At 38.3% G+C, this 57286-nt stretch overlaps 6 protein-coding genes across 11 annotated transcripts in view; 2 read left to right on the top strand and 4 right to left on the bottom strand.

Moving 5' to 3' along the window:
• Window positions 1-8557: 8557 nt before the first annotated feature.
• On the bottom strand, window positions 8558-16532 carry lpxn (leupaxin). The gene is made up of 9 exons (XM_017407117.3): window positions 16395-16532; window positions 15474-15559; window positions 15031-15095; window positions 13347-13443; window positions 12753-13019; window positions 12478-12651; window positions 11952-12033; window positions 11725-11873; window positions 8558-9822 (listed from the first exon to the last, which is right to left on the bottom strand). The coding sequence occupies exons 1-9, from the start codon at window positions 16405-16407 to the stop codon at window positions 9556-9558; spliced, it is 1200 nt and encodes a 399-aa protein (XP_017262606.1). The 5' UTR covers window positions 16408-16532; the 3' UTR covers window positions 8558-9555.
• Window positions 16533-18007: 1475 nt separating this feature from the next.
• Window positions 18008-24239, top strand: scyl3 (SCY1-like, kinase-like 3). Of its 3 annotated transcripts, none has more exons than XM_017407233.3 (14): window positions 18008-18293; window positions 18390-18567; window positions 19446-19631; window positions 19814-19927; window positions 20067-20123; window positions 20215-20317; window positions 20413-20524; window positions 20607-20684; window positions 20797-20936; window positions 21023-21213; window positions 21380-21551; window positions 21809-21973; window positions 22052-22806; window positions 23594-24239. In XM_017407233.3, the coding sequence occupies exons 2-14, from the start codon at window positions 18400-18402 to the stop codon at window positions 23642-23644; spliced, it is 2292 nt and encodes a 763-aa protein (XP_017262722.1). In that variant the 5' UTR covers window positions 18008-18293; window positions 18390-18399; the 3' UTR covers window positions 23645-24239. The 3 variants fall into 3 exon arrangements, with proteins under 3 accessions (XP_017262722.1, XP_017262723.1, XP_037830051.1); XM_017407234.3 differs by having other exon boundaries at window positions 18008-18266; window positions 18348-18567; XM_037974123.1 differs by having other exon boundaries at window positions 18008-18266; window positions 18352-18567.
• Window positions 24240-24308: 69 nt separating this feature from the next.
• lg24h1orf112 (linkage group 24 C1orf112 homolog) lies at window positions 24309-35500 on the bottom strand. Of its 4 annotated transcripts, none has more exons than XM_017407230.3 (25): window positions 35378-35500; window positions 34867-34992; window positions 34590-34629; window positions 34390-34478; window positions 33811-33915; window positions 33551-33691; window positions 31152-31314; window positions 30415-30499; window positions 30187-30325; window positions 29804-29893; window positions 29640-29704; window positions 29391-29539; window positions 28945-29074; window positions 28462-28648; window positions 27820-27902; window positions 27232-27283; window positions 27036-27125; window positions 26633-26818; window positions 25975-26094; window positions 25801-25896; window positions 25607-25720; window positions 25248-25352; window positions 25071-25151; window positions 24841-24990; window positions 24309-24617 (listed from the first exon to the last, which is right to left on the bottom strand). In XM_017407230.3, exons 2-25 carry the CDS (start codon window positions 34960-34962, stop codon window positions 24417-24419), a joined length of 2757 nt encoding a protein of 918 aa, XP_017262719.1. In that variant the 5' UTR covers window positions 34963-34992; window positions 35378-35500; the 3' UTR covers window positions 24309-24416. The 4 variants fall into 4 exon arrangements, with proteins under 4 accessions (XP_017262719.1, XP_017262720.1, XP_017262717.1 ...); XM_017407231.3 differs by having other exon boundaries at window positions 34867-34995; window positions 35378-35428; XM_017407228.3 differs by having other exon boundaries at window positions 35263-35423.
• Window positions 35501-38123: 2623 nt separating this feature from the next.
• si:dkey-51e6.1 (uncharacterized protein LOC558617 homolog) lies at window positions 38124-40234 on the bottom strand. Its single transcript, XM_017406938.3, has 3 exons — window positions 40039-40234; window positions 39350-39474; window positions 38124-39265 (listed from the first exon to the last, which is right to left on the bottom strand). Exons 1-3 carry the CDS (start codon window positions 40178-40180, stop codon window positions 39173-39175), a joined length of 360 nt encoding a protein of 119 aa, XP_017262427.1. The 5' UTR covers window positions 40181-40234; the 3' UTR covers window positions 38124-39172.
• A 2290-nt stretch (window positions 40235-42524) lies between these two features.
• LOC108230695 (E-selectin-like) lies at window positions 42525-46536 on the top strand. Its single transcript, XM_017407120.3, has 13 exons — window positions 42525-42635; window positions 42738-42816; window positions 42920-43342; window positions 43469-43573; window positions 43670-43861; window positions 43975-44169; window positions 44309-44497; window positions 44586-44765; window positions 44963-45151; window positions 45252-45437; window positions 45574-45753; window positions 45836-45968; window positions 46061-46536. The coding sequence occupies exons 2-13, from the start codon at window positions 42777-42779 to the stop codon at window positions 46119-46121; spliced, it is 2073 nt and encodes a 690-aa protein (XP_017262609.1). The 5' UTR covers window positions 42525-42635; window positions 42738-42776; the 3' UTR covers window positions 46122-46536.
• A 6707-nt stretch (window positions 46537-53243) lies between these two features.
• The window catches only part of lmx1a (LIM homeobox transcription factor 1, alpha), a 15410-nt gene continuing 11367 nt past the window's right edge, over window positions 53244-57286 (bottom strand). Inside the window, exons 4-8 of the mRNA XM_017407150.3 lie at window positions 56290-56459; window positions 55721-55798; window positions 55168-55249; window positions 54715-54891; window positions 53244-54040 (exon numbers count right to left, since the gene is read on the bottom strand). Coding sequence (XP_017262639.1) covers window positions 53898-54040; window positions 54715-54891; window positions 55168-55249; window positions 55721-55798; window positions 56290-56459 — 650 coding nt within the window. The 3' untranslated portion in view covers window positions 53244-53897. The remainder of the gene's footprint in view (window positions 54041-54714; window positions 54892-55167; window positions 55250-55720; window positions 55799-56289; window positions 56460-57286) is intronic.

A 57286-nucleotide genomic window follows, 5' to 3' on the forward strand; every position in this document is an offset into this window, starting at 1 on the left:
CCTCATAGAAGATAAATTACAGCTCGAATCTGACTGAGCTCCGTCGCTCACCACCCAACAGCAAAGTCAATAACATGCAGTGAGCTCTGCGATCCGTTTCAGTAGACACACAGATACACGGTTTTATGCAACCTTTTGGGATGGAATACTGTATGGTTAATTTGTGCAGGGAGATTTTGGTCATGATTTAGTGAATCTGCTTTGCTGCTACAGAGTACATTTAGAAGCAATTAGCAACACATTCTCTCCTCAAAGAGCTGCACCACTCATCCAAGACGTTTTCCACAGCAGTTAGAACTTTCACCCACATACAAATGCAGGTTACAGTTTAAAAAAAAGCAAGAGTTCAATTTTTTAAGTGGTTTTGAAAGGGACCTTTGACCTACAGCAGTTTATGACATAATCATTAAATGAATTCATCGAGGACCCTTTGTCCATGACACCTAAAAGTACAATACTTTGGTTTCACTTAAATGTGGTTTGCTTTTATGCAGGGCTCTATTTATCTAAAGCAGGATCTTTTGTTAAACGCAGCTTAATATTAATGCAGCCTAACTTTATTATTTTTCCATTTTTGTACTTGCTAAGGCATTTTATTTAATTTGGTAAGTGTGGTCATAGTGCTGCACAAAAATATTGCAGATGTTTTATTAAACAGCAAAAAATTCATGGGATCAGCAATGTTTATCCTGCATTTTGTTGTGCAAAGTATTATAGCGCTTTATGAAGTCAATGAGATAGTTTATTCTACGTTAATGTGGATAATGCCACATAATGATAACAGTGAAAAATTACGAAAGCAATTTTGATTTCTATGCAGTTTCATAGTAAATGCAGTTTGCAGGACACACAACACAGAGGGAACAGAGATCTAACAAGAGCAGCATGGTTTGACTGCAGAGGGTTAAAACAAACAGTGCATCACTCTGTGGGGAATTCAGAAATCTGCAGCCAAATCCAGACAGTTGGTTTGATTTATGAGCCAGAGCTGAGCTGAGCGCAGTCCACTGGGCTGAGGCTCGCCACCATGATTGAAAGTCACATCTTAGCCAATGTACTGGCCTCTCACTCAGCGCGCTGTGTACACCCAGCGATGACTGTGTTTTGTTTTGATATCAGAGGCTCACAAATGAAGTTGACAGGTTAACCTTTAGAAAGAAATCTGAGCACAAAGGATACAGGAGTACTGTTTTGTTGTTTTTTGTAAAGGGGTATTTGGATTTTGCCAGTCATATTTCTCTTTTCTTTCTTATTTTGAATTGCCTTTTTAATCCAATGTTCCCTATTTTAAATACTAATTCACATACAGCATAACCAAAGGATTTTAAAACTATGCAGAAAGACTGACTCACTGTATTTGGGCAATCCAAATATTGGTACTAAATACCTATTATGACCCTAATTACTTTTGTCAGAAATCAGACACAGCATTACTGGTTACACTAACATTGTATGGGTGTCACCCTTGCAAGTGAAGTTTGCTTATGTGAAATCATGTTTAACTTTTTCAGATTTTCTGCCTTGATGTTTTTCTGCAAACTGATGAATATCCGATATCAAGCATTAAGCGATCATTGCAGCTCTCCCCCGTCTCACCATTGGATGTCTTCGGTCAGATCATAACCACATTCAGCAGCCCTGAGTGATACACTCTCAAAAAGCAAATGAAATACGACGTGGTTTGTTGCAGATAGAAATGGAAAACAACAATGACATCATGACGTTAGTTTTAGCAAATCACTGAGACTGCCAGCGGACCGGTCCAACATGTTACAACATCAGAATTAGCTGGGTTTTGTGTGTGTACGTATGTGTTTTTTATTTGTCATGTTTTGAACAGTGGTTAAAATGCAGCAGTGTTGATCAGTATGTGAGCCATTTTTTTGACAACTCTGTTTAATCAAGTTCCAGAGATTTGAAACTCAACTGGACAATGTTTGTACTCATTTCAGGAATAAATACGGTACAATTTCCAGACAAAGTACTAGATCAAAGGAGGTTTTTTGCAGAGTAAATAATACTGTGAACAACTGTTTATACAGAGGAAATAAATCAGCAACAGAAGTATATATTATAATCACTATTAATAAATACTCAATAATCCAAATTCTTTTCATTTGACATTTGTTATATTATTCTTTCCTCAGTCCAGCCCCATGAAAATGCTAATAGTCCAGTATAATGATGGTAATTTCCTACTTCTCTCCCAGAGATCATTATTTTCATCCTGTTGCCATTTACCAATTGTTAAGATATATGCACAAAACATCTTTCCTTTTGCCTGCGCTTTGGTCTTTCACATCCTCTATGTGTTGCAACATCAAACGTTACACATGAAAGCCTCCGCACGGCGCCGGGCAAAGTTTCTCTCTTGAAATGTGTTTCTCATTTCATGCTATTATCATATCACTGGACATGTCCACATGCAACCTTTGTTTTGAAGACCACGGACTCGGAGAGTAAATGAGCCACAGAGTCTGTAATTTGAGCTATAATCCCATCTTAAGCCCCAGCGGAGACTCAACTGTTTAGTGGAACATTTCCAAAGCCAGACATCATTCGGGGAAGGGAAGTGAAGAAGATATTGACAAAAATGACTAAATAATCCCAGAGTTCCTGTTTGTCTTGGCCTTGTTGGCTGCTATATATGAGGGTTTAAGAAATGCAAAGAATGAATTTCTTGAAGAAAAAGGCAAAAAAGAAAAAAAAAATTACAGGTTTTCCAAGATCATGTGTTTTTGGTTGCATTTTAGAAAAGGAAAAGACCCAATCATGACTTTACGTCAAGGGAAGAAATGATAAAACACAAAATTATTTTCCTAAATCCAGCATACAGCAAGCCAAATATAATTTTAAGCTGTTTTCCTATTCATTCCTTTTTCTTAGCAAAGAGTAACATGTAGATCTAAGATTACTGTAAATGTACTTACCTTCAATCAAAATTCACGACATAAAAAACAAGAAAATTATGCTTTTGAAACATGTACACATTTTTAAATTATTTCTTGAATACAAACTTCAGTTCATGACGATGCTCAAATCAAGTCAAAAGAACTTTAATCACACAAATTTCCTTTCTCTGCCAAAGTGCAAAATACAGCATCAGTGTTTTGCACAGCAACTGCAAAACTTTAAAAACCTCAAGAATTTTTATTTTAAATATATAACTTCAAGAAAACTAAATAAATATGGTAAAAAAAAATTAAGATGCTTTTTGGACAACAAAATAAAATTCATACAGACTACCGCGGCTGAATTACATTTTATAAAAATGTTTGAAAATAAACAAAAAATTACAGTTAAAAAGCGAAATGACAAGAAAAATAAAATAATTATTATTTTCTGGGTCACTGTGGAACATGAGGTTCTTCAGTCCATCTGATTTGAGCCACAAAAAACAAGAATAAAGCTTTTAACATTAAACATTACATTTTGAGTGTATTCCATTTTTGGGTGGCAGTATATCCTTAGAAAGGACATTGTGTAAAAGGTCGTGCTGCCTGTAAATAAATAAATTAGAGTGACTGAACTTGCAGGATTGCATGAATAAATAAGTCGTCTTTATGATGAAAGCAGGTCATCGGTTTTGAATTACTGCACACTAAATCATTTTTATTCAAAGGAGGAACTTCAGCTCCATCGTCTTGTAGCTCTGGATTAAGTCTTGCTCTCAGGCAAGGGCTTATGATTGCGTCTCAATGGCTTAAGTGGGAACAAGGTGTTACTCCGGCTGAAATGGTTGGAGTATATGCTGCTAATGTGTCTTTCTGTGGGGCCAACTCGGATCCTCTCGGCCAAATTTAAATTTAAAGACTCTGAGCCGAAGCACCACATAATGGACACCTGCTAATGAGATTACTGTAAAACCACAATGAAATACCCAGGGGGCCACGTACATGTGTTGGTGTGAGTGTATTTAAGTGGTTTGGTATATAACTCCTTATTGTGGAATTACAGTCTTCAAATTTGTGTTGCTGTTTGTCCCTCCTCAAACTTTCTTCGTGGTTTTTGCAGCGGCCCAGTTGGAGGTTTGACTAGAGGCTGACCTGGTGGATTCCTACTGCAGCTCTTGTGATTTATCAACAAGACAGCGCTGATCTACTGCTCATAAAGTTGTACGTTTTAAAAGTTTAAACAAAACCCCAGTTTTTTTTTTGTTTTTTTTTTTTAACTCAAGACACCACTCAGGTCTTAAATAAAATCAGCATACTATGGTTAGTCATCACAGTTTAAGACAAACATTATAATGATCCCTGCTGTGGTCACTGCGGAGGCAGAAACATGCTTCCAACTGGCTTCATTACAGTATCAGCCATGCATTCTGTGTCTGACTTCTTCTGGTCTAAAGCTCCTCTTTATCACCTTGAGTGAGCCAGAGCTGCTGTACCAATCCCTGACTGCTCTATCAGACAAATAATAGAGGAAAATGTTCCAGATCTGGGCAACCTCAGCTCCAGTGTCAACATCCAATCTGCAGTCCAGTTTTAACACTTGTTACAACCCATCAATTTTACAAACCAGTATTTTGCCATCTTACAAAACATTTTTTTCAGAGTTGCTCCATGAATTGTAAAAACAGATTGTCCGACATACAGTCTACTGCTCTTCCACATACTGTGAACCTACACATGGACACAATGAACTAGCATAATGAAACCATTCATCTTCTTGACACTAAAGACTTGCATACAGAAGGAACTCACTATCTTATAAATCTTTTATATCACTCGAGCCTGTTCTTTCTGCAGCATCATTAGGATCCAAATAAAATGCACCATGCTATATTTCTCCCCCTCTTTCTCCCAGTATTTTTCCTTGTTGAGCAGCAGAGACTCTTTGGCAGGAGATGTAAGGGAGATGACACAAAGATGTGTAGCAGAGTAACTAGAGAAGAAATGTTCCCCCCAGAAGCTGACTCCATTTAACTCGTAAAACCCAAGACCTCGAGTTCACTTGGTTGAGGATCAGCGAGTACACAGAGAAGGCACTGATGCTCACACAGATATGCTTTGTGTCAACCAGTACCAAGAAGACGATGGTTTTTCCGCCTGTCCAAAAACGGAGACAGACACCAGACTCGTAAAAGGCATTTATGAGTTTACGTGTGTGATTTGCATCTGTGTGGCTGTTCCTGGTGACCAAATCCAAAGATAGTACGCACATGTTTGAACTGATTTCTATGCACTTTTATAATTCTTTCTTTGAGGCCAAGTTCAGACCGGTTGGGTTTATGCATGCCTGTTTATGCAATTATGTCCACCAAATCCAAAATGGCATGAGTAGAGAGTAGAGATTCCCTAAATAGTATTTTACAAGATTGTCAGCTTTTCATGTGTGGCATTTATATGCACGCTGGTGAGTGAGAGAAGGTGAGATAGCAAAGAGAACTTCGTGTTCAGCCAAAAACAACAAGAAGTTTCATTAAGACAGAGAAAGCAGTCATGAATCAGGTGTGATACCTGCATCCAGCACCAGTGGAACGCCAAAACAAACACCCCCAAAGCAGAGTTATATTATTGTTTAAGTGTTTTCTGAGTAAAGAGGTGTCTGAGTTTTCACTTTTCTTTAGTTGAAGCACATTCATTCATTTAACCTCTAACACAGGTTGTGGATATACATTTTCGCCTGATTGTTGGGCCACTAAGTCATATAAAGTCACCAAGTCTTTAAATGAAATGATTTCCCTTTTCCTTTAAAAAGCTTAGCTTTTAATTTGCAGTACAACTCTCATCTCTACCAACTGATGGCTGTTACATTTTAACCTAAAGGCTGCAAGTGTTTCTTGATTAAACCAATGCAATGAAGTACATATAGCATGTACAGAAGCAGCAAAATCAAAATATTTCTATGCAAAATGTAGTTACCACAGTTTTTTCTTCCAGATTCTGTTTATGTTTCAAGCCATGTCATCTATAACTTGAATTTAATAAACTCACCAAAGCTAAAGCAATATCACATTTTTTAAAACCTGTTTCACATTTAATTGTCAGTGTTTTGCTTCTTTGTTGCTACAAATTAGCCAAATTTCAAATAGCAGTGATGATTAGGTAAGGTACTAGTTGTACCTGGTTAGCAAAGTGCATCTATTCATAATGACGAATTGGACAGCTTTTAGTCCCTTTTACATGGTGAAACACTAAAATGTCATAGAGAGTGCAATAATCTTGAAAACTATCATGAAATTATCCAGATACACCAGGTCTAGATTTTTGTTGGAATCCTTAATTTTTTTTTTAACTATTTTCCAAATTCTGTGACATTTACAATTCTTCAGTGTCAGATGCTTTTTGTGTTGGCAATATTATTTTTTTCCTAATTTATCTACATTTGGATATATGCAGAAAAGAGCCATAACTGTAGTATATGTGGTGTTGTTTTCAACAACCAATGCATTGAACCGTCACGTCTTACAGTTTACCCTTTAGCCATGGTTAGCATTTAAGTTTGTCCAGTTTCCTCATTTATGTCAGATATGAATAAAAGCGTGCAAACTTTTATTGCTGATTTTTAAAGTTTGTCATAAAAAGTAGTACTTGGAGACCTTGCACTATTCGATCTCTACATTGTATTGACACTTTCAGGAAACAACTTAAGACCCACTTTTTTAAGATTGCTTTTTAGTGTAATATTGTGTTTTATTGTTTGTATGTTGTTTTAATTTATCTTATTTTACATTTGTGCAGCACTTTGTGACCCTGGTCTGTGAAAAGTGCTATAGAAATAAAGCTTACTTACTTACTTACTTACTTACTAAGTATTTTCTGAGGTGGTACTCATTATAAAACGTTTAAGAATCACTGGATTAGACGCCCAGTAAGGATGTCACAGTAACTTGATCTATCTGCGTTTTACTGCACCTACTGGAGCTGATTTCACAGAGTTTTCACCAGTTACTGTCTCCATCGATGTGGGTTATGTGTGTACAAGCAAATGAGTGGATTGGTGTACCAAACATGTCTTTGACAGGCTCAGCGCTGATGTGAACCTTTAGTTTAGGGTAGAGCTAGGTGAGGTGACCCACAGCGGGGCTGTAACGATCTGGACAGGGCGCCCCATCAAGGGTGGCCAAGCGGACACCGTCATTTATAGGAGAGGAGGTAAGTGTTTGGTTACAGTGTCAAACAAGAGAAACTCTTACGACCACACTATTAACCCCCCACCCTTCACCTCCGGTCTCCCTAAGCAACAGTATCCGTACGGTTCCAGTATACTCCTCCGTGCTCCTCCTATCGAGCTCTAGCCTTCATCTTATTGCCTAAAGTGCTTCTAGACCATTTGTGCTCTGCCTCACTGCTGTAAATGTCACCTAAGTTACACTCTCTCCATTTTCCACTGACTGCCATTTACTCACCATCCTTTTAAAAAAAGACCCCTGCTTTTTTTCATATTTTCTCATTTTTATTGCATGCCAGAGACTCCCTTTCCTCCTTATTTACTCACTCATACAATAAATCATATTTTTCTGGGATAGCCAGATTTTTCTACTGCATTAATCTTTTCTGGGTTTTTTTTTTCTTGAAACATTTTATGTGCAGTTTGCTTGAAATACATTCAAGTTTATGTGTCTTGTTTTGCTCATCTGACTTTGAACTCACTGTTGGTTTATACCATAGTTCAGACAACTGAACAAATCTTTAAACCAAAGAGATCATTTTTATTTATGTAGGGCTGCTAAAAATAATGATTAGTTGTGCCAGGGCCTCATCCAGATGGAAAACTGTGTCATGTGAGAATGAAGATAACATATTACAGGGTGAAATTTTAATGTTGTGTTAGGGGCTGAAATCAGTTCCAAGTTCATTTTGTGCCATGCATCACTAATGCTGGAAAGCTCACTTTCTCCAGCATTTTGTACAACAAGCAAATCATTTAAATTTATAGTAAGAATGTAAGTTCATTAGAAATCTGGGCGTTAGTCTGCAGTTCATAAAACACTTACGTTTTTGGATTTGGAGATTTGAATGAACATGATCCACTCATAATTCTTCCATGATGCAAGGTCCGCATTCTGCCACAGCCTGTCAGGCCTGGCCTGACAGTGATGACAGCATGATTAATGCCCAATGCCATTCACTCACACACTGACTTCACACAGTGAGCCCATGTAGCGTGCTTAAGAAAAACCTAAGGAAACTACCCACCTAGCCAACTGAGAGAGCTTGTAGCTGGCATTGGCAAGAACACCAAAAACTGTACAGACAAAAGTTTGCTTATTTATGATTGATACTTTATCATAATTTGCAGAAGAAGTACTTTTTCTGTGCCTTTTTATTGTTGTGATTTTTAATAGTTGTACAGTATGACAATCAACTACATTTTATAAAATATTTTACAAAACTTCCCAACTGCTGTTATTGTTATGTTGAGTCAGCTGAAGAAAGTAGCTGAAACATGAGCTGCAGGAGGGGCTCAGCATGCACCCATACACAGTATGGAGGTGCAAACAATCCTCAGCTGGTGTACTGCTTTTTCCAAATCAACTCTCTTGCTGACTTGATGGAATAAAATGATTTTATAATACACAGTAGGATAAAATTTAGGCGCTTCCTGCAATCAATGATGTTTGAGCATTTTATTAGGTGCAAAACACAAAGTTTATTATAATTTAAATCTGCAAAAATGGCAAAGAAATCAAATGAATGAAACATTTCCATTATAAGAACGTTGGTCTTATCATTACATATAGGTCCTGCACTGGGAAACTAAAACTATATATATATATATATATATATAAATCAGTCCATCACAAAATGAGTCTAAATCTGCCAAAATATTAAAACACTTTGTGGTTTGTTCATCTCTCAACAGCCAAAAATGGAGTTTCTGAAGAGATGCTGGATGTGACGGAGCGCCTTCTGAAACTACCTTTGTTAACTTCACCACATTCATTAATCATCTATAAGCAGCCATAAAGGAGCCTGTGTGGAGGGTGAAGAGGATGTCTGGCTCCAGTTCCTGCCAGTGGCCAAGAGGAAGAGGAATCACAAGTTGGCATGGCCATTCCATGCCAGTCAATGCCAAGACAAGCGATCAGGCCACAAAGACAAACGCCCTGACAAAAAGCCTCAAACTGGGGGAAAGTATTTCCAGACTGCCAAGTCTTAAGGCACACTGAGAGCAGCATAACAGGAACCATGGATTAAATTCTGAGTTTATCTGTCTCCAGTTGTATATTTGATGCAGTCACTTTGTATGAAATCCCATAAAATTTGAACCAAGTGTCACAGACACAACCAATTATCCGGTGCTTTCTGCATTAAAAATATTTATTTGTGTGCTAAAATCCTGATAGTATTAACTTATCTGTGACACTGACTACACAATCCATTAATGACAAAGATAAGTCTGATCTATTTGCTTATTTTAGGCCTTTAAGATGTTTCAGTCAGATGTAAAACTCAAAAAATATTTAAGAATAAAAATGCATCCTTTTCATGTGATGTATTGGAATAATGCAGTTCCCCCATTTTAATTTATTATTTATGCCAAACAGTATTCCCTACAATGACAGTTGTGTCGGCTGCAACATATGTGTGTTACTTGCTGTAAATTATATCACAAAAAGAGTTTGTTGAAGCAAACCGAACAGTAAGGCTTCCCTTTCTGCTCCTTGAAGATGCCCTGGCTGAGCTGCCGCAGACAGAAGGCGCACACAAAGTGCTCGGGATGAAACTTGCGCTCAAGAGCAGAGATGCAGCGGCCCGTGATGGGCTTGCCGCAGCCACCGCACAGCGTGCCCTGCCTGGAGTGAAAGTGCAGGGCACAGAGGGGTCGACCGTTCAACTCCATGAAGCAGCCGTCGGTGAAGGGCTTCAAGCAGTCCTGGAAAAAAAGAGCAGAAGAAGAAGATAAGGAAAGTGATGGAGGCAAAACAAGGCGTGGTGTCACAGAGTTCACAAGTTTAATGTCTGCAAAACAATACAGACAAAATGTTTATTTTTCTGTTTTAACTTTTTAGAATCATGCATAGCTGATTTTATTATCACCCGTCTCTAACGGTCTAAACTGTCTGTTGGAAAAATATCTCATAAACTTTCTGAAAGTCATCCCTAGATGTACATCTACAACTCTAATAATAGGAGATAATAAGAGACGTTTTATGAAAATACATTTAAAATAACTCATGCTTATAATGTAAAGCAAAATATGGCTGTAATCTAACTTTAAATGTAAAAATCCTGTTGTATTTGTGAATCTGCAAACTTGTGATTTGACTTATAAAATATGACCAAACATTATAAAATGACAGTAAATCCCTTAGATATTTAAAAACTCTGATTTGCAGCCGTGTTCCAGTCAACAGCTTAAACAGAAACTGAAACCAGACATTCGACACAGCAGCGTCACTGGATTTGTTCGAAATATGATTACAGATGTTTCTTTTGGCAGACTTTTTGTCATTTTGTGGCAGTAAAAGCACAGGTGCAACTCCTAACATTACCGCTGTCTGTGTTTCATTTATTATGTGCCAGTAAGCTGCAGCGGTAAGGATACGAGCACAACTCTGGGGCCAGTTGGAACGCCTGTGGAACAATCTATTTATGACAAAAGTAACACCTCTGTTTAATAAGTCAGCTACAGAAAAAAATAAATCAGTTATTCAAAATTTGTGATGTTTAAAATAATTCCACTGAAAAAAATGCATGTTTGATCATGTTACAACATTTTCATGGCAATGATTAAGTGGCTATTCCAAATAATAGTTAGCCACTTTGTAATAAGAATAACACTGTGTAAATCTTTTTAACAACTTTGCCACCAGAGGAGCCCCAGCTTTTTATTGGGAGTTTGGAGGCTAATGACTCATGCAACAGAAATCTTTACAGTTGAGAAGAATAAGCTGCAGTCAAACTAGATATACAAATCCCAATCATACAACTTTAGGAACTAAAGTTTTCTCCTTCACAAATTAGTTCTAATCAATTTGTTCACCTTATCCTTTTATAAACTGCTTGACCTCCTGTCCAATGGCAAGAAACACTCATAAATGCAAAATAAAATGTTTATATTTTGCCGTTTGGAAGTATGTGGTGGTAAATAATGAATGGTGTATTAATCATTTGCGTAATGGTGTGAATAACAATCAGTTTAAAAAAATAAATTGATCTTTTGAAGTGGGGTTCTGTAAAAGTCTTACTTGTTGTAGATAGCTTTTCAACTGACCTCAGTTTGGATAAATGGTTTATTACTAAGAAGCTTGAAAAGCAAATGTCCAATTAAAACAGTCCTGCACGAACTAGCCTTCAACTTGTCAATCATGTCAGAATGAATTTGGTTTTTTTTTTCAAACTGAGGTCAGTTACAGAGCTATCTACAACATATAAGACATTATTTGTTTATAATCTTTCTACAAAACCCTTTTTCAAAAGATCTGAACTCTTCCTTTAAGGTGTTAAGCGTACTTGTTTGGAGACTTCTACTTTCGACAGGGCCATTTCTGAGAGCTTTTCATATTTTACACATTGAGGTAGAAAGTGCTATTTGGGCAATATTTGACCAGCTGCTGTGCACAGAAGTAGCTTTGAGAAGGATATAAAAGATACCCTCATAGAGGGATTTATCTGCATCATTTCAACTGCAACATATTAATCAGGCATATGGTTTTCATCAGGCCTGCGGTCAAAACGATGCAAACAAAGCAAGTGTGTGGGTATCTTTCTCATTCATTCTCAGGCTTGTACGCGAGCCAGAGCAGTGTGTGTGTGGTCTGTGTGAGAGGCTCACCGCGCAGACAAAGCACTCTGGATGCCAGGTGCCGTTGGCTGCAGTCAGGTAGTTCTCCCTCACTGACTCTCCGCAGCCCGAGCACTTTGGAGCAAAGAGCTGGTAGAAGTCCTTACAGCAGTACGGTTTCCCGTCCTTCTCCAGAAAACCTAAGATAGGTAAAGGATAAACCTAATTGTGTGCTAAACTCCTCCAGCAGAGGGAAATTGATTTTCCTGCTTTTTTACCTTCTGAGTCAAAGCGGTTTCCGCAGTGTGTGCAGAAGAAGTGCTCCGGGTGCCAGGTCTTGTCCAGAGCTGTCAGGATGTTCTGATAAACAAGCCAGAAATATAACATCTTATTCCACTTCCCTTAAAGGTTACTAAGTAAGGTATGTCTCACACCGCATATTTAAAAAGGCCAATTGAAGAGACCACATGAAGAGAATTACAGAAGACGTCACATTAGTTCCTGATTTATGTCTTTGGTCTGCAGCGTGATGTGAGCCCAGTCTGAGAAACCCCAATATGGTTTTGCCTTTTATTTATTAGCAAAGCATGTGGGCTAGTCTAAGAAAAAAATAACTACATCTTACAGCATGTCATCATCCAATCTTCTAAAGATCATTGTGTGGATACAATCTGACTGAACAAATTAAAGTATATATTGCTGTATTTAGATTCTACAAGAGTATTACGAGTAAGATGCATTCTGCAGTGTTGCATTTGTTTGATGTGGAGACAATGTTTCTTTTATCTTTCAGTGCTCCATTACATGCAGAATTGGCCCCTTGCAGTAGGCGCATTTCGGGGAGAACAGATGATGGTAGTCTTTGTCACAGTACGGCTGTCCCTCTCTCTCAAAGAAGCCCGTCTTGCTCAGCTCCTCCTTACAGACCACACAAACAAAGTGCTCAAGATGCCACACTTTGCCCAGGGCTGTGATCATCTAAAAGAAAAAAAATGAGGTAGATAAAGACATGAAAGCTTTAGACTGGTTTTTAATTTGTTTAAATTCTTCTTCGTGTGTCTCAGTGTTCTGCACCCTACCTTTCCCACAATGCATTTGTTGCACGCGGTGCAGTGGCCTTTTGCAGTGGTGCGCACACCAATCTTCTCCAGGTCAGAGCTCAGCCCTCCCAGGAGGTCATCTATGGTGTCTGTTTTCTGTCTCTGGGCTGAGGCTGTCTCACTTGAATCTGCTGGACTACCGCTTCTGCTGCTTCCCTGCGTTTTCTCCTGTTTTTCATTATCTGTTTTCCTATTTATAGACTGTTTTTCTGTCAGTGGTGGAGGAGTTGTTGAAGGCAAGTGTTCCTAAACAAGAATAAACACACACACAAATACATATATATTATATATATTTAAAAAAAACTCCAGTACTGTCTTACTTGGAGCTAAAGGGTGTTGATTTCAGTACTATGCTGCCCTCTATTGTTCAACCTTGTTCATTTCTTTCAGATTTAAAACCACATCAGTGCACCTTCACTGCTCTCTCCTTAACATGTTCAACATTACTTTAAAAAAATATATAATTTCATTGTACAGTGTTAAACTTTTCATGAGAATATGTGCATTCGTTGTAAATAAAACATCAGTTTATGTTGATTTACAGTTATTTGAGGATGTGTAGACAATACTGACCCCTTCTGCTAGTCCCAATAAGTCTTGCAGGATAAAGTCCAGTTCTTGAGTGGGTGAGTCAGGATCATCAGAAGCTGGCACAGGAGCTGGCAGGTCACTGAGTTCAATAAAGAGACAAACTAAACAGTAAATTAAAGCACGATACTTGAAATTCTGAAATCTTATCAATTCACACTAACCAAATCAAACAAACACATTACAATGGTGATAAAAAAATTAGAGACTACTTGATCATTTAGGGTTCAGTTTATGAGTTTAGGTTTTACCCAAATAAATTGTGATTCTGAATCAGTGAAAGTAGCCTACCAATTATATAATTATTTAATGTAAATATATTAAATTAATTTATGTAATTATAATACAGATAATACTGAGAAAACACAGAAAGCAGTACCATTAAAGCAATTTAATTCAAATAGAAACAGAATATATGGACTTAAAAATCCCTTAAACCTACCTATTTCATTCAGAATGGCCTAGAGATATAAAGATAGGACATAAAATGGCCTTATATAAACACCCATTCAATTTAATATCTGTTTCACAACTAGGTCATGCTGCTACGATATGTGTTTGTTAAGGTGGAAGTGAAGATGTCTTGTTGAAATAGGAACTTTTTCTGAAAAAGGTCTGGTCTGGGTGGTTATACGTGCCGCTCCAAAATAATGAAGTGAATCATAGATGTTGGCGTCTCAGCTGTGTGGTGATAGCTGTCAGCTGTCAGCTGTGAACTGAGACAGTTCCTCACATTATGCAACATACAGACACACAATTTCCAAAGTAAATTTTAAATTAGGATCCATGCAGGACAGTTGTCTTGCTTCTTTTCTCAAAGAGTTTGAAATTAGCTTTGGCTCAAAACAATCCGGGACATTGTAGGATCTTGCTAATATACAGTATGTTTACTTATTTGTGTGTGTGTGTGTGTGTGTGGGCGGGGTGGCGTTGATCTTTCAGGAAAAAATCTTCTTCAGTTCTTAACTTTGTTTAATAATTTTTTAAGCTTATCCCTTCTGGTTAGTTACTATTTATCTTTTTTTTCTGTGTCACCTCATTGCTTTTTTGATTACCAGCAGTTATTTCTCATAACTTCCTTCAGTTACTCCATTGGTACTCGTTGTTACCAAAGTCTTCTTGTTTTGTTTTTTTTTTTATCCTGTTGCGCCAGATGGGCTCTGAATTAGCTCTGTTTTGTTTTGTTTCTGTCATTTGGGCTTTCCTGCTTCTGTTTGTTTTTGAATTCTTATCTTCTGGTATTAAATGTAACATATTAACAATACTTTCAAAAGTACTCTTTGTTTATGTGATTTACAATACAGAGTCATGGAAGTTTTCAAGATGATGAAAGGAACATATATAGAAAAGTACTAATAAAAACCTACAGAGTACATTTTTTACACTACATTCCAAAGTTTCTTTTGGAAACCACTTGTTTCCACAATGTGGTGCAAAGGCTTTGAAAAGAAGTAATGCTTCAACTCTGACGTTATTTACAATTCTGACACTTATGAGAAATATTTGAAGTTTAGTCCTCTTTTCCGTGAAGTTGCTTTATATTAGAACAACCAAATTTTAAAATCATCTGTAACAGTTTTTTAAGTAGTTTCCTATTTTTTTTTCTTTGCTGTTTACATATTGATAATTTTCAGCAGGGGCCAACAAACGCTTCGAGTTTGTTCCTCACCTGTAGACATTTGAGCTGGACCTTTTATCCTTCATACTGAATTCAGCAGTATCTGCACCTGAATCCTGCAAAAAAATACAAGTTATGCTTCAGGATTGTGATGCCTTTATTTCATTTTAAACTGCTGATCGTTCAGTTGGATAGAAATACTCACTCCCACCTGCTTTGTGCTAATTTAACCATTCATATATCATAACTTGTAGCTACGGTTTTGCTTATTCAGGCTTTTGGTTATGGTTTGGTTCAGTTTAGCTTTTAGCAACAATTTTGCTCATTTTAGCTTTTAGTTATTGTTTTACTAACTTTAGCTATTGTTCTGCTTGTTTTAACTATAAAAACTTTTATTCTTCAACAAATTTTATCAAACTCATTCAGCACTCTGCATCCACACTGCATTTTTGCAGAAAATTGAATTTCTCCAGTTTTTGTGATTTTTTGCTCACCTCTCCATCAGGCATATCTTTGTTTCTGTTTTCTTTAGTGCTGTCTGAACCTGATGAATTTAGGTCCAGCTCCTCTAACAGCAAATCTGTGGCAAGATAAAGAACAGATATCTTCTAACCAGTCATCATCTAACATGCGTACAGCTCAATGTTTCCACAACAACTGAACACATTGTTCTGTCTCACTGATCCCTTCGTGTTTTAACAGTACATTTATGATTTGTGCAGAGTGAAATATTTCCTGTGCCAGTGAACTCAGGTTGTTTTAGTTACATCGACTTCCTCAGGAAGTGATGACACATGTTGCAGAAGTGAAACTTGTGATCTTGTCACAAGAATCTGGGGTATGGATACTGAACCAAATACAACTTTCTTTGCAAATTTCATAACCACACATCAACAGAAAAAGAAGAATAAGAATAAAAACACACATTATCAGCACTTTTTGCAACAATTACACTGGTATCTGTAACAGAAAGTCAAAATAATGTTTGGTAAAACAAATAATATAAAGAAAGTTCAGCTAAAAGCAGATCAGAAAGCATTTATTATGGTGAAACTAAAATAAGCTGCTTTTATTCTTGTGAGTTGAAAGCCCTTGCTTTTCTTTTGAGCTTATTAAATTGGTTTATTTTGACTGGTACAGTTACTATTACCTGTTAGATCATCTTTAAGAGCATTTAGAAAGACACATGTGTGTTGAAAATGCAACTAAAGAAACAGTAAGAACCATAAAAACAATGTATAAGTGATACAAGAAAACCTAACTAAGTACAGTAAACACAGTACAGCACATGAGTTGTGCAAATATTCTCAATAAACAGAGTTTTTTTACATCAGTCATATTTTAAATCAGTAATCAGATGTATACTTTGTTTAAAAGTAATCATCTATGTAAAACGTTATGTAAAGATATCTTACCGAGTTCATCCATGTCGCTTTCTGCTCTCAGTACAAAACCAGAAAATGTGTGCCTTAGATGGTGTGTTTTTCTGTGCGTTAGTCACTGGGGTAACCAGCCCTTTTTTTTCAATCAAGTTGAAACCACCACTTCCTCTAGAGGGTTTTTATTTTGTTGCTTGCAAGAACTTTCCACGGTTGGCCTGTATTTTCAGATTCTACATGAACAGGAAATATGCAACAGTTTGCATAAGTGAGATATTAGCAGAGATTATAGCTGACATTTGTGCTCCGAGGATGTTTTCTTTAGTATGAAATAGTTGTGAGAATGATGGATGTACATATTTGATTACAGGTTTTAGATATTATTAGTAACGTTGAAGCAATTCTACCAATTGTATGTGGATTTTATTTATAACATGGGTATTTGTAAAGTGAGACAGTGACTTACGGATGTTTTGCTTGTCAAATAATACTTGCTTCATCTGCATAAAGTTAAATTAATTATTTGCTTATGAGAATTTATGTTTATGGTGAAAATACACACATAAAAGCATGTAATGAATGTTTACATACATGTTCAAACTAAAAGCACCAAATTAACACAATAATATTTGCATTATGTCTGACTTTGTCTCATCAAAGCAAGAAATAATCTGGACGATGCTTCACATTCTCTCCTTTTCATTTGCAATATTGCTCAGCTGTGTGCATGATCCGAACAGTGCCAAAGTAAATAAATAAATCCCCAGAACTTCTTCTCCTGGAATACCTCCTCCAGCTCATCCAGAGGGCGTTCCCAGGCCAGCTGTGAGATACAATCTCTCCTCCAAGTCCAGGATCTGCCTTGAGTCTGAAACACCTCCCTTGGAAGGCATTGATAACAACATAATTGCTTTGTCAAACCAGTAGCACAAACATTCAAATTCTCAAAAATATTTGAAATGCCTAGAAAAGCATTTTTACATCTAGAAAGTTTCAACCAAAAACTTTTGGTATTTATATATTATAGGTTCCATGACTTTTTAGGGACCTACTTCCTGGTCAAATTCTCCTCAATCTCCATTTTTATTTGTACAATTTCTGAAAAGGTCAACATTTTATAAGTAAAAATTGAAAACCAACCACACCATAAGGCATTTTCTTCTGAAATCTATAGTTTATAAAAGCATATAATATTAAAAATGGTAAAAACGTCTGTTTTATTTCAGTACTTATGGCCCATTTTTTATTCTCATGCTTTTCAAACAGGCTTGTATCTCTGTTATAGTGGTGAGCCTAATGCTTAGACACGCATTACTTTGGTTTCTTGACATTTCTTGACAGCAACAGAGGCTTTTAAAGATTTTATTAACTGTTTCTACTTCAGCTTTCAACATCATTTGCCAGTCAATTGCGTTATCTCGCACCACTTTGGTCGCAACCATTATGTAAAACAGCAGGGGTGTTAATGGTTATGTGCGTGTTCAACACTCACAGCTGGTTCTATTATTGAACAATTTTATGTTTATATAATTTATCATTTCTCATATAAAAACTTGAATGAATCAAACTTTAATATAAATTAACCTTTGTACTAATAACTAATAATAAAAGTGACAGTCTCCCCCGCTCTGTGGTTTCGTCTTTTACCGGAAGAGGTTTGTGTTTACAGCAGCTTGGCTATTAGCATCACCTCGTTTGACTGTAAACTGTGTACTATAATACCCGCAAATAAGTTTTAGTTTCTTAACAGTCTGACATATTGTAAATAATTTGTTTGAAATAGGGCTAAACTACGATTAGCATGACGGTTTGGAGGCTAACGAGCTATCGACAAGCTGGCTAACGTTGCGACGAAGTTAGCCAGCAAAGGCAACCGACACCAGCAGCTAACTCAGCACACGTCCAGCGGTTGGTACAGTCCGTGCAGTAATTCAGGTTTGTCCGCTCCGAATCCGTAACAGGTGTTTGTGAATGTATTTGTAACGATAGGCAGTCCTGCTGATTTATGTCCCGGTGTTGCTCCCATTGAAGAAGCGCGGCCATGGGTGCGGAGAGCAGTGCGCTGCGGGGCTGCACTCTGCTGGGGGAGCCGCTCATGACCCTGCCGTCTGGACTCACCATGTACTCGGCGGCTCTCCAGGATGGGAAGCCTGCCTCCGTGTTTGTTCACAAGCGGGGCAATGAAGACAAAGTCAACAAAGCCGCCAAGGTGTGTACGGCAAGGCCTCGTTCGGGTTCTCACACAGCCATGTCTACACGTAGCTCCTTGAGACAAAAGCAGCATTTCATCATCTTTCATTCATTCATTCATTCATGTCTCTATTCTTATACTGAACAGTGAAAACCCAAATGCAAATATTGGCCAACTCAGTCTTACTGATGTGATGTGCAGAGACTAAAATGACATTGGGTGTCAGCACAGAACAAGTTTTGCTTCATGTAAAACTCACCTCCAAATTTAGTACTAGTTATTGACACCTAAAAAGAGTAAAAATAAAGCTTTCTTTGTCCTTTACATGCTATTTCTGGGGGCTTAAACACTATAAAGGCAGTCATTTTTAATTAGTAAAAACAGTTGCTTTTAGTTCTTTTCTCTTGATGAAAAATATGAATATGCTTTTTTTGCTTTGTGTATATGTTCATATTTTACTTAGTTTGGTTTACTTTATTTGCTTGTCATGTTTGCCAGTTTAATTGTTATATTTTCCTGTTTTGTTGCAAGGTGTCAGAAAGTGTTTTAATAAAATGTATTATTACTGTTACATGCGTACTCACACAAAGACAAGAGAGCTAGACCTTTATTCTTAGCTGATGCATAGTAAAAAAGAAGTAACTGGGTTTTCTTTAACTATGAGGTAAGTCTGATGTTTCAGGTCCTCTTAATGCAAACTATAAATGGATGTAAAAAGGCTTCAAACAGTTACCGTCCACTGCCACAAAGCCAAAGATACTAAAAGAGATTTGATTTTTTTTAACGTGCTAGTTTATATTTTGTTTCACATGTGAAAATCTAAGGTTATAGAAACAAAATAAATACAAGATTGAACCAAGTACGCTTCCTGACTTCTGTTTTTTGGTTTTCTGCAGCATCTGAAGACACTGCGGCACCCGTGTCTGTTGCGCTTCCTGTCCTGCTCCGTGCAGGACGGCGGCATCCATCTGGTAACAGAACACGTGCAGCCCCTGGAGCTGCTGCTGGACGGTCTCTCCCCTGAGGAAATCTGTGCAGGCATCTACGACATCCTGCAGGCACTTGTCTTTCTGCATGACAGGGTGAGCAAGAAAATTAGCTGTTTTGTCATTTTTCTACATGTGGTTAATATAAAAACACTTGCTGAAGATTACATTAGAAATTAACACAACTGAAGTGAGGTTTTTAATGTTTTATTCTAGTTATTTTCCATTTTGTGTTTCCTTTTTCAGCCTGTGTTAAACAACTGTTTCTCATCCACCAGGGTAAACTGAGCCACAACAACGTCTGCATTTCATCTGTGTTTGTCAGTGAAGATGGTCATTGGAAGCTGGGAGGCATGGAGACTGTATGCAAATTCTCTGAAGCAACTCCTGAGGTAAACTAACAATAAGTGCATCACCATGAAACAGTTTGGAACTGTGTTTTCCATTTATTTTTGCTGTAAAGATGAAAGGGAGCAGATATTTTCAGGCTCACTTTGCAGTATATCGATTTAATGTTTTTGATGGTCTTAGTTTCTCCTTAGCATTCAGAATGCAAGAGAGGCCAGCTATGTTCCTCCTGAAGAACAGGTCAGTTAAAAATGAAACGTTGAGTGAATATAGGAACTTGCCATTTTCGTCAAAGTTTTTTTTTCTTTTTAAGCGCAATATTTTTTGACAGGTTGAAGAGTTTAAAATCCTTCCAGACAAACATGCTCATGCTCGGGACTGCTACTCTTTTGGAATGATGGTGGAGGCTCTCGTCCCTCTCCTGAATGATTACGGTGAGTAGAGACGACCTCAGACAATTAGGTTGCATCCTGTCAAATTTACCTCTGTTCTGAAATGTTTCTCCTGGTCATTGTTTTGTGGTTTCCAGTGTCACAGGAGCTCTCTGACAGTCTTACAAAAACTCTGCAGGCCGGCCTGCTGAACTCTGATCCCATGGCTCGACCTTCGCTCAGCTCCTTATTGACTCATGACTTTTTCAGGTTTGTGTGTTTGCTCTCATTCATATCAGTTTGGACAACCGTTTGCTTTCAAACTTACGTTTTTAATTTGTTTTATGAACAGGAATGATTTTCTAGAAGTGATGAATTTTCTGAAGAGTCTCACCCTGAAGACAGAAGAGGAAAAAAATGAATTCTTTAAGTGAGTTTTTTCTTTATATATATATATATATATATATATATAGGTTGTTCTGTCTTATACATTTAGGTACATAATTTGACAGTCCCGTGATGTGCTGGTTGTGTATATTAAGGTTTCTTCTAGACCGTGTCCAGACGCTTCCGGAAGAGCTGATAGCTGCACGTCTTCTTCCCAAACTTCTCAATTCACTCGTTTTTGCAGAACCTATGGCAGTCAAGAGTTTCCTGCCTCATGTTCTAAGGCCAAAGAAAGGTAATGTGGCTTTTATTCCACATAACTAAAAAACTGAAGTAAGAATTGATTAATTGATGTAATTTTTTTCCCACCTGTGTGGACAGATGCCAGTCACGGTAGTAGCAGTGAAGATTGTCTGCTTTCTGTGGCCCTTTACTGTAAACATGTGATACCTCAACTTCTAAGACTTTACAAAGTCAAAGAGGAACACGTCCAGATTGTGCTCTTGACTCACATCCACCTGTACGCTGAGTTCTTCTCCCATGACGAGCTCAAAAACCAGATCCTACCTCAGGTAAAGTGTCAGCAGAAAATCTGTTTAAGTTTCTTCTTACTTGTGAACGGAGAGATGATTTAAGTGAAAACACAAAGGGAGAGATTCGCCCAACAACCCCACCCCACCCAAATTTGTGCTCGTTGCGACCCTAGTTGTGTAACCTTTTGTCTGTTGTTGGCTGCAGATTTTGTTAGGAATGAGAGACACCAACGATGCTCTGGTTGCCATGACGCTGCAGAGTTTGGCGGTGTTGGTACCTCTGCTGGGGGCTCAGGTGGTTGTTGGAGGGGAGAGAACAAAGGTCTTTAAACGCACCACACCCAGTTTTACCAAGTCTACAGAGGTCACCCCTGAAAGTAAGCAAGAACATTAATTACAGATAATTTTTCCCCTTTAACTTTGACAAAAATGAATAAAACAAATTAAAGACAGTCCAATGTATTGTCTTCAGGGTTTTATTTTGTCAGATTTCTGACCTACTTTTCTCACTTTTTGTTTTTTATAAATGTTTTCTACTTAAATCAATAAGACAGTTGATTGGATTGATTATGAACAGTAATTGGGACAGTCTGTTTTTGAATTACATTAATTTTACCTTACCCATATTCTTTAGCTTCTCCTGTTCATATTGTTGGAAGCGCCCACCTTCAGATGGCTCAGCCTGCCAAAGCTTTAAATTTCTTCCCCAGACCATCGGGAACTGAAGGCTTGGTCCTTGGTCACATGGACAACTTGGCAAGTTCTCAACAGAAACCACGAGTTATTGCACCAACATCAGGTAAAAACCCTTTCCTAATCTCTAGAAGTTGTAGTCTATTTTTAGATGAAGTTTCATGTCTTCTCCGCTGTGTTCCAGATGTCAATCAACAGATGTCTCTACCCTTAAATGGCTTTCATCAGGACAGTGTGATGGAGCCACTGTCGTACAGTTCAGAACAGACTGACAGACTGGAGGGCAATGTAGAAGAGTGGCCTGACTGGAGCGACCGTGACGAAGGCAAAAGAAGAGAAGGACAACCTGTACAGATCCACATTCAGGCCACAGAAAGAGTTAATTCAGTGAGCACCAGACTGACACAAGAAAACGCAGAAGAGGAGCCATGGGATGACTTTGAGGACACTGAGCCAACTTCAGATCTCTCCCCTACAGCTCCCTCTGCGGACTCAGTCGTTCTTACGCCTCCCAGTGGGAGCGCCACTACATCTGTTAAACATGCTCCTCAGACAATGAAACTCGGTTCCTCTAAACCCCTCAAACTGACTTCAGCGCTGCACCAGTCGACGCAAAGCAAGAATTGTCCATCATGGGACGATGCCTGGGGTCAAACGAAGACTGATTCTCAGAAATCGGAGCACAAATCTACAATGCCACAGAACAGTGGTGGAACTGAGGGTCTGGGGGAGGAGTTTACCATCAAGGTGAAGAAAAAGGTAAAGGAAGACCCAGAACTGGATTTCTTTGCAGATATGGTGCCAGACATTAAGTTGTCTTCTTCAGCTCTACTGCCAATAGAGGAGCAAAGTGGACATGATGCAGGACCATCTAGAGCCTCTCCATCTATTGATGCTTCAACACTTACTGCCAAGTTTGCAGCAGCCAACCTGTCTGAGGTTTGATTTTTTTTTTTTTTAGTTCTTTTGGTTATTTTTCAGATTTTATTGCTGTTTTTTTCACTGAATGAAGTTCTTATGGTAGAAATATAATAATAAGGCTTTTCACATTACACTAGTTGTTACTGAAACACTTTTGTCGTTTGGAAAAGTTAGCCCCAAACTAGCAGATACTCCTGCTATTAAATTCATTCTAATAATTCTGGTTAACATGACTTGGAGAAAAAGAAAAAGTGCCTTGTAAGCACTTATAAACTGGGTCAGTTGTGCTTCTGTTAGCAAATTGGTGCTCCTTTCAGTTTTAGAGCATTTCTGGGAATTGCTTCATTTAGTAAACATGTTTTTTAGGACAAAAAGAAATTCCTTGTACACCTCAAGTGCTTTGTAAACACTTCCAGTTGTTTTTCCTGCTATTTTAAATCAGCACTATAGAGCAACTTCTTATCACGGTCCATATCAAAGAGCATAAATTGGTTTTATTCCCCACTTTATTTCTGTGCGTCACAGTGGTGGTGGCTCTCTTTTATGCATCGTTTTGATTCAGCAACTAGAACTGGCTTATAGGCTGCCAGTTGGATCTTTGTTGTGTGAACCTTTAGTTTAGTAAAAAGAGGACTGGTGTTGGTGGTCTGCCAAACTAATACATTTGAAGCTAATTGCTAATGAGAAGATCATCTGCAGTCTGCGCTGACAGCATGTGTTGATGGTATCCAGTAGATGTTTACACAGCTTCTCACATGAACCAGTGATGATCGCTTACCGGTTACCTTTTTGTTTTGTTTTCAAGAACGAAGCAGACGGCTGGGGAGACGAAGGCTGGGAGGAGAGCGCCTGGTGATGACGCTCGACACAAAACCCATCCGGAGCAAAACATCTAACCACTGGAGACCTTTGATCCATGCACCACATCTGGAGTGCCACTTCCCCACAGAGCAGTAAAATGAAAGTAGCTTCTCGTGTAAAGCAATGCAGTAAAAACAGGGAGGGGCTGATTTTTATTTATATTTTTATATATATATATATATATATATATATATATATATATATATATATATATATATATATATGTTCTGCTGACCTTAACCATCAGTACATTTACTAAAGGAACTTGCTTTGAGTGGGGGAAAAAAATGACTGTCCAATGGTGCAGGATTTAGACAAAGAAAGCCATTTATAATTTGTTTGCCAATTGACAATAATCACCTCAAAATGATAAATCCTAAATGGAGGTGAATGTCAGCCTTTTTTTGTTTGTTTTTTTCCTTTAAATGTGCCAAATCAACTATTGGCATTGAGCTAAACATAAACTTTTAGAAGGACAGTTCTTAATTGAGTAAAGTTTGATTTACTAAAAGCTTGCACTCTGAATAAATGTGAGGTAGGAAAAAATTATTTGTTTTTTGTTGGTGGTGAAATAAACATTTTAAAAAGTTTTATAAAGTGCTTCACTCTGCTCATTTACAACATAATAATGATATAGTGAAGACTAAACTTGTTAGTATTAAAATATTTTAATAAACAGTAACACAAAAAGTCGGAAGAAGAACAAAAAAAAAAAGTACAAACTTTTGATTGATGAAACATACAGATGAGTTTAAAACAAACCAGAGCTACGAGGTTGTGGGTCTGACTGAACCGATGTTTGCTATGAGGGTCTGCAGCTCGTGCAGTTTGTCTTCCAGCCACGGTGGAGGAGCTTCGTTCCTCTCTGTTAGAGCCTGGAGGGCTTTCAAAGCACTCTGAGCTGTCTGGATGTAGCGGCTGTACTCCTCCTCTGTGCTGGTCTCCTGTCGAGCTTTCTTCGGACACGGCTGAGAGGGAGGAAACAATTACAGAGAAAACAGAAATTATCAATAATGATGTCTTATAAGTAAATGATTTACAGCACTCCAGTCTTTTGTCAATGCAATTTAAATAACCCACTTAAATCTGATTGGTTACATTTTGTTCTGTCCAGTACTATTTCATTATTAGCAAGTGTTTTTTCTTACAACTGTGTGTTTAAGAAGTAGATTTTTGGCAAATTTAACCCACCTCAGAGTTTGTGATGACTTCAGCTTCTGCAGCCTGTTTGTTGGAAACAGTTTCTTTGCTCTCTTGTCTTTTATTGTGCTCTTCGATTACTGCCGCCTCCTGTTTGAGCCTCAGTAGCCGGGACTCTGCATCTTCCCGTGCATTCAGGGTCTGCGGCAAAAATAAATGGAGTCGTCATTTGTTTTTGCCTAAGGAGATCTTCCATAACATCGTATGTTCATTTTGCCTACCTTGCTAAGGTAATTGACCACTTTGGTTTTTGTTTCTTCCACACTCAAACTCTGGGAAATTACCTCTTCGTGGTTTGTATTCTAAAGCAGCAGAGGGACATGTTTAGGATAAGTTCAGACTTCAACACCACACGGCATTACATTGAAATGATAGCATCAATGTCATTCTTGCAGTACCTCTGCAAAGTATGAAAAGGCCTCTAGGGCGTGCTGATGTAGCAGCCAGGATTTGTCCGTCAGAAGGGCTTTGAAAAGGCCGCTCAGTCTGGGAAGAATCTGACCCTGAGACAAAAACATATTATACTGGAAATAACATTACTGTTTCTAGCGTAGTATATATACACTTTAGAAGTTATGTAGCACAAATGGTATATTTAAACTATGTCACTCAGTCTGTTAATTTAATCTTTTGCAGATAAATTGGGTTTTTTTATATACAGGGTTGAAGATTTAAGAAAAGATTATCTCCAGCTAAATATTAGGAAAGACAGTAGGTAAAAAAAAATAATAATTTTGTATTAGTTTCGTTTCATTACCTGAGTGTCTGGAGGGATAAAGATCTTTCCCAAGGAGGAGAGAAACTCCAGGGCAGCCAGCAGCAGATGATCAGCACATTTCTTCGAAACCACAGCATCCAGACACAACAATGCCTGAAAGAACAGCCAGCATTAAACTCGACTCTTCTCCTTCCTTTAGCTGCTTAATGTGGACAGTAAAAGCTAAGGTTTACCTGATAAATGACTTGAGGCTCGATGTTTTTCACTAAAAAGGCTGTGGTTGACAGGAGGAGATGCAGAGTGTGCTGAAGAACTGGGTAGGTGTGCACCTGAGAACATGACAAGTTACCAAGATTACAGTAATGAACCTTATGACTTTATTCGGTGTGTGTAAACTTTGTACTCGCCTGATCAGGACTCATCCGAGACCACAGCTGTGTCATTACCGTCACTGCAGATAACACGCATTGTTCCCCAGGAGACGGCTGCCCTCGGAGCACTGATAGGAGGGATAACAGCACCGCGTTCTGGCAACAAGAGAGACTTTGGAAATATAACTAATTTGACCTTTCATTTGAAATTCTCCCAAATTTCCTTGTATTGTTTTGCTTTTGCAGTGATCTCTGGGGGGAAAAAAAGTGACTGGTGGCGGCAGCACAGTCTGAGACAAAAAGCCTGATAGTTCTGGTTTAAATATATGTATCTACAAACAATCGGACATTTATACTATATTAAAACTTTTAATTAATTCATGCTTTTGAGATAAAAAAATAGTCCGTTTGTGGAGCACTAGATGTCTGAATTGCAAAACTTCCTAAAGAGTACTAAAATCAATCAAACAGAAGACACTGGATGTCTTACAAAGTATAATTGGTTTGAAATTGAATCGAACCTTTGATTCACAAGGACATAAGCCGTCCTGCAACGTTTTTCTTGATGTTGATGATGTTGTTCATGACGAATCAACAAGTTTGCCTTGACGCACATGGACAGTCCCTACAGGGTAAGATCCTGAAGAATATTAACCCCCCCCCCCCGACACTGCGATTCTGTGAATGTTCTCACCACTTTGTCTATTTGTCCAAGTCTGTATCCTCCGTTTTCCCAGTCATTTAGCGCCTTTTCAGTGAGGCCAATAATGTCTGCCTGCACATGCAGATAAGTTTCCTGCGAAAGAGCTCTGAGGAGGACGTGCTGCCAAACTGGAAGGTTCTCCACCTTCGACGGTGGGAAATGAGCCACCAGCTCCATCTGGCAAAAGAAAAAAAGTCTTTCTCTGTGCGCTTGAAATATTATTCAGTTGTCACCTAATTTGATAAAAAAAAAATCTGAATCATATTTGTTACTACTACTGTTAATAAACAGTCAGGGTCAGACTGAGGTAATAAATAATGCAGAATGAGGCTCATGTCCGTCAATTAAACACGTCTTATCAGTCTGCCCTTTCAAAACTCAGGGTTTTTCGAACCTGGTGGTTTGGCGTCATAAGGAAAACCATGCGTTTCAGCAGCAGTCCCAGGTGGAACAACTGGTAACACTCAGTGGTACACGCTTTCACCTGTAGGAGAACAGAGAGACGCAGGTGACGTATGTCAGTGTGAAAGCTGCAACCTAGTAAAGGCATCAGGAATATTATATTGTATTAATTCTTTATTCCTACCCACCATCTGAGCAATGAGGTGGACATGATGTAGACAAAGTTCTGCTGAGCCATAACTGTGAGCACAGACAAAATCACATGTTGATGAACCATGCCTGAAAAAGCACTAGTCCTTTTTAAAATACATCTGCAGAACTTTTAGTGTAAAGCAATACAGTATATATATTTATTAAACAATAAATACAAGTTGCAAGAATCAGTTTCCTCCATCAATATGACATGTTTTATCTGACATTAAATACCCATAAAACATGGTCTGATCTTCACAAAATACAAAAACTATTGCATTCTTATGTCATTGTTTTTTAAAAGACCTACAGGTTAATCAATGAACGATATGGCAGTTTGCTGACAAATTTTAAAAATGCTGCGCTTTTGCAATTGTGAAGAATAAAGACAACATCAAACCCTTTCGTCAAATGTGAAGCAAAGTGGAGGAAGTATAATAGTTTAAAGACATGCAAAATTTCGATCTCATTTCAAGTATACAAAAACCTCACATGATTCCATATTTTCAAAAGATCAATTTAAAGAAGACAAGTTCACTGCTGAACCACACTGAAACACTGAAATGTATCCTCGTCACTCTCACCGTGCTGTAAAGCACCAAACATCTTCTGCCAGCAGAGCTGTTTGAGTGTCAGCTTGGAGCACGGCGTCAACTAAACAACGTTCCTGAAAAAGAGCGATAATCGCGTGGGGGAAATCCGACAGACAGGAGGAGAAAATAAAAAGGAGAAAAAAGTTAGATAAATATTTAACTCACTACAACCAAAAGTGAAAGAATTACATGCTTTGAATGAGAGGAAATCCTGAAAACAAACACAGCTAATGTGCAGATTTTAGGCAGCCAAAGTAAATAAATTATTTGAAATTAGCCTCCACCTTCTACTGTGTTTTTGATCCACACCCTACATCAACGTTAAGAAAAAATCTGTTTTTACTTTCTATTACAAAGTGGTGTTTTCAGGAGGGTAATAGCTAATATCTGGAACTAAAAAGAAAAAATGTTTTTAGGGCAACCCTATTCAATCTAATCAAAACAAATGTAGTTTCACTGAAGCACATCATAATAAACTATTTTTTGCCCAATGTTACACTCCCCTAATTGCCTTTACACTTAGATAAAATCTGGATTAAAAGTAAAAATGAGTGCAGTTCTACAAATAATGCATATAATATAGAAGATGTGATTGTGTGTGTGTGTGTGTGTGTGTGTGTGTGTGGAGCGTACAAGCACAGGAAAGAACGCAGGAGGGAGCACAGCCACACTGGCACACAGCTGCACACAGATGTGGTGGTGCAGAGTGACCTGGACCTGGGCCTGCCCCTTTAACATCACCCCTGGCAGCAGCACCGGTACCTTACGCTCGGTGCAACATCGTCGGAAGCTAATAAAGATAGCCTGGTAAAGTGGAAGCCTGAAGAGAACCAGAACAAAGGAGAAATTTACTGACATGAAGCCAACATAAACCAATATTCACTACAACTGATAAGAAACTGCTCATCAGATTCATACTTGTTTTAGTGTCTTGGCCTGTTTGACTCCATCATGTGTGATGAATCATACATATTTACACAGTTACATAAATAGAACTGACTTTAACAATGTAAACAGTTTGAATAGTTATAGTAAAACTGACTTAAAAATGCAATAATCACCTATGGCTTTTGCCCTATTATGAGTAAATTGTTCAGTTATGAAAACCTTTATCACCTGGGTGAGTCTTCTGAGAACTGGCTGCCAGTGTACCACAGCTGCTGGACCTCCTCTGGTTGGCCAGCTAGATGTCCTAAGATGCTCACCAGGAGGAGACACTGAGGAAGCTCCCGTTCAGGACTCAACCCTGCATCAAGCAGGTCGTAAATTTTATTGATCGAGTAAAAATCAGCAGCAGGGAAAAACGTCAACGTTTTTTGAGGAATGTTTGAGTTTGTAAAATAAATCCAGTTAGAATGAGTAACTATTAGTTAACTTAAAGACAAAGCAAGTCTTTCTCAGCTGCTTGACTGGTTTGCAAGACTTTGATTATTTAATGTTGCAGTTATTCAAACTGACAGAATTCAGAATAATAGTTGTCGATTATTTACTGACATTTTACCTGTCAAAATGGCCACAATGCTAACCTAAAACTGGCTACTTTTAAATGTGTTTCAACTCACGCAGATCCGGCTGGAGCACAACTTCAGCAAAACGCCTTAGAGGCAGCAGCTGGAGCAGGAAGGCAGTCATGGGAACCAGAGCTGCTGCACTCAGCTCCCCGGCGAGGGCTGCGGGCAACACTGGAGCGCACAAACTGGGAGGGAACTCACTGAAAGACATCAGGGTCATCCTCATAATCAGACACATAAATCAAAAGATAAAACATGAGCTGAGCTGGGTCTCTAAACGTACAGGCAAACCACTAGTACCTGATGATCTGGAGGTAAAAATGGTGAAAGTTGCTACAGTACTTTGTCAGGAAAAATTTAAATTCCTGTTGAAAGGATACAAAATACAAAGATATGTCAGTTTACTATGTTTTCTTTCGTATACATCACAAGGGGTTACAAATTCTTTTAAATTTATATAGTACCTTTATGTAATGAACCAAAGTGTTGGCAAAAAATCTGCACATCTTCGCAGTTTTCTGGAACAGCTTGTATTCTGGGCTTTGTGTTGACCCCTGAAAAAGACCATCTACCTTGGACCTCACACTAACAAAGGACATTTTTTTTGCGGGCAGGGACAAGAGTTAAAAACACAGGAAATGTGTTATCTATGTAGAACACAGGGGAGAACTACTGTTGTGACTTTAGATAGGATCAAGTCAGTAAAGACAAATGTATACTGTGGTTGTTTTATTGTCAATTTTGTTTAAACATGATCACACTTATGTGAAAGCAAGTTAATACAATCTATAAATAATAGTGTTCTGTCTTTATCTTTTTTGAAAACAACCAAATAGAGCTTTTCTACCTCCAAACCAGCTTGCTTGATCTGTTCGGCCAGTTCCATAGAGTTGTGGAAGGAGGCCACCAAGTTGTCACACAGACTGTTGACGATGTCACCGTGATGCAGATGTTCCTCCACCAAGGACTGGTACTTCAGACTCTGTCTAAACAAAATGAAAATAGGAGCATTTAGAAGCAAATATGAAGGCAAAAACTTGGCAAAGGAGAATATTCGAACACTAAAAAGACTTACTTGATGAGGAACTTCCAGGTGTTTGCGTGCAGTGCCATGTCCAGGTCGGAGATGACGGAGCAGATGTCCAGAAGACTATGAATCACTGTAAAAGACGAAGAAGAAAACTGAACTTTAAGAGCCCAAGTACAATTAAATAAAGGCTTGACAATGCCCAGCGCTGCAATGAGAACAGAAAAGTATATAATTTTTATTTTCACTGCAAATAAATAAATAATTACAACAAAATTTTTATGCAATCCTCCTCAGTGCAGGAGCAATAAAACAGTATGTATGAACAACAAATGAGAAATAAAAAGTGATCAAATAACAGTCACTAACTGTAAATCAAATGTTGTGCTTTTTCCCCACACTACGGGAACTGTACTATCATCCAGGGAGAAAAGAGGGCAGCCAGTAACTTTCTGAGCTGTAGTGACAACCCTCTGGATGTGCTTTCCTTTCTTGTGCTGTGCAGTTAGATAACCACACACAATCAGTGTGCTCTCTCAAGTTTACACAAAGATACCAGCAGTTGTTTTGTTAGGTAGTTGGTCCTAAACACCCTTGGGAGGTACAGTCTCTGCTGTGCCTTCCTGATGAATGTACTATGGCTGCTCCAGGACAGGTCGCCCGGAACATGGACCCTCAGAAACCATCGCACGTCAGTTTCTTTTGAAATCTATGATCTATGTTCTCTGTGCACCAAACTCACACAGACAGAAAGGTTGAGTACACGGAGACATAAACCAGCATACCTGTAACAATCTCAGTGATGATGTTCTCTGAGGCACTACTGTCCAAAGAAATCCTTTCTAGAAGCTCTAACAGACCCTTCTGCAGGGAATAGGCCTCCTTGAAGAGACCTTGAAGCAGGTCTGCCACCAGGGACAGACGGCCACAGTAAACCACCTCACTATCCTGCAGAAAACATACATGTCAACTTTTGTATTCTAGCTATTTAAATAAGGCATTCTATGTTAAACAGTTTGTAGCTGGTTTTATGCCCCTTTGTATACTAAAGGTTTTTTTTTTTGGTGAACTGAGATGGTCTTATTATAATAATAATAATAATAATAATCATTTTATTTAAATAGCGCCTTTCAGGACACCCAAGGACACTTTACATCAATGAAGAAATCAAAAAATAAAAAAGCAGTGCAAAGAACAGGCATGAGTTAAAATATAAAATACATAAAACAAAGTTAGGAGGGGTAAGCTATTCTGAAGAGATGAGTTTTAAGTTTAGTCCTGAACAGAGAAAGGGAGGTGGTGTTTCGTAGGTCAGGAGGTAGAGCGTTCCAGAGGTGGGGGGCAGAGCAGGAGAAGGCCCTGCTCCCCATGGTGAAGAGGCGGGCAACGGGTACATGTAGGTGTAGCGAAGAGGATGATCTGAGAGAGCGAGAGGGGATGGTGGTGTGTAGCAGGTCAGACAGGTAAGGAGGGGCAAGACTGTGGATAGCTTTGAAAGTGAGAAGAATAGTTTTGAAGATGATGCGTGATTTAACCGGGAGCCAGTGGAGCTGCTGCAGGACAGGAGTGATGTGGTGATAGGAGGAGGTTTGGGTGATGACACGGGCAGCTGAGTTCTGGACTGTCTGTAGCTTTTGGAGAGTTTTGTTGGGGAGGCCATAGAGGAGGGAGTTGCAGTAATCTATACGGGAAGTGACAAGACTATGAACAAGAATGGCAGTGGAGCGGGGTGAGAGAGAAGGACGGAGACGGTTAATATTACGGAGATGGAAATAGGCAGACCGAGTGATATGGTTAATGTGGGAAGTGAAGGAGAGAGTGGTGTCGAGGATGACACCGAGACTCTTGACCTGAGGCGAGGGAGATAGCAAAGAGTTGTTAAGGGGGATGAGAAGATGGTTTGATTTTGAAATGGTGTTTTTTGTGCCAACAAGGATTATTTCTGTTTTGTTACTGTTGAGTTGTAGGAAATTGTTAGAAAACCAGTGATTGAGCTCAGTGAGACAGTCGGTGAGGATGGAGGGTGGGTTAGTGGAGCCTGGTTTAGTTGAAATATAGAGCTGTGTATCATCGGCATAGCAGTGGAAATGGACACCGAATTTGCGGAAAATGTTACCCAGAGGAAGGAGGTAGGTGATGAAGAGGAGGGGTCCAAGGACAGAGCCTTGGGGGACACCGGTGGAGACGGGGGAAGACTGAGAACAGAAGGATTTAATTTGTATGAATTGAGTGCGGTCAGAGAGGTAGGATTTGAACCAAGCTAATGGAATACCAGAGATGCCAATGGAGGTTAGTCTGTTAAGGAGGATAGAATGACAGATCGTGTCGAAAGCAGAACTTAAGTCAAGTAGGATGAGGATGGACAGAAGGCCAGAGTCAGCAGCAAGAAGAAGATCGTTAGTAATTTTTATTAGAGCTGTTTCGGTGCTGTGATGGGGGCGAAAACCAGATTGAAACTCTTCATAGAAGTTATTGTTGGAGAGGTGAGAGTGAAGTTGACTGTAGACGACTTTTTCCAGAACCTTGGAAACGAAGGGCAGGTTAGAGATGGGACGAAGATTATTGAAGTTGGTTGGGTCAAGACCTGGTTTCTTGAGGATGGGGGTAATGGCAGCAGATTTAAAAGCTGTGGGAACAATGCCAGAGGTTAGGGAGGAGTGGATGATGTTAGTGATGCTAGGTAGCAGAGACGGGAGACATGATTTAACAAGGACAGTGGGAAAAGGATCAAGCTGGCAGGTGGAGGACTTTGATTTGCTGATGATGCTGGAGATGTCATCAGCAGAGGGGAGGGAGAAGACGGAAAAGGAGAGGGAGGGAGGGGGGAGGTCAACATAAATGCAAGTGGCGGTATTTGAACCAAGGTGTTTATGAATTAAATTGATTTTTTCATTGAAATAGAGTATTAAAGAGTTGCAGAAATCAGTGGAAACCATGTGAGAGGGTAGAGAGTTAGGGGATGAGACTGAACGGTTAAGAAGAGAGAACAGTGTTTTTGAATTGCCAACATTAGCACTGATGATGTCTGAGAAGTAGCTGGATTTGGTTTGAGAAATACTGTCTTTATACTGGATGATGTGGTTCTTATCTTTACACCCAAAGAAATGAATCCACAGTATACAGTATACATAAATATATATATATATATATATATATATATATATATAGACTGGGGCAAACAAACCTTGCAGTGCTGAAACGTTTCCCTCAGAACTTTCAGGATACAAGTCGGCAAAGAGCGAATAGCATCCAAGTCGGGGGCTTCTTCAAATGAGCCGACATGTCGCACACAAGCGGAAAGTGCATCGATTAACTGTATCATTCCCTGAAACGGAAAACAATGTCTTAAGAAAATGTCATTGGGAAAATAACCAGCCTACTAACTACATACAGTATTTGTCTAAAATCTTTTCTGTGTTCTCTCAGTATAAGATTTAATCACACCTGCAAAATGTTCCTCAGCAAAGCACGGAGTTCAGTATTTTGACTTGAAAGCCCACCAACTTGATCCATAATTTCTTTCATCATGCTGTTAAACATTGTCACTGCCTGCAGACATTTGTGTCAAACAGAGATTAAGTCACTCACAAAGACAGACCTTCACATTTTAAAGTAAGTAGTGTCAAACACAGCAGCGATTCACAAGTAAACAATTACTTCTGTCAAAGATTTCTCTGGCCACAAAACCAATTCCCCATAGGGCTAAAAGATAACGTGACTTTCATTGTTGTTTTATTTTATTTTTAAGTAGTCTTTTTATTTAGTCTGATCTCCTTTGTAAGGAGTCCTTGGGTTTCATGAAAGGTGCTGTACAAATTTAACTATTATTATTTTGCTTTTAGTAAAAGCATTTGAAATTGGGTATCACATAATGCAACCTTGAGATGATGCCATATACACCTAAACAAAAACATCAAGTTAATATATAAGTATTATGCATGATGTTTATGTTGTGAATGAACAGGTGTTCATAAAGCGTTTGGATAATAGGTCATTAAGAAAATGTGCATTTCACACATTTACCTTTGGCAAGATCTTGGAGAAGCACTCATCTTCCAGCTCTGACAAACCAATATGTGGGAGGAACAGGTCTATAATTATCTTCAGTATACCTGTGGGATTGTTACATTTTACACATAGATCATATTAGATTGCTAAATATCTTTAAGGCACAAAGTCAGCCTTTGTAACTATTATTTTTTAAGAGCAAATAGGACACTTACGTGTATGATCATCCCAACTCTCTGACTCAAAATGCAAAGAGTACAAGAAGTCAAGGAAGAGCAGCACATTCCTCCTTATTTCTCTGTACAAGCCTTATAAATATTACTACAGAAATAACTAGCACTGATGTGCATAAACTTTCATGTTATTTTACACCACTATCAAAAGCTGACATAGTACTGTGCTATACAAAATGTTGCATAAACAGGTCTGTAATGCATTATAATTATAAGTGTAAAAACTGGCACGAGGACAAAATGACATTAGAGAGGATATGGTGAGCTTTGGCAGGACAGACTTGAGCTCCTGGCGACAGGTTTCCTGACTCCACTGCACCACCTCATCCAGGAGAGGAGTGTTGGTCTGGGACATGATGAATGCAGACACCGGTGACAGTCAGCGCTGCTTAAAGAAGACGGGAAAGTTGGGAAGCAGTCTGTGAGTGAATCACTGGGAATGAATCACTTCGGATTTAATAGTTAGTTTGTTTTCTTAGCGAGCTGGTGCTGTCATCGTCAAGTCGGGTACCGCTTAGACTAGCTAAAAGCAACCTGGGCAGACGTTACCTTGTGTGTACATGAACATTACATGTTTTGTTAAATGCTACATTTAATCATGTTAGCATACTGTAGTACTAGCTGGGTATCGATAATAAGACGTACAGCCTCTTACCTTAAATACAAAACAGATTATTTTACCCACGGACATAAAATAAGCTCACATCCATATAAGACAGTATTTCCTAACGTTATCATATATTAAAAAGTAAAAAGAGTAGTCCGTTTACTTTGGAGGAATAGACCCCGCGCCACAGTATGAGTCGGATGTGACGTTCTGACTGACGCTGACGCGACTCAGCTTCCACTGCGCTGATTGGTGGAAGTCATATTGTCCGACCAATAGGAGAAGAGAATGAAAAGAAGAAGAAAAAGAAGAATGTAAACAACAATGGCGACTGACATATTTGATAAAGTTCTCTTTAAAAGTGTGCTTTTACTATTCCGCGTGTCCTGTGTTCTTTAAATATTTATTTTACACAATCAAATTTACAAATATCAATGACTAAATCACAAACATAACTTATGGTGGTCTAGATTCTCAGTCATCCAGAACATGGCAAATCTGAAATCAATCAACTAACAAATAAATTAATTAAATAATCAATCTACGATTTTCAGATCTTCAACAGAAGTCCAGTTGTTTTGTTTTTGTTGTTGTTGCTGATATATGATGATATATTTATATTGCTTACTGATGACTTGTGATTCTTGTTCTTGTTTTTAATGATTTTATCTCTATTTTAAAAGTCAATAAATGTATCATTAATTTATTCTTTCAAATGCAGCTGCCACCTTCTCTAGTGAGTATTGTACACTTGAAATTACTTTTTTTGGTTTGTATGTTAGGCATCATCAATTTCATGCTGTATTTCTAAAACACACATATAGGTAGTTAATAGGCCTTTATCAACTTCCATTTAGTACTTAAACTTAGTTCATGTGACTAAAGTGATTAGGAAACTACAGGATGCATTTCCAAAGTGTTGAAAGTGATTTGACATTCAGGCATGTGGAATTTACATTGACTCTGATTTGCCTGTCCCTGTAAGCCATTGTTTGGCTGATAAGATCTTAGCCATTGAACTAAGGCATGTTGCTGTTCCTTGATGTGGCAGCCTGAGGTGTGAGCTGCTGGCTGCAGGAAATGACTGACTTCTTCTTTGGGAATTATGACCTAAAACCTATGCCTCTGTCTTCTAATCGTAGATAAACAAAGTGCACTGTGGGACTATAGTCACTTGAAGTAAAAATGTCTGGACCAGTAGGCGCGTGAAAGTATTTACAATACAAAAATTAGTCTGATCTGTTGTTAAGAAATACACTTTACATATAACATATGTAAAGTGTATTCATGTTCTTCCAGTCCTCTTCAAAGAAACCCTGTCCAGCCAGAACCACGGTGATCAGCTTATGTTGTAGTATTTTCATTTTTTACTTCTATAATGGTGTTAACATGAATAATATGTGAGCCAGTATAGTGTCCATACAGTTTTTTTAAAACATTAGATTTATAGTGATTATATATTATTATTATATAGTGAGCTACAACATTTAAGACATTATTTAATCTATAGAATCTGCTCATCCAGACATGATGACATACTTTTTACGGTTGCATTACAGACAGTATGATGTTATTTAGTGAAAAACTAGGTCTTGACTGTAACATCGGTGTTTTCCGAGAAAAGGGCTGAGTCTAAAAGAGCTGAAGAATTCTGCCTCCTACTCTGACCTCCCTGTTTGCAGATAATACAAAGGTTATCATTTTACAGGAAATGGGGCCCAGGATTGGGATGGGAACTGGAAGGAAGATGCCTTTTGTTATTTCTTTTTTAAGGTCGGTGGGTGGCTGGTAATGCAGCCAAAATCAGTGTTTAGGTTATGTCTGTTGATGAGGGTCAAGTACAACAGGGTGAGCTCGTGTGTCAGTGTTTGCAAAAGAGCTAATTTTGATCTAGTCTGCGAAGTTTCACGTGGCCCACTCTAACCCTAATATTTTTTTCTGCAACTAATCTCATTTCGGTGAAACCCTGAGAAAAAGGATGTGGACTATCATAAGCAAACAATCGTACACCATAGAAACGGATGCTTTGTGTTGTAGCTTTTCAGCTGGTCTCCGGGCCTAAAACATGTATTTTAAGATGAAATGAAAGGAAAAATGGAACGTCTGTGTGAAAACAGCAGCTTCATTCTCCACTTTAATTTTATGTGAGCAGCTCAGTTGTCACAAATGTTTGGGTAGATTTCATTAATACCACCTTGAGATACTTTCAAAGTATATATCCATGACTCCCACAAAGTTTTTGGACATTTCTTCATATTCAAGAAGGGTTCTTCTTCCATTTCCACTAATAAATAATGGAACAGTGAATGCATTTTTGGTCCTTCAGCAATCTTTTGGAGCTGGCACTGTGCATGTCATGAACCCAGGACAGCAACTCTGCCTCCCAAATCACCCCACTTTGGCATTTATTGACAAAAACACTAAAAAGAAGAAGTTATTTAAGTTTTAAGTCAGAGAAATAGGTCCCTGGAATGTTTTGTAAAAATGTTTCACTAAATGATATTCATGCAAATTAACATATTGAGATTTGATTACATTTCTCTTTTAAAGCAAGCAACTAGACGTCACTCTCAAGATACGCCATGTCCTGCACGACTGAGAATCTACACCAATACACCATCGTCAGATCCATATATTATGGTTTAAACAATGCAAAAATAATTGTTTTTTCTTAACATTATAATCAAATTTTAAAAATATATTTGTCTTTACTTTTTTGGTCAATCTCAAGAGTGTTTGATAAATGTGTGGAAGTAAACCAGTAGTAGAAGTAGTATTTAGATTTTTTTATTCTGGTGTATTTTAATTCATGGGTTTATCAGACTGATTTTAGCAAAACTGAAAATGTCTGTACAAAACCTGAGTAAATAAATGTTTTGCTGTAAAAATGATCACATCCGACATTGTGCTAAAATTCTGTTAAATGGTGGAAAATATATATATTTTTTTAATTCTAAGATATTAAACAATTTTACAACTTTGATGCTGACAAAAAAATGAAAATGATGTGAAAAGATCAGGAGATAAAACAACTTCACAGGCAACTGAATTGATTTTAATTTTTGTTCTTTTGAAATCAAATTACATGGATCAGATCCTTTGAATCTTCTGCAGAAAGATTGTGAACAGTAAATATCCTACCTGCTGTAGATAGTGCTTTGAATGACCTCAGTTTGTAACAATTTTAATTCTGACAAGCTAACAACTAGTCCAAGAGGGCCAATGACTGAAGCGGGTGACTGCCATCTAAAAACAATTCTAATATTATAAATTTTATAGTGGCTCATACTACCATGCAATCTGGTCAGAATTAAACTCCATTTCTTCAAACTGAGGCTGTTTGAAGCTATGTCTACAACAGGTAAGATAATAATTGCTCATTACTTTTCCACAGAACCCTACTTCAGAAGATCTGGTCAATATCTTTCATTTTCTGGACAGTGTTGTGAAATTTAGTTTATTGTTTTTATTATTATTATTATTATTCATTAAATAGACTCTCACATAAAAGAAAGTATGCTAACACAATAGAAAGAAACCGTCACTGTTTTCAGTCTCTGGCATTTTAAACTAAACTTTCCCTCAGACCAACAGGATACGTTCGTGATTCCAGCTTGCTCACCACTTCCTGTATGGACTTTACGCTTGGCAAACAGACAGCAATTAATAAGACGTCAAGCCGAAACAAAGTAAAAAGGGGAAAATAATCTATTTTAGGACTCAGTTCATAAAACTTTCACATTTCACGTAAATGAAAATGACCAAATTTACACACAAAATCATGTAAAAAGCTTAATGCAAATTCTAACCCTCACCCATAAATACTTTGTCAAAATGCCCCTCTGAGAAAATGCTGCATTTGAATTAAATGATAGTAGAACAGAAAATTGTGGCATTCGCATGTAGTTTTCTAGGTTTTGACTCATAAATAGAGGCGCACAGGTTATGGGTTAAACTCTCATTTCTTGTCATCAGACCAAGTGATTTCATAGTCAGTGAAGACAGTCTTCAGCTTCTCTGCAGACGCAAAGTGTTCTGCTTTGCCAAAAGCCTGAAAATGAAAAAGACAGCATTTACATTAGCACAATATATACGAAAGATTTTTTTTTAAGTCTGTTTCTTCAAATAAACCTACAGTCGACTCCCCAAACACCCTGATTTTCTTCTCCTTGCTGTTGTGCTCAATCTTCCCTCCTCCAAGGCATTTACACTCCATCCCTAAGGCCTCCAGAGCTGGACTGACCTTGTCAAATATATGATCTGGAAATCAAGGAAACGTTTAAAAAGTTAAAATAAGCAAAACATATTGACGTTGTTTGGTAATAATTTGTAAACTCTTTGTTAGCATTTTGAGTATGTGGTGGGAATAAGTCGCAGCTACTACAACACTAAAATTTCGCTCAAATATTTGTAAAACTAAGTTATTTCAATGTTTGACAGCCATCTTGAATCAGGTTGACTCCAAAAGTCAGTCAATTCTAGATGTACATTCAATGATTTTTTTTTTCTTTGAGAATTTTAACAATATTTATCTAGTGGTTCATGAGGTATTTTGCTAACAGAGATAAACAAAGACACACACGGGGAATTGCATGATTTCCCGCCTTTCATGGAGGTGGGCAATATTTAGATATAACTTGGCCACCCTTATAAACAACCGAGGCCCGACCCATCTACAGTTACACCCCTGATCTGAGGTCCTAACAGCATGTCAAGGTTGGCATGCATAATGTGTACATACTGCAAGTTCACAAAACAATCTGCCTTGACCTGCAAGTCAGACCTGAGCTGACGCACTTGACGCGCCTCGTGCAGAAAACTTACTGTGGTACTCTGCACTTTTGGTGCCCCGCACTATGTCTTTCTGCGCGTCGCCACCTTTCACTTTCACTCTCACTAAAATATATTTAAAAGTTCCTTCTGGGTCGATCTCTACGTCGGGAACTTTAGCCAGAGCCTCTGCCATGGTGACTCTCAAGACTGATCAGGAATCTGCCAAACACAGCAAACATCCGATTCGCTTTATTTGGACCATATATGGACTTTCTATTTCCGGTCTTAAAGGGACAGGACGCTCGATTCCGCGCGGACTTGTGTGTTTGCACGCTGGTGACCCCGCATGGCACCACCAACAACAACAACAAAAATATGTTAAAATGTTATAGTTTCTTCCTTCATTTTCTATAAGATATTGTTTTGATTTATGGAAAAATAAAACCCACCGGCCTGTGTTTGCTATATGTCTCAACATCAGCTTCTTCATCTTTATATGATTTGTTTATTTCCTGCTGCCACACAAATATTTCGTCCTTGTTTTCCACAACATGATCACTGATCAGGGTCGAAGTTTATTGGGATGTAGTTTTGGTTCATGAAGAGTGATGTTTTTAGTCATGGCTGCTTAAACTTCTTGTCTGGATGATCTTTAAACAATAATCATGTGGAAACATGCTGATGTAGATTTTGTAGTTTCTGTTTTTAACGTGGACTTAGTGGGAATAGAGCTAAAGGAGACAAAAATCTCACTTCTCAAATGGAACTAACTTGCGTTATAAAGTAATATAAACCAATGAAATTAAATAAGTGTGTTTAGTTTATGGCAAAGGAAACTTTAATGCTGATTGTCTACAAAAACACTGTGCAATCAAAGTTCAAACATTATCTTTGTTGGACTAGCAACAAAATAAAGTTTGTCCTTTAGTCCAGAGTTAAATCTGCAATGGACGTTTTGCTTAGCTTGTCTGAATCAAAGCTAGAGCTGGATTTCTCCCAGGAGTTTTGTTTTATGTGAGTTAATTAAAGAGTTTCTATTGTTTTTCTGGGGAAGAGATGGAGGTTAGGAGGTGTCAAGGAGCTGTGGCTCGTGTCCAGTGCGCTGAGCCAGAGAGGAAGGATGTGAACTGTCACTTTGAGACAAAGGCGGCCAGCAGGCGCCTCTGCTCCTGCAACACCTTTCCCATCCCAAGGCACTTCTCAAGAAGTCGTCTGCATTCCACCTCTTTCTCTGTTTTCTTTGAATGTTCACATACTGGACTTTTCTTTCCTTCTTTTTTTTTTTTTGTTTGTTTGTCAAACGCATGTTCTAGTAGTCCAAGCATAGTCTGTTGGTATATTTTGTACATCTGCTAATGTGCATCAGATAATAATCATCATACATCGGGAAGTTTAAAGAAAAAAACAGTTCAAAAACAAAACAGCTACTCAAAAAGGGCTTTGATTTGTTAAAGACCTTCCTTTTTGATTTATAAATTTAAAAAACAGCTAAATTGTTGGCCTAGCATTCCTTAAATGAATACACATCACACCCCACCGTTCATGCTAGAAGTTTAGAGGATGTGTTGCAGGATATGATCAGCTACTACCACAACACAATTTGGCTCAATATCTGTAGAACTGGCTGAGTTACAGCCATTTTTGTGTAGGCTAAGATTATTTAGCTGTAAAGGCCATCTTGAACTGGTTTATCCAAAATGTTAATGAGTTGCAGGTGTCCATTCAGTACTTTCTGAGAGTTTCACTACATTTTATCCAGTGGTTCATAGGATATTTTGCTAACAGAATTAATGTGGTTTTAGATGCAGTCTGTGTGCACAATACATTTATAATAATTTTTAAAAGTCTTCTCTGGTTACAATTAGTGGAATGTAGGCTATATCTATCTATCTATCTATCTATCTATCTATCTATCTATCTATCTATCTATCTATCTATCTATCTATCTATCTATCTATCTATCTATCTATCTATCTATCTATCTATCTATCTATCTATCTATCTATCTATCTATCTATCTATCTATCTATCTATCTATCTATCTGTCTATCTGTCTGTCTGTCTATCTGTCTGTCTATCTGTCTGTCTGTCTGTCTGTCTGTCTGTCTGTCTGTCTATCTTTATTTAATTATTTGTGTGTGTATCAGAATTGAATTGACTCATTTCAAACAGCATCTGAAATTTTACAAATTTATCAATTTCTGTACATAAAATGTTAAATGCTTCAAACTTGCAAATATGGTGACAAAACAACTGAAGTATAAAAAAAAATGAAAATTGTGTACTGTAGCAAACAGTAAACAATATTTCTCTCTAAAATGTAATGACGTATCAGTACAAAGTACCACAAATTAATGCTGAGACTAGAAATATGTGAAATGCTGCCTAAAATAATAATTAAAAAAAAAAAGTTTTAGAAAAACAAAAGAATTGACAGGAAAATGTATGTTTTTCCACCGAAGAGGGCAGTATAATGACAGACTTGTGAGGTGGGAAATTCCAGGTTGTGATGAGAGCTTCCAGGAAACTTGGAGCGGCCCGAGAGAAGGTATAAAAGCAGGATCCTCGGCACATGAAACTCAGAATCCTTCAGAAGAACCACCAGACTTTTCATCTATTGGACTCTTCATCTATTGCACCTACAAAAGGTGGGTGTAGAGGGTGTTATTTTATATGTTGTTCTGCTCAGTTTTAACTGCTGCTGAATAGTTTGGTAATAAAAATTTTGATGTCCTTTTTATTTTTTATAGAAATTCTGCTTTGGATTAATTCAGGACAGTGAATTTAAGATGTCTTCTTCGTGGACCTGCATCATCTTTCTTTGTTCAAGTATGTAAATCTAATGCAAACAGATTCTTCTCAATTAGAACTTTTTTTAACATAATTTTAAATCCATCCCTACTGACTGTTTTACTCTGTTTCACATCATCAGTGCTGTGCACGTGGACCAGTGTAGAGTGCTGGTCTTACTTCTACTCAAACGACACCATGAACTGGGAGACAGCTCGAGCCTGGTGCAAGAATCACTACACAGACATGGTGGCGATCCAGAACCGGGCGGAGATTGAGCATCTGAGCAGCTGGCTGCCCAGGAAAGCGACTTACTACTGGATCGGGATCCGCAAGGTTGAGAACGTCTGGACATGGGTCGGGACGAACAAATCTCTGACAGCTGAAGCCACCAACTGGGCAGTAGGTGAACCGAACAATGGGAAAGATGGAAACAATGGGAAGAAAAAGCACAACGCAGAGAAATCTGAGGATTGTGTGGAGATGTACATTAAGAGGGAGAGTCAAGCAGGAAAATGGAATGATGAGTGGTGCATGAAAAAAAAGACAGCTTTGTGCTTTTCAGGTGAGGACTTTTAGTTGACCAGGTTTTAGTGACATTACTGTAAAAGTTTGCAATTTTGATAATTTACCAACAAGCTGACATACATTTACTTAGCAAACTTTATTAATGTAAATCCCTTTTCTCCAGCTGCCTGTAAGCATGACTCATGCCTCTATGGAGAATGTGTCGAGACCATCAATAGCCACAGGTGTGAATGCACTCCAGGGTTTTACGGAGAAAAGTGCCAACATGGTAAAAAATTACAATGTTTCACTTATTTATTTAAGTATATATTATTTTTTATAGTTACAGGGCTTGAAATAATTTTTTTTCTTTTTTTCTTTGCAGTTCATAAATGTGACAAAGATGAGGTAATCGCCCCACCTAAAGGAAGTGTGAGTTGCACTTCTATGTACGGAGATTTTGCCTACAACTGCTCTTGTCAGTATTCCTGTGAGGAAGGATACGAGCTGAGCACACCAGGACCTCAGAGATGCAATGAGACAGGAAAGTGGACTAAGACATCACCTACATGTGAATGTGAGTTTAAGTGTTTTACAAAGCTGCTGTAATTCAGAAAAATGATATATATTACATAAATTGAAATTTTTGAGAAGCCTGATCTTGTTCATGTTTTGTATTATCATCTAAAGTGGTTCAGTGTCGCAGTTTGATTGCACCTCCAAACGGCTCACTGCTGAAGAGCTCAGACCCTCTGGGACTCTCCAGCTACCGATCCACCCGTGTCTTTACCTGTGATGAAGGATATGAGATGGATGAACTCTCGTCTGACACCCTGCAATGTGAATCATCAGGAGACTGGAATGCCTCACGGCCGTCATGTGTCGGTACGGCTACACATGTTTAATTCTACATTGCAAGAGTTTAAAATATTTTGTGTTTGCTGAATTACAAAAGTAAGATTTATAAGATTATGGTTGAATGAAAAGCTTGTTTTAAGACTTTTCTCTGCTCTCTGCTTTGCAGCTGTCCAGTGTTCTGCTCTCCAGGATTTAGAGAATGGCTTTGTCTCATGTGAGGATCAATCAAAAATGAGGTTCAGCTACAAGAAGAGCTGCAGCTTCAGCTGTGATGCTGGCTACCGTCTGGTTGGACCGAGCAGGGTCACTTGCACATCTGCAGCTGAGTGGAGTGAGAAGATACCTCATTGTGAAGGTGAGAAAACACTTAAAGTACAAAATAACTAATTTTACTAAGAACTGTTCGCTAAATGCATGTTATTCTTTTTTTTCTCCTGTGTTAGCTATCACTTGCCAGAAACCTGAAGCAGGAGCTCAAATGATTATTCTGTGCAGTGAATCAGAACTGCACCCAAACTCCACCTGCAGCTTCAGCTGTGAACCAGGCTTTGAACTGCAGGGAACGAACACCGTTAAATGTTCTGAGGAAGGGCGGTGGAATGAGACCATGCCTAGCTGTAAAGGTATGGAAGACTGCTTTTCACATCAGTCTGTACACCTTTGTTCCTTCTCTTAACATTTAATTCTTTCTGTTACTTCTTGCACTTTTACTTTGCAAGATTTCATAGCCTTTATTGTATTAAAGTAATCTGGATGTGTTTTAAGCAATGCATTTATATTGTCGTGGTTTTAAATTTTACTCTTCTTTTCTGTTTTGCAGCTGTTCAGTGTCCAGCTCTCCAGCACCCAGACCATGGCATTCTCAGTTGCGTAGACGATGCAGAAATGAGGTTCACTTATGGAAAAACCTGCAGCTTCAGCTGTGCACCTGGTTATCGTCTGGTGGGGCCGAGCAGGCTCACCTGCACAGCAGCAGCTGACTGGAGCGAGCAGATACCTCGCTGTGAAGGTAAGGCAATGATTTCAGCAAAATCCACCTCTTATGCAACAAGGAAGACTCTTAATTAAATATGTTTGTTTTTTGTTTTTTTTTTACTTTCTCGCATCAGCCATCATTTGCAAGTTTCCAGAAACAGAAGCTCAGGTCATCACAGAGTGCAACAAACCTTTGACTGAACTGGGGCTTAACTCCACCTGCAGCTTCAGCTGTGAACCAGGCTTTGAACTGCAGGGAGCGAACACCACCACATGCACTGAGAATGGACTCTGGAATGAAGCCACACCGACCTGCGAAGGTACAAAAGAGCATTTTGTTTGAACTTTTGTGTTGCGGTGCTTTAGATGCATGTCAGTAGCACGCTTCAGCATGTCTTTTGTTGCAACTAAAGGAAAATCTTTATTTTGACATGTATTTTTTTCTGCACACAACAGCTGTTAGATGCCCTCTCCTCATGGCTCCTGAACACGGTCATATCAACTGCTCCAACCACGAGCCAGTTTTCAATTCCCAATGCTTCTTCACATGTGATCAAGATTACTCCCTAAAAGGGCATAAGATGCTGATTTGTGGTCATCATGGCAACTGGACTGGAAAGAATCCAACCTGTCAAGGTAAAACAAGCACAAAATAATCATTTTAGAGGAAAATTTTTAAATACAGGCCCAATTATTCATGCCTCATCATGTTTTGCAGCTCTTTCCCCTTCGACTACTGTCATTGCCACCAGTGTGGCAGCAGCTGGCACTGCGCTGGCGTCTGGTCTGTCTCTGGCCATGTGGATCCTGAAACGACTGAGGCAGAAAGCATCCAAGTTTGAGTTGAACAGGTGAGACCAGCATTCATTGCTCCTAAGTTTTAGAATTTGTAAAAACAGTATATTATTCTTGTTCCATTTATGATTTTTTTTATTTTTTTCAGCAACTCTGACATTGAAGAGCCCCCGCAAGTCTACAAAAACAGCATCGACAGCCTCCTATAGAACACAGTGATGAGTCCGATGCATCAGAGAAGAGTATTTTATTTTATGTTTGTAATATGTTTATGTAAAATGTAAAAACTAGTGCATAATTGCTTTGTAATGTTGTTCACCTTTGTATTTACTCCTAGTGGGAGTTTAATCTTGAACATATTGTTCTACAACTTTATGAACATGCTGGAAAAGCTGCTCTCATCATCTTATTGTGAATATTATAAATCATTGTCATTGACTTTTGTGTGACTGAATGACTGAATATTTTCATTATTATTAACAGTATTTATGTTGTATTTATTTATGAGGTAACGGAATCTGAATATTTAAAGCATGACTGATTTAACTGTTCAAAGCATTATGTTTATTGTCTTCTGTGCATCTCTGGGCACTAAAAACTAATACACACTGGTCAGTAAAAACACCACCTTGTCAGTATTTAATTATTATTCTTATAAAAACATCATGAATTTAAAAATAATATCAAGTTTGCCAACAAAATAAGCACAAAGATTCCGACACCAACACTTAAAAAGATGTTGGTTTTTGTATAACCAACATGATTTTTTTTGACTTCTTAAAGATTATCCCATTGAATAAATTTCATTTTAAATCTAAAGTTTCATTTAGATTAAATAGTCAAATTCCTGAATTTTAGTTATTGCAATGTATATTTTTGTTGAAATTCTACTTTAAAAAGTTAATGCAAATTGTAACAGACATAAGAAATAGTACATACAATTTAAGTGTGTGTAATATGTGTTCATGCAGTAAAATAATATTTTAACGCATGAATTATGATAACTTCGGCCATAATTTTTTCCCCAAGGTTTTTTTTATTTTTCTAAGGGCGTAAAAAAAGGTAGATAGTAGATAGTAGTAGGTAGCAGTGGATTGCATGATGCACTCATGTCCACTTTAGTGGTCTATGTGCAGTTATAACATAAAAACCCATACATATACAAGAAAATGGCTTTTAAATTGCTGTCCACTGCAACTCCATGAATGATTTCTTGGAGTGAAGCCATGCACCAAGGGTTATGTATCTGTCCAGTACTGCTCAGTTCGAGCAATGACATTCCCCCTACCGTCCTGATGCTCACCATCAGCAAAGAGCAGAGTAGATAAAAAACTGTGAGAAGTTTTCAAGGAAAGAAGAAGTGTATTGCGGAAGGAATCTGTTTAATCGTGCTGTGCTTTGCTTTAGGGATGTTAGTGTCCTCCTCGTCAGCACTTTTGTGAAACTAGAACATGATTTTATCTTGGGTTAGAGGTGGCAGAACAGGCTTTGCACTTATACAACTTATTTGTTAACAAAAATATGTTATGGAATATGTGCTCCAAGATGGACAGAGAGGTGAAGGACCCACGTGGAAAAGAAAATGAGAACCGGGAAAATGATTGACAAACTAAGAGAAATGCTGGAGGCCAAGTTAAAAAAATTAATCAACATGGAGCTGAGAACAGTGGAGCTCAACACACACATACTACAAAAATAAGTAAATTGGTGTGTAAAAGTCCAAGCACCCCATGTTGAACCAATTCTGTTTACCTTTAAAAGTGTTGCAAAATCAAAGATAATCTGATCTCCAAAAGACATAAAGTTAAAGGTTCTATATTATGTTTTTAAGATAGATTTTTGTCATTTTGATTAGATTTTAAAAGGAAAGGAACAAAAAGTAAAAAAAAAAAAAAAAACCTAGATTTGAGTTGCCCTAACTTTTATTGATGTTTCAAATTTTAATTTTCATGTATACAATATAGCTTGTGAACAAAAGTTGTGACTGTTCAAGATTATGAACAAATAATATCTTACTTGTTGTGGCTAGCCCTTTAGGAGGTTTCAGTTTGGAAAAAAAATTTAAATTCTAGTTTAAGCTGGGACCAAAGTGGACTGCTGCCATCTTGAATCAACTCCAAACTAAAAAGAATTCATAGCGGTAAATGCAAACACTATTTCATAAATTGTTACACCGCCAGCAGTTTTACATTACACAGTTAGTCCAACTAAAATTAATGATTGTTTTTTTTCTAAAATATTATAATATTTCTCCAGGAAGTGTCCCAGGCTGTGCTGGAAGTGCTGAAGCTAGCTGCTGTTGCTGTTTGTGCTTTCAGATAACCACAGGATTCAATGTAAACAACACTGAATGCAAAACTGACAGTAAAATAAAGGTTTATAAAAAAGCATTTGCACGAAGCGCTTTAAATTTTCTGAGACTGGAGTTGTTTTAAAACAGCTGCAGTACACTTTCACTTTGCCCCCGCTCATACTCACCATTAAGCTAGATAATCCGGTCAGAGTTAAACTATTTCTCCAACCTGAAGCCATTCAAAGAGCTGTCTACAACAGGTGAGATATTATTTGTTCATTATTTTTGCACAGAGCTTCACCTCAACCAGTCTGAGCTATCGCTTTAAGATGCAGAATTACAGCAAAAAGTTTTTTATCAAATTTTGCCTCTATTAAAAGTACGCAGGAAACAAGCTCAGCAAGGTCAGATTCAATTGGTCAAATCTGAGGAAAGGCAAAGAGCCAGACTGAAGTAGATCACCTTAGTCCTACATCTGCTTCCTGAGAATTATGTTGAAAATACTGAACAAAATATCCTTTTATCTCACAACACACAATAATTTTACAAAAAAACACTTCTTTGTTACATAACTATCTGCGTTTGAACTGCTTGTGCCCCCAGCTGTGAAATGTCCCCCACTGTCTCTGCCTGATAACAGGTTTCCTCTTAACTGACCCCTCAGATGTGACCTGTGCAGATGTGACTGGAGTGGTTCACGACCTGTTTGTGCAAAAAAAAGCAATATTTCATTTTAAGCTCTCAGTTTGAGATGTCATGTGCATTCTGCCTGCCCACTACAAGGATTTTATTTACAATAGTGCATCAGCATGCTATGTGTTTTTAAATGTATACATTCTATAACAAAAAGCAATTGTAAAAAAGTATTTTAATGTATTCAAGTTTGTGCCTCCAGCAGTGAAGTGCCCCCCTACAACATGCACATATTCCTTTTTATTTCAATTAATTAATACAACTTAATTCCCACTGATCATTTTACTCAATTTCTGTCATTTAACTTTGTTGAGCAACTTTATAATAAAGATCATATTTGACTGAATGGTAATAATTGTGTAATATGATACAGGTTTGGTTTGGTTGGAATTAAAGTAACAAGTTTTTCACAGGGAGTCATGCACAGTTTTTGACCACAAAGTACATGAATATCAGTCAGATTATATAGTTTACAAGCTGTTCTGATTGTTTGGTCAGACTTTGTTCAGATTAGGGGGCAGTGCGATGGATTAGTGGTTAGTACAGTTGCCTCACAGCAAGAAGATCCTGTTTTGGGTCTGGGGTTTTCTATGTAGAGTTTGCATCTTCTCCTTGTGCTTGTGTTTCCTCCCACAGTCCAAAAGCATTCATGTCTTCCCTTGAAAACGAGGTATGGGATTTGCCAGTTTAAATAAAGGTTAACTAAATTATGAAACTCATCTCTCTATATTTTTCTGTTCCTCTTTCTTTTCCTCTGCAGCTCAGATCTGTCCCCTGCTCAAACTTTACCCCCTTTCATAACTGCATGTCCTGTTCTAAAACTCATAGAAAGTTCAGTTTCAGTTCTCATTAAAGGTTGTGGGACCACTGACACAAAGTGGACCTTGGAAGTCACACGGAAAAGACATATTCTACTTTGCTAGGTTAAAAGATATGATAAATCTTGATATTTTGAAAAATAAGATAAAAAAAGAAGCTCCAAGCAGTGCTTCTCTCTGTGTTAAAGAGATGCCCTATCATTAACTATCCCATATGTGGTTCTATTGTTTGTTCTGATCATTGTGAGGAATTTAGCTATGATTTATGTTGCACAACAATCTGTGAGAAAGGTTTTCTGAATGGGACAGCCAACACTGACCACACAATGCCTTCACATATTGCTTTGTTTTTGTTCCACTTCCAGCAAAAAGATGTTGCACACTAAGCCCACCACTTCATGGTTCTTTAATTAGATCCATGCAGAAAGTTTAGTTTTGAATGGTTTTGTCCTGAATAGGACAGTGAGCATCGACTGCACCTTGGACCTTTCTGCGTGGAGTTTGCAAGTTCTCCTTATTTTCTTCCAGATAGTCCGGTATCTAAAACCATGCTTGTTAGGGCAACTGGCAATTCTAAACTGGCCCTAGGTTTGAGTGTGTGCATGCATGGTTGTTTGTCTCTGTGGCCCTTTGACGAACTGGTGACCTGTCCACGATGTAACCCTGCTTCTCATCCATTGACTGCTGGAGATAAACACCAGTTTTCTTGCGATCTTGAAACATCAAGCGGGTATAGAAAATTGGATGATTCTAGTGATGCCTGGGCAGTTTGCAGGGATGTAACTGCTTCTTTACTGAGTGAGACTCTATGGATGGCTCTATTTCTCTTCGTGTTTCAATTAAAAGGTGCCCTTCTCTCAGTTTTCAGTGCTCAAATCTTTATAGAGGGTTTAGTTTTTGTGCTCAGTGCACATCAACCTGTCTAAGCATCCTTCAGACTGAGATAACTAAGACAATATGCAACTGAAGGAATGTAGAGCAGAGAAACAATTTGTTGTCAGGTTTTTTAATCAAAAAGCACATCTGTGTGACTGTGCTGTATTATAGATTTGCCTTGTGTGAGCCATATTTGTATCATATCATATATATAATTTCCCATGCCTTGAATCAGCACTGAGCGCAGCTGCTGTGTTCATTGTTATCTGCAGCACATCAGTGCCCTCTGCTGGCCAAAGCATCACACCATGAGAGGATGAAGTGTAGCCAATGCAAACATAAACACAATGTTCAATCATTTTTACACTGTGTTCTCAGATGCATTGAGGGTTTGTGTTTTGGCTCAAAGGACCCCAAGCAGTCATTTGAGCCTCTGGAGTCAGGATCCTGCTACCTTTCGGCGTGAGAGCCCATCATTACTTTAAATCAACCAGTTTTGTCTTGTCGTACTTAGAAATATATGGCTGAGCTTTTGAGATTTTTTCAGACCTTTCATTTAAGTCTGAGACAATCACTTGTCCCCTGTCTACCAATCATTTCGATCTATTTAGGAATTTAATCTTTGGATCTCAGTGTGTTTTCACCTGTAAAGTTGGGAGCTTTCTCGACAGAAGAAATATGCTGCTTTGTTCCTATACAGGGATTTAGCAGTGACAGCAAGCCAAAGTAAACAAGCTGATCAGCTGTTAAATGTGTTCACTTATAACAAGCAACATTTTATCATCATTTATGAAACTATATGGTTTTTCAAGTCAAAAACTCAACAGAAAAAGTTTTTATAAGTTTCCTATTTGTTTAAAAACCATGCTTTGAACTCATATTTAATTCAAATCATATTGCAATACAACCTATGAATAATACTGTATCACTGACAAAACTTATTGTTTTCAAACTCTTTGTTGTTGTTCTTTTATTCATTGCTAATCAGAGCCATAAATCAAGCACCTGATCAGTTCTGGGATTTAATCAGCATTGCCCATTAACATGTAGGACAATGTGAGATGACCTTGTCTTCTCACTAGCAGCTCTGTTCACCCAGATTTGATATCTGAACACTGTAGGGTCAAAACGTCTCCGAGATTGTCAAACAGTGTCACTTTAGGACATTTAGTGACCAGAAAGCTTGTGTTACGGAGTGGAGAAAGGTAATCTAATATCAGTCTTTGCTCAGTGACTCTCATGGAAAAAATGGAAAACTGATGTTTTTTTCTTGGAAATGATTATAACTATGTTTATTCATTTTCCTTATACCACTTTAACCAATACGGAGCAACACAAAAGTATGATCTGAGGCCCCAGTTCTCCCTGGTACTCCCTGATAAGGTTCACAACTCATTTTATGATGCCATGACCATTTAAAAATAAAAGCTATATATTCACAAATCTGCTGATAAAACCTAACATCACGATCCGCGAAACAGATTTTGCTCTTTTTGCACTAATATGTCTTCATACATTCAAGTGCTTCAAGAGGCCTTTGAAGCAATCTTCAGCAAAGCGTGTGCATCTGTCTCAGAGCTGCAACAGCATGAAGCCAATTATACCAGTTAAGAGACAGAGGGTTTGTGGCCTGTGGTTGGCACGAAAGGTGCAATTAATAACTGGCTGTTGACAGGAAACTGTTTGGCTACCCTCAGAATAATAATGAGGTTATTGCTGCCCGCTGTGACTGTATGATCATGTTATCTTTTTTTTTTTTTTGCATTAGCCATAAACTGTATAAGGTTCAACATAGACACACAAAACGTAAGGAAAAAAGGAACCTATACCATGACACCTTTTTTTACATTTAAAATTATTTTTCTTCTTTTATTTGCCTAAATGAATGAGGTAAAGCATTATGATACAGGGGTCCCTGTACAGTAAAAGACTGTTCCTTGTAGCACATTCATTCATGCAAATTCTTGCACATTCTTGGAGCAGACACAGACCCAAAGGGACTCACAGAGACACACACAGCGGTATTCTCTGCTGCATACTTCTTCAGCTCTGCTTGGCAGCGGCGTACCACGGTGACAGACAGTTAGATTGTTCCTGACCATTGGACTCGCGCTCTCTGCTCTGCAAGGTCTGATTTCATAGAGGGAAATATGAGCCAGGTCCAGGAGAGGGTTCATGGCTGGGGCAAGGAGGCACTGTACAGTGGGGCTTCATAGCTCCGTCTCACCCTGGACATTCTCTCCTGACACAGCTTTCAGTCCCTGCGCTGTGGAGCCCACCCTCCATATGCGTTCTCTCGGCTTCCCATCCCAGGATTGGTGCATTCCAGCTGGGCGCAGTGCTTGGGTGGTCCCCAATACCCCCACCTCCCCAGTCTTCTTTGACTGGAGGAAAGAGAAGTACAATGTGATCGTTGATGGAGGCAGCATGGATGCAATGCTTACCTGCCACTGACCCATACCGCTGTCAGTCCAGGTTTTTTTTTTTTTACATCTGATGATACACCCAACAGCCAGAGGAAGCCGTCCCACTGACCCTATCATCTAGATCGGACTGATAAGTGCTGAGGATGGACTGACCAGCATCTCACCCTCAGCAGGAATCTCTTCTTACAACCAAATCAGAACATGTTTTGCACTGACTTCACAGGCTCAGATTTATTGGTTTTTTAATCACCTTTAAATCATTCAAGACGAGTAACATACACACACTGGGGAAAATAAATACAAATACACACCCAAATGAATATTTACAGGAATGAATGTATATTCTCAAATTCTAATGTTTACACATGCGTAAGGGCAACAATTTCATGCGTGCACACTTTAGCCACTTATTAGAGATTTTGCTGTACAGCCAGGCCGCAAAGCATCAGAGGCAGCAGTGTAATAATGTTAAAGTCGCAGTTCCAATCTTTTTATGTAGGATTCTGTGGTAGAGGAGTTGTTTTAGGATTATCCACTTTGGTCTTGGCCGTACTCTCAGTAGCTGTTAGTTCATCAGTCCAGTCAGACCTAAACTCTGTTTCTCCAAAGTGAGGTAATTCAAAAACTGATCTACAGCAGGTAAGATAAGAATTGTTAATTTCCACAGAAACCCACTTTAAAAAAATCTGAACTATCCCTTTAAAGAGGTGAAAATGACGTTGTATAATTCATGGCATCAGAGAGTACTCAGGTCCATTGCTGATATTTTACATATGAGTTGTTATCTGCCCAAGAGTTTTGCAGATAACGGATGTGTCCAGGGTGTCTTTCAGAGTGAGCACAACACACCGCTTCTCCCTGATCCCCCGATCTCCACCCTCAGGAGGTGAAGTACGAGTCCTGCATGGAGTAGAGGCAGTCGATAGGAGTGAGTGGAGAGATGTCACCCAAAGACAGGCAGTTGCTGTCCCCCATATGACATAGAGGGTCTCTGTCAATGTCTCCGTGGATGGCCTTAAACCCTGCAGAAATCAGGTTTAATGTTAACAACAATGTGACAGATTTTACACACAAAAATGTGTGTATTCAACAAACGCAGTGTAGCTTTGTATTAGTATTTTATGAATCTGGTGTGTGTCATTTTTAGGATTTTTATTTTTTTATTATTTCTGCTAATATTGTCACAACCTGTCTGTTTTAATTCTGGGAAATGTCAGATCTGTTGTGTCTGAGCTTGGATCACTGAAGACTGAAGGTCAGATTTTTTCTGCCCCTTTTATTGTTTTTAAATATGTTTGTATTTTTAGTAGGACATAACAGTGAGGTGGTGTAGATACAATATTAAAAGCAAAAAAAAGGTTACGGGACAAAAAAAAAAATCAACAACATAAAAATGTCACATAATTTTGAATTGAGGATTTGTTGGTATGCCTTATTTTCACACAAAATTTGATCATTGGCCAAATTTGTTTTGTCACACTAATTTGGAAAAGCTGCAGGTCAAAACTAAATAAATAAAAAGCTTTGCTACAAAAACTAACTTCTATAAATGACTCATTAAACCAAAGAGATGAAATGGTATTATTAAAAAATAGTGCTATCTAATCAGAGTTCATTGCTTATTTCATCTTTGTTTTACAAAAAACATAAGGTTTTTGATAAGTTGACTCTCCAGCTTTGCGTTGAGATCTTTTACCGTATGGGTGCATGTGATCCCCCGGCATCTGAGGAGGGGTCAGGCCCTGTCTGAAGGGGTCCGTGTCCCAGTCCTGCTGCTCCAGTGAGGTGAGACCCATCTGCTGCTGCTGCTGAATGTGGGCGTAGGTGGGCTCCAGGTGCTTCATGTCAGATGTCAAACTGCCACAAGAGGGCGCTGCATAACACAAAACACCCACAGGAGAGCCACTGAAGCTGAAACTATCTTTCATTAATGCTTTTTGTTGTTGTTGTTGTTGTTGTTGTTGTTGTTGTTGTTAAGAGCTGCTGAAACTCCTAACTGACTCAGCTTAGGGCACTTAAAAAATATTATAGATTATTTAAATCCTTGTGCTCTTGAACTCTCTCTGCTGAAACATGTTTGAAGCAACTTCTTGCATATACACTGTATGTAACTTACACTGTCATAAATTATAGGAGTTCAAAGTCAAACCTGCGTCATGTGATGGGAGTTCACACTGATCCTGAGTCTGCTGCTGCTCCTGTTGCTGCTGTCTCCTGGCCAGTTTCTTCATCTAAACAACACACATTGCCACAAATTAAAAGTACACCCCCAAATAATCTTCCCTCTTCCACAAAGTATTAACTGATGGTTACAGGGCATCTGTCAGTACGAGAAGGAAACCAAACATGAGTTCACTCTGTGAGGAAACATTGAGTGTATTCTACAGTGAGCTCTCTGTGACATGTCATCAGCTTTCTGTAAGAAGAAATAACCCATCTGATTTCCAATCTGGCTTAGATGCACAGTGCAGAAAGAGTGTTTTCATTAGGTGTGCATGTGACTCTGTGGGTTTATTTCATGATAAGCTCCAAAAACTGACAGAAAACTAACTTATGGGGACTTTCTGTAAAACTAAAGACCCAGCCAAGCGTCTCATAAGTGATTTTTCAAGGTTAAGACTTAGTTTTTTGTGTTTGATTTGAAACATTTAGGTTAATACATTGTGTGTGTGTATGAGAGAGTGTGTGTGTGTGTGCTGTACCTTGGCTCTCTGGTTCTGGAACCAGACCTGCACAACGCGAACGCTCAGGCTGGTCTCTGCTGCCAAGGTCTCCCTCACCTTGGATTAAAATTCAGAAGGAAAAGAAGAAAAAAAAAAAACGGAGGGTAAAAAAGACAGAAAAGAACAGTCATTTTGAAGGTAATGAAATTTATATCATCTCAACAATCTTCAACAGAAAGAAAGAACAAAGACTGTGAGAACGAACTGAACTAGCAGCGCATTCGGATCTGAACACGTGCTTTGTGACAAATTTATCAATGACAGTTAAAAACATCCTACAGAATAAAACAATTATTTTCTGTTCAGAACCTGAATCTGAATTGCATCATCATCTGTTTAACATAAAAAATATTCAGATTTATAGTCTTTGCAAGGAAATAAAACCAGAAAATGTTGAGAAATCCTCAGTTTTATATCCTAATGAGGAAATATTTCTATGAGAAAAGAAAACCCATCTCTTACATCTGGGATAGGAGTTAGGATGCAGTGCAGAAAATCTAGTTGTTTGCATCCATATAATGCAGGAAAATACAGAATAAACTGTCCACCTTTCGGCAAGGTTTCGATGAGACCTCGAAGGATGCCTTGAAGGTGCGTCTCTGCTGAGTGGACAGAATGGTGCGAGGCCTTTTGGGACGTTTGCTGTCTGGATTGTCAGCTCTGCCTCGTCTGCTTGCATTCCTTCCAGATTCCTCCTCTTCATCATCATCACTTTTACCTGGTGAGTTGTCAGGAATACAAAGGCATTCATGTAAAGGTAAATATTAGTAGAAAAAATTCACCAAACTTAATCGTAGGTCTTTAATCTGAATTTCTGAACACAGTAGTTGTATGATAAAGACAGCTGAGTGAGGGTTTTTTTTTGTTATATATTTTTTTCAATAAGGGCCTAAAGTGACAGTCCAGGCTACTTGCATTTTTATGCATTGATGACAAAAGTTAAAAACAGTTTATATTTTTTAATCAGAAAGAATAATGCCATCAAATTATTAACCCCATCTAAAAGCCCTTTTAAACTAGTTAATCACATAAAAATAACCTAATTTATTTTCTCTCTAGTTCTGATTTGAATGGTGAAGGAAAACAAATAAAATACTATGAATATAATAACTTAATGTATTCTTAGAAGATGTTATTTTTTTAGGTGGAAAAATACTTTTTAGTGCTGTAACTCTCCATGGTAATGAATTGCTAATCATCACTGCTGATACTTGAGGCTGAACGCTACAAAATGTAAATACTTAAGGTTTTAAGCAATGCGTGTTTTATAATGATTCAGCTGAATTTCTGCAGGATGTATCATGAATTTTCCTGTATTCATGGTAGAATAAGAAACTAGATATTATTACTTCATTTCACACTAAGTAGATCACAAGTTAACAATTGTTAAATCATCCATCCATCCATCCATTCTCTTCCGCTTATCCGGGGTCGGGTCGCGGGGGCAGCAGCCTAAGCAGGGAGACCCAGACTTCCCTCTCCCCAGCCACTTGGGCCAGCTCCTCCGGGGGAATCCCAAGGCGTTCCCAGGCCAGCCGAGAAACA

This window comes from Kryptolebias marmoratus, linkage group LG24, assembly GCF_001649575.2.
Source record: "Kryptolebias marmoratus isolate JLee-2015 linkage group LG24, ASM164957v2, whole genome shotgun sequence".
Classification (NCBI taxonomy): domain Eukaryota; kingdom Metazoa; phylum Chordata; class Actinopteri; order Cyprinodontiformes; family Rivulidae; genus Kryptolebias; species Kryptolebias marmoratus.

What these genes read in the sequence shown, in the direction of transcription:
- si:dkey-51e6.1 (XM_017406938.3), bottom strand. Translation starts at nt 40,180, where the DNA reads ATGGCAGAGGCTCTGGCTAAAGTTCCCGACGTAGAGATCGACCCAGAA. An exon ending in CAAAAGTGCAGAGTACCACA is followed by an intron (nt 39,475 to 40,038) that starts GTAAGTTTTCTG and finishes CTTGATTTCCAG; the next exon opens with ATCATATATTTGACAAGGTC. An exon ending in GGGTGTTTGGGGAGTCGACT is followed by an intron (nt 39,266 to 39,349) that starts GTAGGTTTATTT and finishes TTTCATTTTCAG; the next exon opens with GCTTTTGGCAAAGCAGAACA.
- LOC108230695 (XM_017407120.3), top strand. Translation starts at nt 42,777, where the DNA reads ATGTCTTCTTCGTGGACCTGCATCATCTTTCTTTGTTCAA. An exon ending in CGGAGAAAAGTGCCAACATG is followed by an intron (nt 43,574 to 43,669) that starts GTAAAAAATTAC and finishes TTTTCTTTGCAG; the next exon opens with TTCATAAATGTGACAAAGAT. An exon ending in AGCCACACCGACCTGCGAAG is followed by an intron (nt 45,438 to 45,573) that starts GTACAAAAGAGC and finishes TGCACACAACAG; the next exon opens with CTGTTAGATGCCCTCTCCTC.
- scyl3 (XM_017407233.3), top strand. Translation starts at nt 18,400, where the DNA reads ATGGGTGCGGAGAGCAGTGCGCTGCGGGGCTGCACTCTGCTGGGGGAG. An exon ending in TTGACTCATGACTTTTTCAG is followed by an intron (nt 20,525 to 20,606) that starts GTTTGTGTGTTT and finishes TTTTATGAACAG; the next exon opens with GAATGATTTTCTAGAAGTGA. An exon ending in GAAAAAAATGAATTCTTTAA is followed by an intron (nt 20,685 to 20,796) that starts GTGAGTTTTTTC and finishes GTGTATATTAAG; the next exon opens with GTTTCTTCTAGACCGTGTCC.
- lg24h1orf112 (XM_017407230.3), bottom strand. Translation starts at nt 34,962, where the DNA reads ATGTCCCAGACCAACACTCCTCTCCTGGATGAGGTGGTGCAGTGGAGT. An exon ending in TCAAGCAAGCTGGTTTGGAG is followed by an intron (nt 29,894 to 30,186) that starts GTAGAAAAGCTC and finishes GGTCTTTTTCAG; the next exon opens with GGGTCAACACAAAGCCCAGA. An exon ending in AGCCTCAAGTCATTTATCAG is followed by an intron (nt 25,721 to 25,800) that starts GTAAACCTTAGC and finishes CTGTTCTTTCAG; the next exon opens with GCATTGTTGTGTCTGGATGC.
- lpxn (XM_017407117.3), bottom strand. An exon ending in AAGATATGCCTGATGGAGAG is followed by an intron (nt 15,096 to 15,473) that starts GTGAGCAAAAAA and finishes ATTTTTTTGCAG; the next exon opens with GATTCAGGTGCAGATACTGC. An exon ending in TCCAGCTCAAATGTCTACAG is followed by an intron (nt 13,444 to 15,030) that starts GTGAGGAACAAA and finishes TATTGAACTCAG; the next exon opens with TGACCTGCCAGCTCCTGTGC.